This window comes from Heteronotia binoei, chromosome 1, assembly GCF_032191835.1.
Source record: "Heteronotia binoei isolate CCM8104 ecotype False Entrance Well chromosome 1, APGP_CSIRO_Hbin_v1, whole genome shotgun sequence".
NCBI lineage: Eukaryota > Metazoa > Chordata > Lepidosauria > Squamata > Gekkonidae > Heteronotia > Heteronotia binoei.
In genome coordinates, this window is record NC_083223.1 from 1,281,710 (window position 1) to 1,353,445 (window position 71,736).

General features: G+C 46.4%; 1 protein-coding gene across 2 annotated transcripts; it reads left to right on the plus strand.

Annotated features, from left to right (window-relative positions):
• The first annotated feature begins 10,632 nt into the window (after positions 1 to 10,632).
• Positions 10,633 to 43,081, plus strand: SNAP25 (synaptosome associated protein 25). Of its 2 annotated transcripts, none has more exons than XM_060261491.1 (7): positions 10,633 to 10,741; positions 12,144 to 12,185; positions 19,311 to 19,359; positions 33,564 to 33,681; positions 39,117 to 39,242; positions 39,863 to 40,007; positions 42,963 to 43,081. In XM_060261491.1, exons 1-7 carry the CDS (start codon positions 10,670 to 10,672, stop codon positions 43,029 to 43,031), a joined length of 621 nt encoding a protein of 206 aa, XP_060117474.1. In that variant the 5' UTR covers positions 10,633 to 10,669; the 3' UTR covers positions 43,032 to 43,081. The 2 variants fall into 2 exon arrangements, with proteins under 2 accessions (XP_060117474.1, XP_060117392.1); XM_060261409.1 differs by lacking the exon at positions 33,564 to 33,681 and adding an exon at positions 33,833 to 33,950.
• Positions 43,082 to 71,736: the final 28,655 nt, after the last annotated feature.

Genomic DNA, 71,736 nt, shown 5'->3' on the forward strand with positions numbered 1-71,736 from the left:
GCATGGGACTGCACTGGCAATGGTTGCGTGGAAATGCTGCAATTTATATTCCAACATTTTGGAAAAATGCATTGCAAAACATTTCTCCTGCTTTAACCTCCCCCCACCCCCCACCCGCCGTGGTTGTTGAAAATCTGGGATCCCCTGCTGCTCAATTCTTACCCACTGAGAGTGTTGGCTTATCAGCAGTTATGTTTCTAACTGTGAAATCTTAGCAGGTTCACACCTGTGAAGGCAGCAGTCTTCAAAGAGTGTAACTGTGCTCAGATTGCACTGTGAGGAACCCAAATCTTGTGTTGGCTCAAGGCTCTGTAACATGTTGGTATCAAATCACAAAATGTTTCAATGAGGCACAGTGTCCAAATTACGTGAAGTGATGGTGTAGCTTTACTCTGCTGTGGTAAAACCTCACCTGGAGTATTGTGTTCAGTTTTGGGCAATAGACAAGCTGGAACGGGTCCAGAGGAGGGTGACGAAGATAGTGAGGGGTCTGGAGACCAAGTCAAGAAGAAGAAATGTTGAAGGAGCTGGTCACATTCACCTGGAGAGGAGGTGGCTGAGAGGTGATAGGATCACCATCTTCAAATACTTGAAGGGCTGTCATATAGAGGATGGTGTGGAATTGTTTTCTGTGGCCCTGGAAGGTAGGACCAGAACCATTGGGTTGAAATTAAACCAAAAGAGTTTCTGGCTCAACATTAGGAAGAACTTCCTGACCGTTAGAGCAATTCCTTAGTGAAACAGGATTCCTTGGGAGGTGGTGGGCTCTCCTTCCTTGGAGGTTTTTAAACAGAGGCTGGATGGCCATCTGACAGCAATGAAGATCCTGTGAATTTAGGGGGAGGTGTTTGTGAGTTTAGAGCGGTTCCTCAGTGGAACAGGCTTCCTCCTTGGATGGGCTCTTCTTCCTTATAGGTTTCTAAACAGAGGCTAGATAGCCATCTGACAGCAATGAAGATCCTGTGAATTTAGGGGGAGGTGTTTGTGAGTTTAGAGCGGTTCCTCAGTGAAACAGGCTTCCTCCTTGGGAGGTGGTGGGCTCTCCTTCCTTGGAGGTTTTTAAACAGAGGCTGGATGGCCATCTGACAGCAATGAAGATCCTGTGAATTTAGGGGGAGGTGTTTGTGAGTTTAGAGCGGTTCCTCAGTGGAACAGGCTTCCTCCTTGGATGGGCTCTTCTTCCTTATAGGTTTCTAAACAGAGGCTAGATAGCCATCTGACAGCAATGAAGATCCTGTGAATTTAGGGGGAGGTGTTTGTGAGTTTAGAGCGGTTCCTCAGTGAAACAGGCTTCCTCCTTGGGAGGTGGTGGGCTCCCCTTCCTTGGAGATTTCTAAACAGAGGCTAGATGGCCATCTGACAGCAATGAAGATCCTGTGAATTTAGGGGGAGGGGTTTGTGAGTTTCCTGCATTGTGCAGGGGGTTGGGCTAGATGACCCTGGAGGCCCCTTCCAACTCTAGGATTCTATAAGAACGTATAGGAGGATAGGCGCATCCGTGGCTAAAGGGAACCTCCACCGTCAGAGGCAGCCAGTCTCTGTATCCCAGTGCCAGGAGGCAATGTCATGGGAAGGCCTGGGCATCTAGATGCTGTTGTTGGACCTCCAGAACAACTGGCTGGCCACTGGCTACACCAGAAAGCCCAACTGGATGGACATAAGAATGTACGAAGAGCTCTGTTGGATCAGACCAAGCAGATAGGCGTGGTTTGGATATATTGGCAGATCATTGTGAAGCACTATGTCAAGACACCCAGGGAGTCCTCAGTCGTGAATGTTCTCTGCTCATTCAACCTCCCCTTAATCGTGGTGATCTTCAGCCTCACCCTAAGCAGAGTCATGCTGTGCCAGCATGTGAATCAGTGGACAGACTAGAATGTGCAGGACTTGGGTTCAAATCCTCACTCTGCCTTGGAAGCTCACTAGCTGACCTCAGGGTTGGATCTTACGGTTCCCTTCCACCCAGTATTCCTCCCAAGGGCAAGACTTGTGCAAGCCTGTACTGGGAAAAAAAAAAAGGGTTTTGGCCCTGGAGTCTTGCAGTAAAAGGAAGCTGGGAAATTATTTATTAATACATTTATTTAATTTATTTATACATTAATAAATTATTTGCAAGACTGTACGGAGGGAAAAGACCCTCAAAGAAATCCCACGGGTCTCTGAGGAATATAGAAAGTGCAGATCATTTTATACTTAAAATGACATTGCTCATAATTGTGCAAAGCAGATTTGATCAGTTTTTCTACAAAAAAGCCCCATGTGAATCAATGGTGACATCAGGGGGTGTGGCCTAATATTAAAAAAAAGCCCTGCTAACGTGTATATGGTCTGGGATACTATTATCCATAAAATTGAAACCATTGGTGGAATAGTTTGTATAGTTGTGATTAGTGTTGTTCTTTCTGTGGTTTATCAGCCTTATATCATGTTTTTTCCTGTTGTGGTTTTTAGCCTCCAGGTGAGACCTGAAGATTTCCCACTTCTTCAACTGATCTCCAGCTGGCAGAGGTCAGCTCCTCTGGAGAAAATAGAAAAAATAATCAAATCACCGGTCAACAATAAATATTCATACTCTCATTGTGTGTACATGCTATTGATTTAGTGCAAATATAAGACAAAATGAAGAACAAAAGAACAATAAGGTATTTGTACTCTCCCAAATTATACACTTATCTACATAGGAACCAGCCTTAACCAAGTCCATAAGTAAGTGTTTTAGGGTGGAGTCCTTAAATGTTCCACTTTGACGATGCAATATAGAGAAAAAGGAGGGACTGTATAGAAAGGAGTCATCGCGGTTTCGCCCGTCTCATACTTCGTCAGCCTCTTTTCTCAGTGTTTTACGGAGCCACAGTAATTATGTTACAGAGGTTTAGAGTATGCGTTGATCCATTGATCTGTGTCTGCAGGCGAAACCGCGAGGACTCCTTTCTATACAGTCCCTCCTTTTTCTCTCTATTGCAACGTCACAGCGGAACATTTAAGGCCTCCACCCTAAAACACTTACTTATGGACTTGGTTAAGGCTGGTTCCTATGTAGAAACATTTAAGTGTATAATTTGGGGGAGTGCAAATACATTATTGTTCCTTTGTTCTTCATTTTGTCTTATATTTGCACTAAATCAATAGCATGTACACACAATGAGAGTGTGAATATTTATTGTTGACTGGTGATTTGATTATTTTCCTATTTGCACACTGGTACCAGTTATTTATATTGTATTATCCCCCTGGAGAAAAGGGCTGCTTTGAAGGGTGGACTCTGTGGCATTGCACCATACTGAGATGCCACCCTTCCCCAAATCCCACCCTATCCTGGATCCACCCCCAAAGTCTCCAGGTCTTTTCCAGCCCAGACCTGACCACCCTATTCTCAGCTCAGAGCTGGAAACCTTCCCCCCCTCCCCCACCCAGACTGGAAAATTCAGGATATGCGTGATTAGGGCCATATCTGATTTTGCATTAATCCTACCAAAGAGTGAGGTGTGGATCCTGCTGAGAGTTGTGGGCCTGGTTTGCACGAGGAAGAAACAGAATCGTAATGGAGACGTTCCAAGTGAGTTGGGAAAGCTGGGAAATTCAGTACCCAAAAGCGCAAATCACAGGAAATGTGCGGGCCCAATGCAATTACCCTTCTTAATGATTCACATCTACATAACGGGATGAATCCCCACGGTCTTCTGTTAGATCCTGTCTCCAAGTAGTTGATATATTTAGAGGAACAGACCAGCCCACTGTTGCTTTGTTTGTAAAGGGTGAGGAAGATAACAGTTTCAATCAGAAAGGCTCTAGAAGGGTTACTGGTGTAAAATGGCGCTCGATTGCTACCTCAGGTGAATTAGCGTGTTCGGTTTTGTCATGTCTGTGCAACGGTGCATGGTGTCAACCTGTAGGCAATTGCCTCTTTTTCTGTTTTCATTAAAAGAAACACATTAGCAAAACGAGTCCTTCTGACTCCAACCGGAAAAAACGGTTGGTCGTCTAGGGAAAGAGATGTCAGTGACAACTGAAAATATTACACAGGAAATGATGCCACCCCTTTTGAGTGTTTGGATGCAAAAGAGCGTCTCTTGACTGGTTGAAATCATTTATCATGGATGGGGCACAAAGGGTTGCCATTGGAGACCAACTGACTTCAGCATGGGCGTTCTTGTGGAGTTCCACAGGGCACACTCTTATCTCCTCGTGTCCTTCAGGTTTTATGTAAAGCCTTTAGGAGAAATCATTTGTAGCTTTGGGACTGGATGGCATTGATATGCTGACAACACTCAGCTCTAGAACTCTTTGCCCAGATCCCTTGGTGATGTGGGAGGGGACTTGAGCCGGTTTCAGATAGCTGAAACTGAACTCAGAGAAGAAGGAAATGATGCAGGCTGAGAAGGTGGAGGTCTTAAAGGACATTGTGCTTCACACTTTTCTTATGGAATGGCTGGCCAGAGAAGGTATCTTCGCTAGTCAGTTTCAGGGTAGGTAGGACACTTCTCTTTTGGTGGGTGTTTGATGGAGGGTAAAAGAGCTCCGTGGCGCAGAGTGGTAAAGCTGCAGTAGTGCAGTCCGAGCTCTCTGCTCACGATCTGAGTTCGATCCCGGTGGAAGCTGGGTTCAGGTAGCCGGCTCAAGGTTGACTCCACCTTCCATCCTTCCAAGGTTGGTCAAATGAGTACCCGGCTGGCCTCCCCAGCTAGCACTGTCATCTGTGCTAGGAAATGGAAAAACTGCCATCCCTATGAGATATCATGATGTGAGATGGCTCAGCTGGGCAATATGTGATATCATGGTAATCTGAGTATTGTTGAGTTGTCTGTTTATAAATGTATTCATTGTATTTTATTATTATATATTGTACTCTGCCCTGAGCCCTATGGGGAATGGGCGGAATAGAAATTTACTAAAATAAATAAATACTGTAAGTGTAGATGACTGGGGAAGGCAATGGCAAACCACCCTGTAAAAAGTCTGCCATGAAAATATCCTGATGTTACATCGCCCCATGGGTCGGTAATGACCTGGTGCTTACACAGGGGGCTACCTTCACCTTTCTACCTTTAAATTGTTTTGGGTTGTTGTGTTAACTGTGTAAATTGGCTTTGAACTCTGTGCTTTTGTTTTTTTAACTGTGTGTGTGTATTGGGATTTAACTTTTTTTTGGGGGGGGGGGGGTAGGGGATCATTTACGATGTTTTTATCTCTGCAGCTTTTACTGTTTCGTCAGCTTTCTTGAGTTTGCCTTTATTTATTTATACCCAACTTTTCTTCCCAAGGGGGACCCAAAGTGCAGGGTTGTCAGGTCCGAGTCAAGAAATATGTAGGGACTTTAGGGGTGGAGCCAGGAGACTTTGGGGGTGGAGCCAGGAGCAAGGGTGTGACAAGCATAACTGAACTCTAAAGGGAGTTCTGGCCATCACATTCAAAGGGACTGCATGTCTTCCTTCCATTTGGAATTAATGAAGGATAGGAGCACCTTCTTCTGGGACTCACAGAATTGGACCTCCTGGTTCAATCTGTTTGAAACTTGGTGGGGGGGGGCGGTGTTTTGAGAAGAGGCACTGGATGCTATGCTGAGACTTTCCCAGGAAGTGCCATGTGCTGGAAGTGACATCATCACATCACACCATCGGGGTGACCTCTAGTATTTGGGCAAAAACTCTATGGCTTCTGCCCTGGAGGTCCCTTCCAACTCTACGATTCTAAGTCCCGCCCCCACCAGCCAGCTGATCCATGACAGGGTCTAGCAGTTGGGGAACCCACCTTTCCTGCAGGTCTGGCAATCCTACAAAGATGAGGTGGGTGCGAATATTTTAAATAAAGAAAGGAGATTCATCAGAAGAACCTGTTGCAGACTCCCTTTCTTCTGCTTCGTACCAATTTTGCTCTCTAGCACTTCAAAGTGTTAAAAACACATGTTGTTCTCCCTCATCTTTCCAGCTGCCCACTCAATTGTGCCTTTGTTTTCTAACTTCTTATCAGGTAATCGTGACTCAAGTGTTAGAGTTCGGCGCTATACAGGGCTTTGTTTGTTGTGTAATCATGCCGTTGGATATTTCTATGCTGTGGCCAGCTTTGGAGAAGAAGTTCTGGGTATTGAGGATAGAGTGGAAGATCCCCTCACTGCCGGTACATCTTGGGCTTTTAATCGGATTCGGTACTCAACCAAGGTTAAAACGACCCACTTGGAAGGCAGAAATGAATCAGTTTTCTTCTTCGTGATTGCAGGAAACCTGCCTCTGTGTGCCTATTGAGGAGGGTGACTAATAGCCCAAGAATAGAACAACATCACCTTGAACACGCAATGAGTGTTCCAAAGCTCATGAGAATTGCCAGCCACTGTTGAAATGATTTGCTGGGGAGAGCACTAATCAAAAAGCATCTTGGAACGAACCAGCACTGACGTCCGAGTCCTCACAAAAGATCTGTCGATGAGTCTACTGAGCTAGAAGTTGTTTTCAAAGTGTATGCCAACAGTCAGCAACCTCTAGAGCAGGGGTTGCCTAAATGCCAACGCTTTTCCTGGTGCGTGCCAAGTGTTTTTAGAACGTAGGTAGACTAGGTGGAGCTGTTGGCCATTGGAGATTTGATAGGCTGTGCAGATTTTTTTTAAAAAAACAAACAAACATTGCTTTGGTGGCAGCACTTTGTGGTGCGACTTGTGGCAGCCATTTTGTAGCTGGGTCCGCCTCTCGTGGTGGCCATTTTGAGGCTGTGTCAGAATTCTAAAGGTGCCCACAGGCTTAAAAAGGTTAGCTGGCTCCCTGCTCTGGAGTGAAATGCGGTTCAGCGCAGAACTAAATAGGGCCCTTTGAAAAATAAAAATAAAAATTTGAAGATTTGGTTTGCTTTTTTTTGAACAGCCATACTGGAGGTATGTATTGGAGGGACAGGTGGGACACTGCAGTAATCATAATGCGAAGAGAACATCCAGTCAAGATTTTCATGGTGCTAAAGGGTGCCTCATAGAAACTCTGCAAAAAGGGAAGTGAGAGAGATGAACAGCTGTAAACCATCCAGGTGTGAACCATGTGTGAATTTTTGCCTGTGCCCTGAAATAAACAAGCAGTGTGCTTCTCTGTGTGTATTCATTATTTATTGTGAGCAGTTGTGTTTACCCCTTCCTAATAAAAGACTTGCAACAACCAAGGGTTCAGCTGCAGAACTTTGGGGGATTATTAATCAGTATGAAATTATCACAAATGTTTATTTGTATATTTTCAGTCGGGCTGCCAAGTCCGGGTTGGGAAATCCCTCAAGATTTTGGGGAGGGGGGAGATAGAGATTGGGGATGATGGAGTTTAGAGAGGGGAGGGGGCGCACGAGTGATGGGTTGCTTTAGAGCCCACCCAACAGAGCAGCCATTTTCCCTGGGAGAATTAACCTCTATAGTCTTTAAATCATTTGTAATTCTAAGAGAACTCCAGCCTCTATCACCAATTATCACTCTGCTCCTACAGATTGTGCTTGTACAAATGATTATGAAATAATATATATGACAAAACAAACTTTAAGGAATGTGGAATGCCTGGGCCTCTCTCCGGAGAAGGGGTCCGAAGAAGGCTATTTCATAGCTGGGGGGCGGGGCTCCATCAGAGGTGGAAAAGGAGTCCTACTAATTTATGTAAAAAGGCTGCATCATTGCAGAAGCACTTTATTTCCAGACAGAAGGTATTGTTTGAAGCAATTTCTAAGACATACAGAGACTTTGTTGCTTATGGAGGAGTGGCTGTAGTTTCTAGTAGAGAGCCAATTTGGTGTAGTGGTGAAGTGTGCGGACTCTTATCTGGGAGAGCCGGGTTTGATTCCCCACTCCTCCACTTGCACCTGCTAGCATGGCCTTGGGTCAGCCATAGCTCTGGCAGAGGTTGTCCTTGAAAGGGCAGCTGCTGTGAGAGCCCTCTCAGCCCCACCCACCTCACAGGGTGTCTGTTGTGGGGGGAAGAAGATAAAGGTGATTGTGAGCTGCTCTCAGATTCAGAATGAAGGGCAGGGTATAAATCCAGTATCTTCTTCTTAGAGAGCCAGTTTGGTGTAGTGGTTAAGTGCTTTGGTTTGATTCCCCACTCCTCCTCTTGCAGCTGCTGGAATGGCCTTGGGTCAGCCATAGCTCTGGCAGAGGTGGTCCTTGAAAGGGCAGCTGCTGTGAGAGCCCTCTTAGCCCCACCCACCTCACAGGATGTCTGTTGTGGGGGGAAGAAGATAAAGGTAATTGTGAGCTGCTCTCAGATTCAGAATGAAGGGCAGAGTATAAAACCAGTATCTTCTTCTTAGAGAGCCAGTTTGGTGTAGTGGTTAAGTTAACTACACCAAACTGCAGCTGATGGATTGGCCTTGGGTCAGCCATAGCTCTGGCAGAGGTTGTCCTTGAAAGGGCAGCTGCTGGGAGAGCCCTTTCAGCCCCACCCACCTCACAGGGTGTCTGTTGTGGGGGAGGAAGATAAAGGAGATTGGAAGCCATTCTGAGTCTCTGATTCAGAGAGGGTGGGGTATAAATCTGCAATTCTTTTTCTTCTTCTTCTTCTATTATTGGAACATGCGAGTGCAAACAAAGATGCTGTTTACTCCAGAGGAGATCTGTTTGCTGGTGCTCTGTGGGATTGATAGCAGTCACCTTTGTGGGCATTTTGGACTTGGCACTTTTGTATAAAATTCTACATTTTGTAATCAGTTCTGTGTAAGATTGGAATTTTGCATAAAGGTGATAGATATTGATTAGTTAAATTGTTCATGGTTTTGCTTCCATTGCTTCTATCTGGCAGTTACACAAGAACAAAAAGAGAGGGGGGATACTAGCATGTTGACAGCCAATAGAAAAAATATGCTCATATAAACCATCAAAACTTATCACTATAGTACAACAAAATCTACTATCTATCTATCTATCTATCTATCTATCTATCTATCTATCTATCTATCTATCTATCTATCTATCTATCTATCTATCTATCTATCTATCTATCATCTATCTATCATCTATCTATCATCTATCTATCTATCATCTATCTGTCTGTCTGTCTATCACCTGTCTATCTATCTATATTCAGTATCATTTTCTCATTATGCACATTAGACATAGATGCATTAAAGTTTGCAGTAAAAGTCCTTAAAGTGAAGAATCTAGACTCATAACAGTACTCAATGGTACCAACAATATCCACACAAATATGGAAATAGGCTGCATACAGTTCAGCAACAAACAATCCAAATACTCCAGTCACAAAAAGGTGTCCATAGACCTCCCTACATGGACTTGAATAATGCTGGAGCAGACAGTCACAGTAAATAAAGCTATGGTGGGCGCGTTTCCTAGGTATATTCCGCATTTTGGTCTCTTCTTCCAATTTTCTGAGTAACTGTATATCGCAGGGGTGGCCAACGGTAGCTCTCCAGATGTTTCCCCCCTACAACTCCCATCAGCCCCAGCCATTGGCCATGCTGGCTGGGGCTGATGGGAGTTGTAGGCAAAAGCACCTGGAGAGCTACCGTTGACCACCCCTGGTATATTGGAACCAGATTTCCCAACGTTTATCTTCTGTTTCTATGCTGAATCTTAAGGTTCTCAGAGGCTAGCCTGATGTAAAGCAACATGTCTATGTCACTGCCCATGTGACCTGGAAGTGACACAATTGGGCTTGGGACATTGGGGCAATGCTTGGGAATTTGGGCAAAACCTCTATGGTACATCTGGCTTCTACCATAAAGTTTTTGTCTAAATACCAGAGTGTCGCCCCAATGTCATGTGGGCAGTGACATAGACACCACCTCTCTGTGTCATGTGGATCTGCCTCTTTTGGAGGGCAAGTCCTCCTCTGGCCAGCTGACTGGTAGAAAAGAGGTAGGGCCAGTGCTTTTTTTGTAGCAGGAACTCCTTTGCATATTAGGCCTCATCCCCCTGATGTAGCCAATCCTCCTGGAGCTTACAGTAGGCCCTGTACTAAGAGCCCTGTAAGCTCTTGGAGGATTGGCTATATCAGGGGGTTGTGACCTAATATGCAAAGAAGTTCCTGCTACAAAGAAAGACCTGAGTAGGGCCACCTCTGCCTCCACTCGAGAAGGGGGGGGTCTGGTTGCCTGCAGGAGTAGGGAACGCCGGCTCTCCAGATGTTTTTTGCCTACAACTCCCATCAGCCCCAGCCATTGGCCATGCTGGCTGGGGCTGATGGGAGTTGTAGGCAAAAACATCTGGAGAGCCAACGTTCCCTACCTCTGCGTGGCACCTCAAAGACTAACAACACATCTGTTTGTGTACAGGCTTTTGTGATTCATAGCGCTCTTCTTCAGATAGGCAAAATGAAGATCATCCTTGGAAATTTTATGGGGGAAATTACTAGGATGGGGGGGGACTGAGGCAGAGAGGTTTGGTGTGAATTCCATCATGAATCTTTCGAGTATAAATGATCTGTGTAAAGGGGAGAGGGAGGGGGCTGGGTAGAACGGATTGGTGTGAATCCCGTCCTATTGGCTCTTTGTTGATCTCTCGCTCTGAATTTTGACACAGCTTGCCTTCTCAATGCCAGCCCCCGCTGTGGGCCAGAACACAGAGCGGTGTGGAGGGCCAGGTGCTTGACTTCAGACCCGCTAAGTTTGTGCTTTGCTGTCTGTTTCCTCTTGCAGGCTTGCAGGCCCGGGCAGAGACAGATACTTGACTCAGGGCTCCTGCCAACACACCCCCCCAGCCAAAATGGCCGAAGATGCTGACATGCGCAATGAGTTGGAAGAAATGCAGCAGCGTGCCGATCAGATGACTGATGAGGTGAGTCTCCTGGGGACAGAAATGGGGACACCAGAACCTCACAGAGCCTGTGGCCTGCAGTAGAAAATTGGCCGGTCCTTTTGGCCCAACTTTTCCATCCCGGGTGCCATTTTCACTGGGAATCCAACCTTCTTGTTAGATGATCACAGTTCAGCAGGGTCAGTTCTGTTAGACCTGCTGAGCCTGTCCGTACTGGATCTTTGCCTACTGGGTAACCCCAGCGTAGGATTCTGTTAGCAGCTGGAGTTCCTAAGTTCCTTTCAGCAAGAGTTGACTTGGCAGACTTTTCAATGGAGAAGGAAGCATGACTGTATCAGCTTTATTTGGGAAGTGTCATTTGTACCCTTTTCTGAACAGAATGCCTGGGATCTTATGCCTTTGTTCTGCATGTGTTTCTCTTTTGCTCCTGTGGAGTGCCCTTCTTCTGGCACTAGGCATTTTCCAGTTGTTCAAGACCAATGCTCAAAGTGCCTGATATGAGAAGAATGAATGAAGAACCAACTCTGCAACTCGGACTGCCAATCTCCTGCCAGCGGAGGGGGACTCTCCAGTTTGGGGGCCCCAACTCACTAGCATGGAGCAGGCTGCTGGGGATTCCTGCCTGGCACAATGACATCACCCAGAAATGACATCGTCACACCAGGCATGTCACGTTGGGGATGCTCTAAGATTCGCAGTAAAAACTCTATGGTATCATAGAGTTTTTACTGCGATTCCTAGAGTATCATGCTGGGGACACTCTAGGATTCACAATAAAACTCTATGGTAACATAGAGTTTTTACTTTGAATCACAGAACATCCCTTCTGGGTGACATCATTGCACTGCAAATGCAGAGCACGCAAGAGAGGAGTCCCCCGCTGCTGTAGTAGAGGGACTTGGCAGCCCTATCTGCAACAGATGATCCAAAGTATAGCGTGCCAGCCAATGAGTTTATCTCCTGTCTTATTGTTATTACTGAGATGTATCAGTAACAATCCAAGGTGCACCAGAGCACAGCTGCTCTTCTCGCTCATTTGATCCTATGGGGACTCTGATCAGGTGTTTTAAATAAATGAACAAATTTTGCCTGTCCCTCAAAAGCCACCTCTCACCTCTCCCACCACTGTTGACGAATATTGCTACCTTCCAACCCCTTTCAACCCCAAGCACTGAGCACTTCAGCTGAAGAATTCAAGGTTTGGTATGAATTCCCGTTGCCTCTTCGGCTTGAATCCTGCATAGAAAATCTTTCACTAACTCCCTGTATCCTGCTAGATTGGGAAAGGAGTCAGAAGATGGCCTTTAGCCCTTTTGTTTTGTTTCCCAATGTGTGTTCAACATGGTTAAACGTTGCATATCTCATTGCTGAAATCTGTACGCTGACACCTGTTTTTTTCTCTCTCCTTCCTTCTCCTTCTCAGTCACTCGAAAGCACCCGTCGTATGCTGCAGCTGGTGGAAGAGGTAAGGACTTTGCGCTTTATCGGGGATGTAAACAGATAACTAGGCTTCCTGGAACAACCTCCGCGGCTTGCAAGGTTAATCCTTCCTCAAGTTCAGTGTGAAGCAAACCTGGACTAATCTTGTTGAGCATCCCTCAAGGTTCTCTGATCTATCCTGCGACCTTCCAAACCCTGTGGCTTGGCACAGAACTTGCAGGCCATATCTATCTGCCTCTCTTAAAGCCAGGGTTTGGCATATAGAGGATGCCCTCTGTTAGGTTTTGCACAGAATCTATCACAGGACTTCTTGAGTAAATGTGAAAGAAGCTTTTAATGAGGAATCAGGTAGCAAACACTTGTAGCAGGTGCACACAAGATTACTTGTCTATCAAAAAAGCCCAGCAGGAACTCATTTGCATATTAGGTCACACCCCCTGACTTTACCATTGTTTAAAAAACAATTATGGGATTACAGTTGAAATACACTATAAGAAACACAAAACATGATATATATAGGCTACCATACTTTTACTTATGAATTTCACAAAAATATACAGTAAGAGACAATTTCCAATTTTTAACAGAGCCCGCTGTCTAGTCATACAGCATCCAATTAACTAGTTACAATAATAGATGCATTTCGTGTTGAAAATTGAAAATTGTTTCTTACTGTCTATTTTTGTGAAATTCATAAGTAAAAGTATGGTAGCCTATATATATCACAGTTATGTCTTGTATTACCATTATTTCACACAGGGCTTTTTTCGGTAGAAAAGGCCCAGCAGGAGCTCATTTGCATATTAGGCCACATACCCCGATGCTAAGCCAGTCAGAACTGTGTTTCTGCTAAAAAAAAAAAAGCCCTAGTCTTGGCAGACTGACATAAAACAAAAATTACAGTCCAAATATAGACTATAGGTTAACAGCCCATCATTTCTCTTAATGTCTCCTGCTCAGAAGTCTTTGAGTTAGTTCCCAGACTCCTGTTGTTACTCTTCTCCAAGGTCGCATTCCAGCTGGCAGACATCTTTCGTTGGTACGTATCTTCCGTTTCCAGGGAGACTAGATTTGGCCCTGGCTTCCCACAGTGGCTTACCCTGTACTGTGGCCGCCTCTGTCACCAACATTATTCTACATGCATCTTAAAAGAAATACAATGACTATATATGAGGGTTAGTAAATACTAGTGTTGCAGTGCATGGGTCAGTACAGTTGTGAGTATGTGTGCATGAGTACATATAGGACCACCTAAAACAGTACAGTTATGGATATATGAACATACTTTGGATAACTAGCTCTTCATTAGCAATGACAATACTATTGGGAAAAGCGATAGATGGTTTCTGAACCACAAGTTAGAGACAAATCCTTGTAAGGGACTTGTACCTGACGCCCTCACAATGCATGTCGATGGAATAGGAGGTGATTGTTTGGGGTGCCTTGCATATCGATTCCAAACAGTGAAATGTTTCCAGCCACTTGATCTTCATATGCAATAAGCAGGCCTTTTGCTGTAGCAGGAACTCCTTTGCAAATTAGGCCACACACCTCTGATGTAGCCAATCCTCCTGGAGCTTACAGGAGGTCCTGTACGGACAGCCCTGTAAGCTCTTGGAGGATTGGCTACAGGGGTGGAATTCTAGTAGGAGCTCCTTTGCCTATTAGGCCACACACCCCTGATGTAGCCAATCCCCCTGGAGCTTACAGGAGGTCCTGTAAGAACAGCCCTGTAAGCTCTTGGAGGATTGGCTACATCAGGGGCCTGTGGTCTAATAGGCAAAGGAGCTCCTGCTACAGAAAAAGCCCTGACCCTAAGAATCTACTGATAACACCCCTCACCCCAGAAGTGGTTATTTCTCCTCTGTGTGCCTGCAACATTTCCTTCTTCTCCCAACCTGCCAGTGAGTTCTGCCTCCTTTCTTTTTCCTTTGCACTTCCATTGTGGATCCTGCCTCCCTTGTATTACCATCCCTTTCTGCTTTCTGGGAAGTGTCTAATATTTTGATCATTCCGTCAGAACTAGCCTGCATATCGGGTTCAATGAGGAGGTGTTTAGTGAATGTCTCAAAAGAAGAAAAGGCTGTGAAAGTTGAGAGACAAAGGCAAGTTCTGCATGGGCCAAGGAGACGGGAATGGTAGTTGTGGATTTTCCAGGCTGTGTGGCCGTGATCTTGGCATTATGAGACCTAACGTTTCGCCAGCAACTGTGACTGGCATCCTCAGAGGTACAACCCAGAAAACTGGAGTTCTCTCTGGGTCAAATTGAGAAGAAGTTGGTAGGCACGTAATTTCTATCTACTTAGGCAGGTGGCGTAGGGCTGAGATTACCTTGTGGGAGCTTCCTGGGCTGTGAGATACTGATGGAGGAGCTTTCCTGAGGAGGTTCTTTTGTATATGGATTGGCTATTGAAATTGTAATCTTATCTGTAGTGCTGTTGTAAGTTGTAGGGCATTTTGTGATTTTCAGGACTGGAAGCCATGCCCTATTCATTTTTAAACTTTCTTCCTTCCTGTTGAAGTTGGGTTTATGTTTCTGGATTTCAATGGCTTCTCTGTGTAATCTGACATGGTAATTGGATGTGTTGTCCAGAATTAAAGTGTCTTGAAATAAGATACTGTGTCCTGTTTGAGTTAGTCTGTGTTCAGCCACTGCTGATTTTTCAGGTTGGCCAAGTCTGCAGTGTCTTTCAGGTTCTTTTATTCTTGTCTGGATGCTACATTGTGTGGTCCCGATGGAAACTTGTCCACAACTGCAGGGTATGCGGTATACTCCTGCAGAAGGGAGGGGGTCCCGTTGTGACCACATATTATATTTTTGAAGGCTCTAGTGTTCCATGATTAAGAAGTCCAGCCCTTGAAAAAGGGACTTATTTCATGTTGAAACAATCATTGGGCGAGGGACCGCGGCATGGTTTGAGTACAATTTCAGTCTTCCAGAGTCTGCCATTTTGGAGAGACCTTTCCTGTCTTTAATCTTCCAGTTTTCTTTGGGACTCTGTTTGAGGGACTCTTTGTCACTGAGCAGAATTGAGAGCCAGTTTGGTGTAGTGGTTAAGTGCGTGGACTGTTATCTGGGAGAACCGGGTTTGATTCCCCACTCCTCCACTTGCAGCTGCTGGAATGGCCTTGGGTCAGCCATAGCTCTTGCAGGAGTTGTCCTTGAAAGAGCCAGTTTGGTGTAGTGGTTAAGTGCGTGGACTGTTTTTTGGGAGAACTGGGTTTGATTCCCCACTCCTCCACTTACCGCTGCTGGAATGGCCTTGGGTCAGCCATAGCTCTGGCAGAGGTTGTCCTTGAAAGGGCAGCTGCTGCGAGAGCCCTCTCTGCCCCACCCACCTCACAGGGTGTCTGTTGTTGGGGGAAAAGATAAAGGAGATTGTGAGCTGCTCTCAGATTCAGAATGAAGGGCAGAGTATAAATCCAGTATCTTCTTCTTAGAGAGCCAGTTTGGTGTAGTGGTTAAGTGCGCTGACTCTTATCTGGGAGAACTGGGTTTGATACCCCACTCCTCCACTTGCAGCTGCTGGAATGGCCTTAGGTCAGCCATAGCTCTCATAGAGCTGTCCTTGAAAGGGGGGCAGCTTCTGGGAGAGCTCTCTCAGCCCCACCTACCTCATAGGGTGTCTGTTGTGGGGGGAGAAGATATAGGAGATTGTAAGCTGCTCTGAGTCTCTGATTCAGAGAGAAGCGCGTGGTATAAATCTGCAGTCTTCTTCTTCTTCCTCTTTACTAGTATGTATTGAATTGTTTATTAGTGTCTTTTTGTACTTCTGATGTATGCATTTAGTAGTTTATTAGCCTTCTTGTAATTTTCATACGCTATGCAGGTTTCTTTAATTTCAGTTTTATTATTTTTTCCCGTGGTTCCTGCTAATTCTTTATCAGTGGGCACCTGGCATTCTCAGTGAGCACTCATCTCACCTGTACAGGTGAAGGAACACAGAGAAGGGCCCCAGAAACAGGCAGGGTTTTACAGGCTATAACCAGCAATTGGAACTGTACCAAGAGCCAATAGGCAGATAGCACATAGGTCTTTTGATATTGGCAAGATTCTTTACTATGTGAAATGTCAAAGGCTTTATACAAAAATGATCTCTTCTCTGTCATTTTTTTTATCATTCAGAAAATAGATTATGTTTCTGAAATAGAATAAAATAAAATCTTTTGCATGAGGGTATTACAGATGCTTCCCATTAATGCTTCATAATGTTGCCAGGCCCCTCCGAAAAGGACGCCATTCAAAGCCCCCGCTGTTATCAGATGATTTCGAAGGATGCAGCTCTGTCGATGAGGCACAAACAATATTTCCACTTCAACCATTTGGCCTTTTGAAAGACAGAAAAAACATTACGCCTTGTTTTCATGAGAAACCAGCTTGGCCTTTAAATAGGTTGCCTGAGAAAAAAACAACAACTCAAAATGATCAAGAAAAAGGCTCGTTTCCAAACATGATCTATTAGTTCAGGGCAGCATCAAATTTCAGCTGGGAACCTTTCCCCCAAAGCATGAGTTGACATTTGGGTGAAATTTTCTTTCAAAATAATAACACTCTCCTAGGAAGAACTTCTCCTTTGGTTGCACTTCCCTACCTATCTATTGATAAAATGCTTGTGGGGAGGATAAGAAAGAAAGAAAGAAAGAAAGAAAGAAAGAAAGAAAGAAAGAAAGAAAGAAAGAAAGAAAGAAAGAAAGAAAGAAGACATCATTAATGAAAGGTTGGGGGAATGGAAGGGAAGAAGATGGAAGGGAGAAAGAAAGAGAGAAAGAGAAAGAGAAAGAGAGAGAGAGAGAGGAAGGAAGGAAGGAACGAAGGAACGAAGGACTAATGTTCTTTTGACCACTTCCTTTATAGCATGCTGTAACTGTGCCCAGTTTAGAAGCCTTCCAGAAGGCTTGTGGGTTGGACTCTGTGGATACATCCTGCTAAAGACCAAACTCCCCCAACCCAGGACTAGTATTAGTGTACCCTGAAATGTCCCCTGTTTTTGAGTTCTGCCCCCCTCACACACACCGCATCTCCCTTCTACTGCCTGCTTGTGAGCGCTTTGTCACTCCTGCACCCAGTTGTATGTGCCAACCGGCACAGCTGGAAAAGGAGTGTGCATGGTACACAAAGCGTTGGTGTTGCTGCTAGCCAGAGCAGTGTCCAGGAAAAGGGATGCACAAGGAAGTGGGGACATGTGGGTGAGTGAGCAGGCAGAGGGGCTTGGTTTGCTGTAGTGGTGAAGTGCACATACTCTTATCCGGAAGAGCCGGGTTTGATTCCCCACTCCTCCACTTGCAGCTGCTGGAAAGGCCTTGGGCCAGCCGTAGCTATCGCAGGAGTTGTCCTTGAAAGGGCAGCTGCTGTGAGAGCCCTCTCAGCCCCACCCACCTCACAGGGTGTCTGTTGTGGGGGAGGAAGGTAAAGGAGATTGTGAGCTGCTCTGAGACTCTGAGATTCATGTTGGGTTGGATCCAGCCAGTTTCCCCATTCAGAATTACTCAGTCCCTCCTTACTACAGCTTTTTGCCCACACGGTTCCCATGATGCCTCGCATAGCCTTTTGGGTGGTCAAAGGGAATCCCTTTCCCTTCTTTTCTAGCAGTTGAAAAGGTGGCACACACACACACTGTGGTGGGGAATGGTTTTCTTTTAAAAATGCAGGCCGTTACCTGAGGGTTTTTCCCCCAGATGAGCAAAAATGGAACAGAGGGCAGAATTTCATGGGGGCAAAGAGGAGTGCCAGCCTCCAGGCTCCCCTGGGATTACAGCTCTTCTCCAGACTACAGAGATCAGTTCCTCTGCAGAAAGAGGATGCTTTGGAGGGTGGACTCTGGGGCACTGCACCCCATTGAGGTCCCCGTTCTCCACATGCTCCACCCCCAAACATACAGGAGTTTCCCAACCTGAATCTGGAAACCCTAACCCCTCATCCCCTGATGGTGGCCAGGGGGCACCAGACAACCAAAGATCCCTTGGAGGAAGAGGAGGAGGAGAAGAAGAAGACCGTAGATTTGTACTCTGTCCTTCTCTCTGAATCAGAGTCTCAGATCAGTTCACAATCTCCTTCATCTCCCTCCCCTACAACAGACACCCTGTGAGGTGGGTGGGGCTGAAAGAGCTCTCCCAGAAGCTGCCCTTTCAAGGACAACACTGTGAGAGATATGGCTGACCCAAGGCCATTCCAGCAGGTGCAAGTGGAGGACTGGGGAATCAAACCCGGTTCTCCCAGGTAAGAATCCATACATTTCACCACGGCACCAGACTGGCTCGCTAAAAAAATCGATGCTTTGGAGGGTGGTCTTTATGGCACTAGACCCCATTGAGGTCTCTTTCCTTCCCAGGCTCCTCAAGAGTTTCCCAACCTTCCATTCCCAGCCAGTGGCCGGTGGGGGGCATGGCAACACTATGGGGCAGCCATTATGCAGAGACAGCTAACTTTTTTTTTTTAATGTGACTCTAGGAACTTTTAAAGCTTCAATTAGCATTGTGGGAGTGCGGAATGACGACTGGGCTGCCTTCGAATTAATTGCAATCTCTGATGAATAATTTGGTGATACCATGGAATTAACCCAGGTTATAGTTCACTGGAAAGAAGGGAGCAGACGGGGAGAATTGGGGAAATAATCTCTGGTGTGTGCAGAGGAAATGCCTGTGTGGTCCTTTGCTGTTGTGTCATTACGCAACCGACTTTGAACCTATTGGAATGCCCTGCAAGGATTTTTGCGGGGAAAGAATCACCTCCCTGCCTAACCTTGTGCACCCGTGTTGCTTCATTTTCCTTCTCTCACCCTATCTCTGCCTGCTAGCCCTTCCCACTGCCTACTCTTCCCCCCCCCCTCGCCACCTTCATCGATTTCAAAGTATGACTTCTCATGAGATACTGAATTAACCTTTCCTAATGAAAACTCTCTCCCCCCACTCATCCCCCTCTTTCACACTGCAGCCCTAATGATATTGGTGCAATGGAGAAGGCTCAATTTCTTTTGCACCCGTCTTCGATGTGACCGCTTCCTGTGGTTTCCCTCATCCCTTTCCCTGTCGGTCTTTGATCCTCTTGATTTTTGTTTCTGTATCGAGAACGTCTCGTTCTCTCACTAATTTCTCTCTTTCTTTCTCTGTCTCTGTCTCTTTGCCTCATCTTGCATCTCTTACTGGGACGTAGAGCAAAGATGCTGGTATCAGGACTTTGGTTATGTTGGATGAACAAGGAGGTAAGTCCAGATTGTTTACCTAAAACATTCAAAAGGATCATTATTCGACACACGCATGGTGCAGGGTGTTCGTACGGGTTCGATCTGCAATAGCGTAAACTAGAAACCTGATTATTAGCAATGGAAACCTTTAAAAAGTCTTTTCCAGTGTCAAGCGAAATGAACGGGGATTATTGAATGGACTGTGAACCAAATTGTTTCAACACAAATAAAAGGCAGAATTAACATTTTGATGATTGCAGCTGGTACCTTGGAGAACCCGAACGCTGTATTCTTGGATGTTCCGTTCAAATCCAGGAAACTAAAGACCCCTCCCGATGTCACAAACGCCCTACACAGAGAACTCTCTTGTCTGAATCAGAGGCTAAAGTTGCATGCGGAGTAGTCGACTGATGCATCTGGGTGATGCCAAAGCCAATCACAGGTTCCCAGTGCATGTCCTTGCACCAAAATGGATGCAGGAGTGGTGGTAGAACTTGACTATATGCCTGCAGTTTGCATGCTTTTTCATGCGTGCTAATGCTCTCCACGCACAATGCATGTAACATGTGAAGCAGACAAGTACATGTGTTTAGGATTAAAAAAACAAAGAAACACTACAAGACTATCCTTCCGGCAAGGGGCGCCTTTAGATAGCCCAGGAGCATGGCGCTCAACCCCCGTTCCCGGGCATTGAAATAGACCTGGTGGGGAAGGGGAGGAGGAGGCAGCTGGGGAGCGGACAAACTAGGTATTTGCCTATGGAGGAGGGGGAAAGGGTGAATTCAGTGACCCCACTCTGCCAGCGCCCTAGGCAACCACCTAGTTTGCCTAGTGGGCGAGCCAGCCCTGACTGCTTCTCAAAAATGTGACTGACTGACTGAAAAATGGGAAATGGGTAATGTGGCATGTGGGTCAGAGCTGTCCTCTCACTGTATTGCACTTTAATAGAAACATGGTGAGGCCGTGCCACGACCTTTGCCTTGAAGAATGATGTCATTTCCTGTGATAATTAAAAAAAGCGGGGGGGGGGGACGTAACCTGAAGTGAAATGAATGAAGATTCAGGCGGGTCACTCCGTTGGTCCGAAGCAGCGGGACAAAGTTTTGAGTCCGGTGGCAGCTTTAAGATCAACCCAGTTTTATTCTGGGTATTAAATTTCATTGGCCCTGAACTTCAAGTCTGTGGAATTGGACTAAGAACCTTCACATTAAGAATGAAGAACCCACATTAAGAATGAAGAACTGACACATTCAGATCTTAACTTTTAGGTTCCTAACTTCCTCTGATCAATCAAACAGTTTCCATTTTGCTGCTCCGTTACATGACTCAAAATATATATTTGTCCCAGTTTTATTTTTCTGCAGTGCTGTTTTGGTGATTTCCACTAACCGCTTCAGTCCGAAGTAAAACCAGTCCACACTGCAGACATTTTTAAACAACGACAATAACAATACTTAGCATTTTGGGAGCTCATTCAGAATGTTTTGTGTCTGTAGGCACAGTCAAGAAAGCACAGCCTTGCCAATAACTCAAGGGATTTAATGAATTCCTTGGTGAAATTTCATTTCATAGATGGTTCTGCCTTCTTCCTTGAGATTAATGGGATCCGATCCCAAGACAACCCACTCTCTTTACTGTTTTAATGCTCCCTGTTTTAGCAGCTAATATGCTGAACCCAGTAAATCAGATGCTACATTTTCATTAATGCCAATAAATGCCCTGTGTGGGGGATGGGGGGGGCAACCATAGAGCCATGGCATTTATTTATTTAATAGATTTTATTAGTCGCCATTCACCTGAAGGATCTCGTGGTGACTTACAGCATTAAAACCAATAAGGTAAAAATAACATAAAAACAACAAATATAGAATGTTAACATTAAAATATTAAAATGCACGGCTAGCACCGTACCACTGTTAAAACAGCCCAAACATGTGGTTACTCTCCAAAGGCCAACCTAAAGAATTCAGCTTTGCAGGCCCTGCAGAAACTAAACAAGTCTGGTAGGGCACAGGTGCCATCCAAGAGTGCATTCCACAGGGGAGGGGCCACAGCTGAGAAGGCCCTGCTCCTGGTGACAGTTAAATGAGCCATCCTGGGGGCAGTCACCATCAAGAAGCCCCTGGACAATGACCAAAAGGAGTGCAAGGGGTTGTAACAGGAGAGGAGGTCCCATAGGCTAGGGTTGCCAGCCTCCAGGTGGGGCCTGGGGATCTCCTGCTTTTACAACTGATCTCCAACTGGCAGAGATCAGCTCCCCTGGAGAAAATGCAATATAAGTAACTGGTACTGATGTACATGAAATAATTACAAAAAATCACCTGTCAAGAATAAAGATATTCACACTCTCAATGCGTATACATGCATTTGATTTAGTGCAAATATAAGACAAAATAGAACAAAGGAACAATAAGGTATTTGCACTCCCCCAATTCATGCACTTAAAATTTCTACATAGGAAACAACCTTAACAAAGTTCATAAGTAAGTACTGTAGGGTTGAGTCCTTAAAGGTTCCACTTGTGACGCTGGAGGAACCATATAGAAAAGAATCCTCATGGTTTCGCTTGTCCCATACTTTGTCAGCCTCTTTTCTCACCATTTTCTGGAGCCACAGTAACTTTGTTCCAGACACGGATCAACGCATGCTCTAAACCTCTGCTGTCGGCTCTCTGGAGAAAATGGCTGCTTTGGAGATGGACTCTATGACGTTGGTCCCTGCTGAGCCCCATCCCCTCCGCAAACTGTTTTTCCTCGCTAAACACCAGATTCGTCATCGCCTTTCCTCTTTCCCTTGTCTGCTCCACAAAGACCCAGCTGATGTTCCGGCCTGCACTGCAGGAAGGGCGGAGCCAGGGAAGAAGCCAGAACTGAGCCTGGAGGTTGGCATTCTGATGTCACACCAAACTGGAGTATCCAGTTTCACACCCACACTGCACAATGCGCTTGCAGTTAACTTGGAGCGCACTTTGCCACTGGATGTGACCGTGTGAGGAGGCAAAATCCACCAGCAAATGATCACAAGTAACACTGAAAGTGGATCGGAAGTGCATGTGTGAAAACATTAGCGTAGTTAACCTACCAGTTTCAAAACCGTGGTTTCATATCTTGGCTAAACGTACCCCTAACTTCAGTTGGTGGAGTGGCCCCCTCTTGGATTTATTTATGTATTTAGGATAGATACTTAGGATCAATGCTCCCTCTAAGCTGTGGAGCTTTGTGAGCAAAAAGTCTACTTTGTGAGCTCCTGGCATTAAAGTTGTGAGCTCCTGCATAAATTAGCTGGCTTTGGGGCCATTTTTCCTGAGCTAAGACAAACATGTGTGAGCCGGAGGCTAAAAACCTGTGAGCTAGCTCACACTAACTCAGCTTAGAGGGAACACGGCTTAGGATACTTCTATGCCACCTCTTCAGAGTCCTGCTCGAGGCGGTTTGCAATGACAACAACAGAACAATAAAAAAAGCCATTATAAACAAGCCATTGGACACAAATGGCATAAAAACTCTAAAGCAGACTTCACACCAGAAGCAGACCATTAGAAAAGCTGGCAAGATAACCCCTCTAATTTATCATTCTGACCATAGATAAAGCAGAGGCTTGGAGCCACAGACAGAAGGGATTTCTGCCCACACTTTCGCACCTCTCCTTCTGACGGTAGTCCAAAATACTCCCAGAAATGCTGCTCTAAGTTGCAGGAAAGGGGGCAGTCAAGAACAGCATGGGGAGGAATTGGAGGTCATTGTGGAGGGGGGGACAGTGGAAATTGCCCCCTCTTCTGTTCCTGGAATCTTCTGTTGAATCCAAACTGCTATGACACATGAACTTCATTGTCCTGGACTGAGAGCAGCTCAACATGAGAAGGTCCCTTCTGTGGCCCAGCTTAGAAGCAGATAATAGTGGTCCTCCATTCCTGCTGACCAGTGAGATCCAAAGCCAGAGGCAAGCCGCAGCATTGCATGAAGGGGAAAAGACAGGACTTATTGAAGTCACCTTAAATTGATCCAGGGTGTACCTTGGCTAGTTGCCCTCTGAGGGATATGGTTACTGTTTTCTCAAGTGCAAAGCTGGTCCATAATTCAGGCCCTGGGAATGCAATGATCACTGCACCATATTCAGTGTTCTTCAGCCATATCCAGGCCTCAGATTCAGCAGGAGCTCACAGAAGCACATTTCTCACAGCCCCTCCTCCACCTCCCCACCTACCTTGTCCATTGAATAGTAGGTGCAGCTGCATAACAATCCCTGGATGAGGAGAGCGGGCAGCCAGCCAGCCACCAGAGGCTTTGCCACACCCCCAGCAGCCCTCATTCACCCCTGGAGAAGCCCACACCACCCTTTCTCCACTTCTTATGGGATTTTGGGTGGCTTGCTGGGCTTTTGACTGGGATAGGGAAGGGCTGGCCCAGAAAAGCCCCAGGTGAGCGAGGCCTGCTTGGGCTGGCTGGATCTCTAGCCAGCCCAAGCAGGCCTCGCTCACCCGGGGCTCTCCCTTCTTGTGTCATGTTGCTTTTGGCTGGTGAGGGGATGGCATATGCTAATGAGTTATGCTAATGAGCTCTATTACCTATTTTTTTACAAAATGACCCCTGACGATGTCTGAGTAACTTTTTTTTAAAAGCGAGGTTGGATGAATGTCTCAACGTTTCTTAACAAAGCATTGTGATTTCATGCTTGCATGCAGAGAGCCCGCTCGGCCTCCCAGACCCCCCCCCCCAGCTGTTTGTGCCCCCCTGCCAAACTCACAGAAGTCACCGCCACGTATCTGATTGCATTAATCTTGCCGTGTGATCTTTTTCAGACGACTCCCCGTCAGCAGAAGTTACTTAGCTTTCTTAGGCGCTATAGAGATCGAGATGTTGACATGGATGATTTAAATAATCTTTTTTTAAAAAAAAAAATCACAAAGGGCATAGAAGCCATCAAAGATTTCAGGTTTTCATGGCTGGTAACATCATTAGGGTTTGTAGAATCTTTCGGGCTCAAGTGCCGTGTTCTACTGGAGAAAGTTTTTCTTCCAGACGTTTCGTTCTCAGCTGCGGAGAACATCCTCAGTGGCGTTGCAGCTGAGCCATTGCAATGCCACTGAGGATGTTCTCTGCAGCTGAGAACGAAACGTCTGGAAGGAAAACTTTCTCCAGTAGAACACGGCACTTGAGCCCGAAAGATTCTACAAACCCTAATGGCATAGAAGCCCTTTAGGATTTCCCTTCTGTTTTTAGGTTTTCCTAGGTGGCTTGTACGCCTTCACATTGCAGATAATTTACAAGGCAAAAAAGATTTAAAAAAAAAAAAAAACCTCAGGCAGCAATGCAAATAACACACAACAGAATTTATTTCTTGATCAGGAACACACGGGAATGCAGTTCTGGCTGGCTTGGTGTCAGGGTGTGTGGCCAAATATGCAAATGAGTTCCTGCTGGGCTTTCTCTACCAAAAAAGCCCTGTGCAAAACAATGGTGATGTCCAGGGGTGTGGCTTAATATGCAAATGAGTTCCTGCTGGGCTTTTTCTACCGAAAAAGCCCTGATTTATGGTACAAAAGCTCAGATGTTTTGGAGATCATTTGCTATGGGGCAGCAGTGAGGCGTGTTTAGCCCCACACTAAGATTTTCTTCGAGGCCACCTAGATCTGAAGGAACAAGGTGGGTTATAAGAGGGACACAACCAATTTCAGCTGCAGGCTGAACAGTGAAAAACGAACATTCGGAAGGGCTTTGGTGCATACCAATCACGAAGACTGTAGATGCTTTTACTATAGCAGTGATTCCACATAGACTTTTTTTTGTTTAAGGTATTTGTGAGTTCAGACCATCTGGAATGAGCAGTCCTTGGTCTCCTGACCTGGAAAGGAAAATGTAGGGCTGAGTGGGGCTGGATACACTTTCCCAGATGCCAGAAAATGGCTCCTGTTGAAAAATAGTCCTTACTGGAACAACGTTTAAAAGTCTCCCTTGAGATGAATGCCATTTCCACTTTGTGTCACTTCGGGACTATCCCAAAGGAGGCGTATTGCTTCAAAGATGGTCTCACCAGTGGTTATTTTGGAAGTTGATTTCAGCGCCAGGCACGATGCCTGGAAAACCAGAGCTAAATGACAAGCAAGCTTCTGAGTGTGTGAAGAATATGTCTCTAACACTCAGGAGCAGTGTTAACTCTCAGCTGAGTTAGCGTGAGCTCGCTCACAGTTTTTTAGCCTCTGGCTCACACATTTCCGTCTTCGCTCAGGAAGGATGGCCCCAGAGCAGACTAATTGATGCAGTAGCCAAATCGCTCGCTCACGGCTTTAATGCCAGTAGTTCGTGAAGTACAATTTTTGTTCACAAGACTCTACAGCTTAGAGCAGGGGCGTCAAACATGCAGCCCGGGGGCTGAATCAGGCCCCCAGAGGGCTCCTATCAGGCCCCCGAGCCACTGGCTGTCATCTGCTTCCTTCTCCCTCTCTCTCTCGCCTCCTTCTGCATCACAGCTTGCTTTGCAAGGCTCTCTCAATCACACTGCAGAGCTACTGAGCCAAGCCTCTTTTCCTTCCGTTGGCTGAGGCTCCCCCCTCCTGATCCCCTGGAGAATCATAGAACCATAGAGTTGGAAGGGACTTCTAGGGTCATCTAGTCCAACCCCCGCACAATGTAGGAAACTCACAAACACCTCCCCCCTAAATTCACAGGATCTTCATTGCTGTCAGATGGCCCTCTAGCCTCTGTTTAAAAACCTCCAAAGAAGGAGAGTCCATCACCTCCCAAGGAGGAAGCCTGTTCCTCCCGAGAAAGCCTGTTCCACTGAGGAACCGCTCTAAAGATCAGGAAGTTCTTCCTAATGTTGAGCTGGAAACTCTTTTGATTCAATTTCAGCCTATTGGTTCTGGTCCTACCTTCCGGGGCCACAGAAAACAATTCCAACCCATCCTCTATATGGAAGGAAAGAGCCAGAGCTTCCTTTGCCCAGTTCCCTAGATCCCATGGGAGAGGTACAAAGAAAGCACCTTTAAGACCAAGTGCTTCTTTAAGTGTGTTTTAAGATTTTTTTTTAAAAAAAACCTCTTTAATTGTGTTTGTGTCTTTGATAAAGTTTATATATCTGCTACCTAATCTTAAATAGGCACACACATCGTCCGGCCCAACAAGGCCCAGCCCAACAAAGTCTCATTTATGTTAGATCCGGCCCTCATAACACATGAGTTCAACACCCCTGGCTTAGAGGGAGTATTGCTCAGGAGCTATAAGAAACATGCACTCATCTGGGATTAGGGACAAGAGAATCCACACTGGAGAAGGAAGTAACTTTGAGACCTCAGAAGCCACCACAGGTCTTTTTCTGTTTAAGAAGGACTCATCAGCTGCATCGTTCATCCTGCCTGAAACTTTCCCCTGTCCCTTGACAGCTCAAACATGGAAATAGAAACGGTCCCTATTGCTCCACAGGGACTCCCTGAGTTTAAGGGAGAGCCAGTTTCGTGTGGTGGTTAAGTGCACGGACTCTTATCTGGGAGAACCGGGTTTGATTCCCCACTCCTCCACTTACAGCTGCTGGAATGGCCTTGGGTCAGCCATAGCTCTCGCAGAGTTGTCCTTGAAAGGGCAGCTGCTGTGAGAGCCCTCTCAGCCCCACCCACCTCACAGGGTGTCTGTTGTGGGGGAGGAAGGGAAAGGAGATTGTGAACCGCTCTGAGACCCTTGAGTGGAGGGCAGAATATAAATCCAGTATCTTCTTCTTCTTCTTCTTCTTAAGACATCCTTCTGAGGGCTTCCTAGCAGATATACACTGGCCCTCCCAGCAGCAGAAGTCAGACCTGAAGTATCAGATCCTACACAGAGTTATTCCGGTCTCAGGCTGCAGGAATCAGTCTGTTCAGGGCTGCAACGGGAATCCGCTTTTTTTTTTTAAAAAAATTTATTTTATTAAATTTAACCTAATACAAAGGAAGCATAAGAAAAATGAATAATAAAAATATAAATCTAACATACAAGGATCCACTTTAGACCATTGGATGCATAAAACAAACATTTTACTAAACATTTTACTCAATACATAATGTATTAAGTATTAAGAAATGAAAAATAGCCTATAATTCATTCTATTAGGCAAAAAAGAAATTTCCCCAAAGAATTCGAAAACTGGGGCCCAAAGCAAATCATAATCTATAGTCAAATCAGTATCATTATCGAAGAAATCCATTGTCTTTCCCATTACATACTGGTCCCATAACTTATCATACCATATTGCAATCGTGGGGTTATGTGGGGGTTTCCAATTTTTAGCAATCGTCATATGAGCTATCGCCAACATTGTTGAGATTAAAATTTTCTGACCTTTATACACCAACATCAGGCCAGATATCAAATAAAAGAAGTTTAAAATCTACTGGAATGGCTAGATTGAATATAAGTTTTATTTGCTCTTCCAGTTTGGTGTAGTGGTTAAGTGTGCGGACTGTTATCTGGGAGAACCGGGTTTGATTCCCCACTCCTCCCCTTCACCTGCTGGAATGGCCTTGGGTCAGCCATAGCTCTGGCAGAGGTTGTCCTTGAAAGGGCAGTTGCTGTGAGAGCCCTCTCCAGCCCCACTCATCTCACAGGGTGTCTGTTGTGGGGGAGGAAGGTAAAGGAGATTGCGAGCCGCTCTGAGACTCTTCGGAGTGGAGGGTGGGATATAAATCCAATATCTTATTATTATTATTCCGTTTTTGACCCTGTTGGACATTCCCACCACTTATGATACGGGGAGCCTTTTAGTTTTGCTACCTCAAAGGCTAGAGGAAAGTAATTGGGAAATTATCTGGAACTCCCTTCCACTAAGGCTAAAAGCATTGGTATCCAACTCCAATTTTTTAAAAATGTATTCACTTTGGTATTTAAACCAGGCCACGATGAATAAAATCTCTACGGTCTCAAGTCCAGATTGTTGGAGGAATTGTAAAACTAAAGACTTCCTGGACTGGGATAATTATAGAATATATGAGTTTACCATGGTGGATATTTCACTCTAATTTGTCTTCCTGTGTAACAAAGTTTGAATCCAGTAGTGAACTTTTCAGACCAACAAAGTTGTATTGAAGGTACGAGCTTTCCTTTGCATACACACTTCCTCAGATACACGGAAATCGAAGGGAACAGTTCGAACATAAAAGCAGAGGCTGACTGGCAGATTAGCATGCAACATAATAATAATAATAATAATACTTTTTATTTATATCCCGCCCTCCCTGCCGAAGCAGGCTCAGGGTGGCTCACAACATTTTAGTGCAATACAATACGATACAATATAATACAATACAATAAAATCACATAATTCAGTAAATACTACATTACAAAACCATCATTTAAATCAACATTCTAATTAAAATTAACAGTTATGGTGCTAAATTACAGGTTTTTAATAAATTGATGGCGGAATACAACAGCAGGGAATCTATCATTAGCTCAGCATTCAGCAAAGGCCATCTTAAAGAGAGTGGTCTTGCAGGCCCTGCGGAATTGGTCAAGACTCCACAGGGCCTGCACTTCATCCGGAAGTTGATTCCATAGGTGTAGAGCTGCGATAGAGAAGGGCGCGATCCCTTGTGTTCTTCAGTTTGGCCTCCCTCGGCCCAGGGATATTCAGCTGGTTCTTTCCCGCTGACCTCAGTGCTCTCTGGGGTTCGTATGGGGAGAGACGGTCCCTCAGATAGGCAGGTCCTTGACCATATAGGGCTTTAAAGGTAATAACCAGCACTTTGTACCGCTGACCTCAGTGCTCTCTGGGGTTCGTATGGGGAGAGACGGTCCCTCAGATAGGACCATATAGGGCTTTAAAGATAATAACCAGCACTTTGTACCGAACCCGGTATGCAACCGGCAGCCAGTGCAGTCCGCGCAGCCCCGGCTGTATGTGCTCCCACTTCGGGAGCCCTAACAACAGCCTAGCCACTGCGTTCTGCACCAGCTGCAGCTTCCGGGTTCAGCACAAAGGCAGCCCCATGTAGAGGGCATTACAGTAATCCAGTCCTGAGGTGACCTTTGCATGGATCACTTTTGCTAGGTCCTGGCACTCAAGGAAGGGGGTCAACTGCCTCACCCATCTAAGATGAAAAAACGCGGACTTGGCAGTGGCCTCTATCTGGGCCTCCATTGACAATGAAGGCTCCAGTAGCAGCCCCAAGCTCTTGACTTGGTGCATCGCTTTCAGCGCAACACCGTCAAAAACTGGGAGAGGAATTTCCCTTCCCAGAGCACCACAACTCAAGCAAAGGACCTCTGTCTTCATTGGATTCAGCTTCAATCCACTCAGCCTGAGCCAACCTGCCATGGCTTGCAGCGCCAGGTCCAGGTTTTTTGGGAAGCAGTCAGGCCGGCCGTCCATTAGTAGATAGAGCTGGGTGACATCCGCATATTGATGACACCCCAGCCCACACCTCTGGGCAATCTGGGCAAGGGGGCATATGTAGATGTTAAATAACATCAGAGAGAGAACTGCTCCCTGTGGCACCCCACAATCTAGTGAGTGCCTCTGGGACAGCTCTCCCCCAATTGCCACCCTTTGTCCCCGTCCATCAAGGAAGGAGGAAAGCCACTGTAAGGCCAACCCCCTAATCCCTGCGTCGGCGAGCCGACGGGTCAGTAACCAATGGTCGACCATGTTGAACACGGCTGAACGGTCTAACAACATCAGCACCGCCACGCCGCCTCGATCCAGATGCCGCTGGGTGATGAAGGTGTTTAACAGATTCAGGAATGACAAGCTTAGTTTATATTTGTTTGGGTTTAATTCCAAGAGGAAAACAGAGCGAAGGAAATAAATATGTCTAAATTAGAGATAGATTTTATCGTGAGACCTCATTGCCCCTTCCTCTCCATCTCACCATATTTCCTTAGCAGTCCTTACCGCCACTCCCCTCCCTCCTCTCCTCCAACTTATCCCCCTTCCCATCTCTTCCGCTGGCAGTCTCTGTTTCTTCCTTACCTTCCCTCTCCCACCTTAGTTTTCTTTTTCTTTTCTTTTTTGCCTCACCTGTTCCTCCCTCTTTGTTTTCACTCTTCCAATCCCATCCCATCGTATCCCTTTCAGTTTATTTTCCCTTCTTCCAGTATTGGTACTAATCGAGGCTGAGAATTTTCAATGAAAGTAAGATTTGTGCTGTTTAAACAAATATGCCTTTACTCTGTTTGTATGCATGGCTCAATGAATATGACCATTTCCTTGTCTATTTTTGCTATTAGGCAATAATCAAACTGCGTAGGATGGGTTTATCAGCTTCGGGAAGAAATGAAATATTGACAGGATCTTTTTTAGTCTATCCTTGATGTTATACTAAATTTAGATGTTTATAGTTTTAAATGGCATTTTCTTTTATAATATATTTATATTGCCTCGTACTTCCTATTATATCTTATTCTTATCAACAAATACCTAATAAAGGTTTCAGTATCAGATATAATTGTGGAATGTTGAGATACGAGACAGGGATATTGGCTTCTTATCTCACTACATATACATTGGATCTTAAATTTGTACCACTTTGCATTCTGAGCTACTGACTACCAGCTATGTGTGGCTTTGCTCACTGTACCAGATTCCTCGTCTGATGAAGTGTGCTTAGAGAGCACACGAAAGCTTACATTCTGAATAAAACTAAGTTGATCTTAGTTGGTGCAACTTGACTTCTATTTTGTTCTATGACTTCAGACCAACACGGCTGACTAATTGGATCTATGCTATCTTCATTCAGCCTTTACATCTGTATTCTCACCAATCCCCAAGAAGGGCCATATGTCCCCTTTATTTCATTTCTAATTTGGAACAACAGATGTGAATAGCAAATTGTAACATAATGTAATGAACCATCAAATGTAATGTAATTCGGAGTGGTAAGTTGGAAGGTATTTCTCTGGTCTGGGGAGAGGGGGGGAGAACTCCACACAAGAAATTGCCCCAATTCAAAGAAAATGATGCTGTAAGGTCACCTCTGTGCTTAAGAGGAGATGGATGGGACGTAACAGCAGAGTCTCTCAGGTAATTACTCTCAGCACTCCACAATTAAGGATACATCAATCTCCAAATCAGACGTATTTATTTCCTTCACTATGTTTGTCTCCCCGCAATTGAAACCAAACAATTGAAACCATATAAACGAAGCTTGTTATTCCTGAATCTGATTATTATCTTCATTTTGTTGTATGCTATGTACTGCTCACTTTCTACCTGTATGTATGGACTGGAATTCTCCATGTCATTGTACCTGAAGAAGCATGCCTGCACATGAAAGCTCATACGTTGAATAAAACTTGGTTGGTCCTCAGTGTGTCTGACTGGACCCAAACTTTGATCTACTGCTTCAGACTAACATAACTGCTCTCCTGAATCTGTCTTCCTGTCTAGTTGTAGCTTAGGACACACGAAGAAGCCTGTTAGCGAGTTATGTTGGCTCACTGTGAGTAAAGCATTTCCAGTCAAAGCTTAAGATAACCCATTAGCAATAACTCCAAGGACACCCCCCCCAAACCCTCCCCCCCTCATCCAGTGCATCTTAACCATGCTACTAAGACCAATCCCACCCAGATATGGCACCCAGAAAAATCTGTCTCCCAACCACACACCCTTCATGACTATGAGATCAATTGCTATCGACACCATCAATCTCGCTGACACTCTGGCTTATCCTTCACTTTTGATACAGAGATTTGGAAAAAGAAAACCTTCCTGAAGACACGGGACAGTAACAGTTATAATTCTTACCCCCTCTTCTCTCCAAACCAACCCTTTCATTTCAAGGATCAGACTCATTTCACCTTTGTGGGTTGTACCATTTTCTTCTCCTCATTTACAGGCAAATGCATCTGTCTTCTTTTTGGTTCCTGTGCAGGAAATCAGTACAGGACGTGCTTTGAGACTAATATTTCTTCTTCTTTTTCCTCTCCCCCGTGTAGCTGCGATTAGTCTTTCCCCCTTGATTCAAATGTTTCTTTTCTACTTGGCCACCAATACTACTATGTCTGAAATGTTAGGCTGAGAGGGATGCTGCTGCTGATGAGGTAGATGCCAATGAAGTGAATTATCGGACTACAGTAATGTGAAGCCGCTGAGAAGCTGCCGGTCATATTGCTTGTGCAAGCTAGCTGCAGATATCTGCTTTGGGCTATTGGACACCACTTTTGAAAAAACAAACAAAAAAAAAAACTCTAGAACGTGAAATTTCTCACAACCACTAATGAAAATATGCCCCATGATTAGTCCTAGTTGGAGCAAGCACATGACCATTTGTGTTCTCAAAGGTCACTTGTTATCTATGTACAAACCCACTGTGGTGCGCCTAATCTTTCTGTAACCCTGTAATGATGCAGGTCAGGTATAACTCCATTAAAGTAAAAGGAATTACATTGACCTAGTGATGTCCTAGAAGCCACAGGAAGGTAATATGAGCCAATATGTGGCTAGTGATGCATCGACAAAACACCATGTAACATCCAGTTTGTCTTGGCCTCTCTGTCTCCTTCTTTGGCCATTGAATTGGGTCCTCTTTGTGACCTATGTAATTCCTTGTACTCCACTGGGGTTATTCCTGGCTTATAACAATGTCTCTGACCGAGATATAAGACCCATGGTCTTCTCTTCTTTAGAGATGGACCACGACCAAAAATTCAGATCTGAAGAGCCTCAGTCTTTGAAAAAAGTTTGTATCTGGGCATGGATCTTAACTCAACGACTCATATCCATTCTTAATACCATTGTTAACTGTAAACTTTTTCACCAACTCTCAAATCAAGCCAATTACATTTTTTCACCATCATCAAATGCATTTGTTAAGTGGTAGTACTGTAAATATTTTCCCGTGGAAGGAATCCATTGAAATCTTTTTATCAATGTACATAAATATAAGGTAATAACTCCATATTTTTCTTTGATGTTTTAGTAGCTGGATGTATTGTATGACATTTTCTCATCTCGGAGGGATTTATGTCAGCTCTTCTTCTACCTTTACATTTTTGTTCCAATTAACAGAGTTCAGTTCATTCCATGGCTCTTCTGTGAATGTGTCTGTGCTTTATCATATTGATCAAGAACCTCATTGTCCGACCTCTAGGTTGCTTCCATTATTGCTTCAATGCATCAGCTGCAATTAATGCATTGAAATTGCATCACGATTCTGTTTCTCCATCCATCTTCTTCTTTCGCATTCTGTCAAAGACAAGCCAACAGCTACAAACAAAAATGCAATTCATTCCATCCTGTCACCCCTTTGTCCTGACCAGAACAACTCGATCGTGTTGAAGAAGGCATGAACCATATCAACCAAGACATGAAGGAGGCCGAGAAAAATTTAAAAGATTTAGGGAAATGCTGCGGCTTTTTCATATGTCCTTGTAACAAGTAGGTACTGGGTACCGGCTCTGCTCTGTAATGTCCAGTTCTTTGTCATGAGTGAATGTCTCAAGTTTTATTTTTTTTTGTCTTTTTTTTTTCCTTTGTCCCTTTCCATCCGCTTCATACTGTGGGGATAAAATACTTGGTGTTTAATCAGAACAACTGGAACGCATCGAAGAGGGAATGGACCAAATCAATAAGGACATGAAGGAAGCTGAAAAGAATTTGACGGACCTAGGAAAATTCTGTGGTCTTTGTGCCTGCCCTTGTAACAAGTAGGTGCTGCCTGCCTGCCTGCCTGATCTCTGGAGCACCCAAGGCTGATCTCTGAAGCTCAAAGCCTTGTGACGCTCATCCCTGCTTTAGGCACCTGGGCAGGATGAGCATGTGGCATGCAGAGAGAACAGTTCCGGTTCCGATGCATTCATCTCATAGTGTAGACCAGACGTTCCCAAGGACCAACAAACCACTCTTGCCTGGCCTCTCAAATTCCTCCCAGCCCATCCTCCGCTCCGAAATGTCAGCGTTCAAATTCCCAACCACCGAGGGCCTGTCACGGTGGCCACAATCTGTCTCGTAATTTGCACCTCGGTAAGAACTGGTGTCATTTGGAAATGTGAATGCTGACACAGGAACAATTGGTGCATCAGTCCCAGGAGAGGAGGGGAAGTGGAGGTGCCGGTTGACTCTTCGCTTTCCCACCACTGCTGGGTACCCTTGTGAACCATGCAAGGTTGGGATCATGTGGTTCCGCTAACCAGTTGTGAACCGCTTTGCTGTACCCTCCAAGATCAACAGTGGCTTGTGGGTTAATTGTTTGGGAACTGCTGGTGTAGACAACTCAGCGGGATTACTGTAGATGCATTAAAATCAGGCATACCACAGTGAAGCGCCCACTGTGAACACTGGAATGGATGAAAATTTCAACATTTTACAGAGCGTGTACTACACGATAGCATAAATCGCTTTATCTCCAAAAATGACAGTGCTATTAGAACACATTTTCTTGAAGAGACTTTAAAGGGAGTTACTTCGTTAACCATGACTTCATGGCTTAAAATTTCATCATGAGATAATCTGGAACATAAATTTATTGGTGAGAACTACCACTGACTCTCTCAGTAGATGTTGTTCTTACCAGAGTCACGGAGAGAAGCTATGGCTTCTTGTTTGACAACAAGATACGAGGAAACAGAACGTTTGCTTTAGGGGATTTTTTACAAAATGGTCAGGAAAACGGGACACGTTTTGTTAACTGCCATTTCCCCAGCAGACCGAGCGTACACCACGCAGAAATGTTGAAATGTGCCGGCTTTGGTTGCATGCAATTGCCCTAAAATGAAAATGCAGCATAACAATGTGATGTGTGGACTTCGAAATGAGAATGTAGACTTGAAAGAAGAGGCTTTTTGGTGGACAGCAGCTTTTAGCATGCGTTCAGTGACTGCATGGAGGAATGACTTAAAATGCATTTAGAAGGACGCACCCTAAAATTGCATCTCTAGGTGTATGTGTATAAATCCACTGCACATTTCCCATTTTGTTCATTAGCCCAGCCTTACAATTAAGAATCCATCGGAATCGCCTGTCCGGCTCTCAAGACTAGCCTTTCCCACATAGACAGAGTGCTGGTGAAAAATAGATGTATCTTAGAGGGTGGATTTATTGTAAGCCGTAAACCAGTTCTTTAAAGGAGTCCCATCTTGAGAAATACGAGACAGGACAATTACAAAACTGGAAGGCTGTTCTGAATCTGGGTAGCATTCCTGTTCACAACACAAAAGCATTGGGAGCTAAGAGCGGAAGTGCGCTGAACTGGTTGCACTCTTATTTCCAATCCCATTTCAACTTGTCCTGAGTTCAGCCTTAGCTTCATGGTGCCGTAATGTAGAAGCCATTCCTTGAAAGGACATTTACGAGTGACGCTCATTTGCTAGGATCTACCCCAAGATCCCATCCTCTATTTCACGAAGTGGAAGAATCACCACTGAAGTTGGAGGAAGCTGTGACAGTTATGGGGCGTAGTGGGGCAAATCCCTTTGGGACTGGAGAATGCACAGTCCCTCCCATTTTGGCCTCTCCTGTAGAATTTTTAAATCCCCAACCACCCGCAATTAAGTAAAAGGGGGGGCACAAGCTATAAAATAAAGATTGGTGTGGCGTGCAAGCTATGTGCTCTCTAAAGGTTTCTTGTTTGGAAAGCTGCTAGACTAGAGTTGCCAACTTCTAGGTGGTAGCTGGAGATCTCCTGGGGTTATGGCTGATCTCAGGACAATAACGATCAAATGCCCTGGAGAAAATGGCTGCTTTGGAAGGTGGACTCTATAGCATTGGACCATGCTGAAGCCCCTCCCCTCCCCAAACCCTGCCCTTCTCAGACTCCACCCCCACAAGGGCATTGTCTCTACAGAGATGTGTGTCTCCATGGAAGGCCATGTGCAGCGAGGGAAAGGACAAAGTTTGAGAGAGAAGAGGTTAGAGGGCTGCTCCCAGGTTAAGACAAAGGGAGGCATCTTGTTTAAGAAGATAACACCTATACACCCTTCAGAGTGATGTAGAACCCCCCTCCCCCACAGTGTCTGGGCATGCTGAGTTGCTCATTCCAACAAAATGAGCATAACTTTTAGAAAGCTACATTTTTCAAGCAGCTAAATTCTCCATTATCTTGAATGGTGTGAAAAAAAAATACAGTCGTTAACAGCATGAAGAAAGAAAAATCACGTTCTCCAATATTTTCACCTCAGACTTTCCCCTAGAAGCTCAGAATTCTCCCATTTCCCCCTCAGAGCATCCTAGTAAAGTAGGACTGATTCCCCGCTATCCTTGTCCTGGTCTCACACTCCTCTTCTCCGTGGTGCTTCCATCCAATTTTGCTGCAGCTCGCCCCACCTCTTTCCGTAGCAATCATAAACCGGTTTTCAGAGGATCTTGCTTGCTGCAGGAAAGAGCCCAAAGGCAAACAACCACAAAAAAGCTGTGTAGTATTTTTAACACTTGATAGCAAAGCTTAGCATTTATTACATATGCTGACTCATTAAGCGCCTTCAATTTGAGCACTATACATAGAGCTACCGCTTCCAATATTCCAAAGGCTCAATAAAGACTTAATAAAGTCCGTCCTTATCCAAGTAGGATACAGACGTTGTTCCAAAGGAGTCCATGTGAAGTCCCAAAGTCCAGCCTAGGACGTACCAGTGCGACAGTACACCGGTAAGTATCTGTTTCAAATCGCTTCGTCAGGCGCATGTGTACTTCAGGAACTGATAAGTCAAATATGGCGATCACCCAATTCACAAAGAGTCAAGCATCAATGGCTGGCATTCCACAACGTTGTGGAAATTGAAGGTGTTTTAATGAGTCAGCATATGTAATATATTCATATGTAATATGAGTCAGCATATGTAATACATTCTAAGTTTTGCTATCAAGTGTTATAAATACTACGCAGCTTTTTTGTGGTTGTTTGCCTTTGGGCTCTTTCCGGTGCTTTCGTGTACAACCTTCCTGTTATTTCTGCAATTGCTGCAGGAAAGAGGCAAGTCACAGACCTGCGACAGATTGTGCAAAATCAGAAGGAAGCCCCGTGGAGAAGAGGAGCATGAGACCGTGGCAAGGCTAGTGGGGAATCAGCCTAGGTTGGAAGACAATAAGCAGCTTAAAGTAAGCCAAAGGGTTTTATGGCTGAAAGGGGGACCTACCAGAATACTTCAGGAGAAGCCCAGCACCTTACTTACTGTTCTTATAACAGGACCCAATCCAATATCAAAGGAAGCTTCAAATATCTAAGACTGATTTCCCACTCACCTTACACCGCTCTCACGCTCCTCTTCTCAATGGGGATTCCATCCAATTTCACACTATCTGCCCCGGGGCTGTAACTAGCTTTGGCTTTTTTGTGCAGCAAACTGAAACCGGTTTTTAGAGGTTTCTGTTTGCAGTGCGAAAAAGCCAAAGCGAGTTGCAGCCCTGGGGCAGATAGTGTGAAATCGGATGGAATCCCCACTGAGAAGAGGAGCGTGAGAGCGGGGTAAGGTTCCGGACACCTCCTGACCAACCCTCACTGCCCATCTGTTAGCAGCCAATGTCACCTGGCTACCAGTGAGGAATGGGGGGCAGGGGCCGGAACAAAGGTGGGGAATTAGGGGGTGGAGCCTGTGGAGGATAGGGACCTCCATGGGGCACAGTGCCACAGAGTCCACCCCCAAGCAGCCATTTTGTCCAGGGGGAAATGATCTCTATTGTCTGGGGCTGGCATTCCAGGGGATCCCCAGGTCACACCTGGAGGTTGGCTTCCCTAAAATGAGCTTCTGTCAAGTTCCATTTGTACCTGAACTCAGATAGTTCAACTCTAAAACGACCCTCTAGAATGCTGTTTCTACGGTCTGTCACTTCTGGTATGCCTGGATTTTAATTTCTCTGTGCTGGCTCAGTCAAAGATGGCTCCCGTGAAACGTTTCCCCATTGGATTTAAGATGACCTCTTCCTGAGACACTTCCCCAGGCCTAACGTTTGAGATTCTCAACATAGCTGACGATCCATTTTTGCCTGCGTCTTGCTCACTTGCCTAGGCTGTTTCCGCTAGCGCATTGAAAGACTGCCACAGCACTTGGGGGCAGCTATGCTTTCTAGAGAATGCTTCACTTCTGTTTCATGCCTGTAGCTGGGTGCATGAGGAAAAATTAGAGGAATTCCCCTTTCTGATGCTCAGCTGCTACACAAGCTTGTATTTCTTTTGTTTCTTTTTTCCTGCACTCATCCCACTATGGCCTAATTTCACTTTTTGTCTCTGTGGACAAAGGTTTGTACATCAACTCTGGATGTATGGTGAACTATTGCCTAAGTACCGATATATTATTCAAGTATCTCGCCAAATTGCTCTGACTGTTAACAAGCCGGGAATCGGATGTTACCTTTGTGCCACACAGCCCTGGGGCGTGGCCCCATAATGGAAATTGATCCAGATCTTTTTGTGCTTTTCGTTTTTTTAAAAAATCTGAAGACGGTGTGTTGCTGTGATGTGATGTACACACTACCCTTAGCGGTTTCGTTTTCATGTCTGTCTTGGCCGTCCGTTCTCTGTGTTTTGTGTCCAAACCTACACGTGTCATGAAATGCAGGTGAATGTTCCGGTTAGTTTTGTTTATCCTTCTCTTTTGGGTTTTTTTTTTTCTTTAAAAGCAGCCATCGAGAAATTATTTTTGCTCACTTGACAATGGCCATTGACTCTATTGGAAGCAAAAATTTGTAAGTTGTGGCAGTAAAAAAAGAAAAGAAAAAGATTTTGTCCAGGTTTATGATATATCGGTATACTAGAATGCCCCCTTTCTCAAACGCACATTTGCTTGACTCAGCTCTGAGTGTGAAGGAATCCTGGTCCGTCTTTGTTTGCAGTTGCCTCTCCCCTCTCTGTGCCGGGTTACTCACCTTCTCTTCTTGCGTAGGCTTAAATCAAGTGATGCTTATAAGAAAGCCTGGGGCAATAACCAAGATGGCGTGGTGGCCAGCCAACCTGCCCGCGTAGTGGATGAGCGAGAACAGATGGCCATCAGCGGTGGATTTATCCGCAGGTGAGGGCTTTTGGGTCCCGTCTTTCTCCCCTCCTTCTTTTCTGTCGCTGACAAATTTAGAACGTTTCCATATGGTCTCTGTTGGGCGTGTGTGTCGTTCTGTGGCTTTTTATTCCTAGGTGGCAGGAACCGGGCTAATTAGTCCAACTGTTGCAAAAATTTCCATGGATCTTCTGCACCAATGGGGGCATGGTTCTTCGGATCTGCAGACGAAGGGCACCCAATATAGAAACAAAGAGCTGGAGGGGACCCCTAGGGCCATTTAGACCAACCCCACTGCATAATGCAGGAAATTAAAAGCTTCCTTCCCCCCCTCCCCCTACACACATACTCCCCCGGTGACCCCGCTCCATGCCCCGTAAAGCACTTGTGAAAAGATCCACTTTGAACCAGTCTCTCCAGACTTCTTAACATTTTGTTGAATCTCCCAGGGTTTTGTGACTGGACCCAATCCCCGTGGCAGCCATTTTGTGACAGGTTCTTTTGCCCGAGGCAGCCATTTTGTTATGGCCCACTGCCTGACCTCGAAATTCCAAGACAGCCCACAGGATCGACAAGAAGTGGGAACCCCGGTCCCTTTGGCGTGGATTAGCTCACCTCAGCTCTTTATTTACCTACAGGGTAACAAACGATGCCCGGGAAGGTGAGATGGATGAAAACCTGGAACAAGTCAGTGGTATGATTGGAAATCTCCGTCACATGGCCCTGGACATGGGCAATGAGATTGACACACAGAACCGCCAAATCGACAGGATCATGGAGAAGGTAAGGGCGGGCCTGCCAGTCTCCTCTGCTTCCCAACATCCTTTGCACTCCACTCCTGTTTCCAAGGTGATACATCAGCTGCTAGGATGTGAAAGGTCCGGGGAAAAAACATGGAGGTACTTGCAGCTAGCTGACAACACATGTACATGATAATTTTTTTAAAAAAAAATTAGTCCATGGGACTGTTTTACAGCATGTTTTAAAATGATCCCTGATAATCCTGCAGATGCGTTTCATACTGTGAAATCTATAAGACTCAGGGTCTGAGTATAGCTGGAGGGCCGAGTGGGTTGTCTGGGGTGATCACCACACCTTTCCTGGCATTTGCCTGGAGGTTGGCAACTAGAGTTGCCAATCCCAGTTGGGGGCAGGGGATCCTCTGATTTAGAGTCCCTCCCCCCTCTTCAGGGCTATCAGAAAATGTGGTTGGGGGACAGCAGCTGGGTGCTCCATGATAACCTATTGAGACCAGTACCCACAGGGTATAATGGAGAATTGATCTGTTTGTATCTGGGGCTGTGACTCAAGGGTTGCTTTTTGTAAGCTGAAGGCACCGAATTTTTGGCATCGCTGCTGGTGCCTCTCCTTAACCACCCCCACCCCAAGTTTCAAAAGGATTGGCCCAGGGGGTCCAGTTCTATGAGCCCCCAAAGAAAGTGTCCCCATCCTCCATTATTTCCAATAGATTGAAAGCATTTTTTTTCCAAATATATTTTATTGCATTTAAATCATCAAATACAAAGGTCATACATATTATGCAGTAGGATCATGCACCAAATATGTAACATAATAAGCCAAATAGTTTACACATTAAAATCGATTATAAAGTTTTAGCCTTCATATGAAAATGTACATATATCGTATAGTTGAACTTGTGAACTAAAGGAAGTCATGTTGCAAGTGCTAACCGCAGAGATGAGATGAAATTCTATAATAAAGAGAGCTCATGAATTATATTAGGAATAGATTCTTGTGAAGTGAGGTGTCCTAAAATAGGAAGCCAGATAGCAGAGAAAGTAGGAGAGGATGTTCAGGTTGATTGATGTTATCGGAGATCTTAGCCATTATGTAAGTATTCCTCTCCTCAAAATACCCTCCAAGTTTCAAAAGGATTGGACCAGGGGGTCCAATTCTATGAGCCCCCAAAGTAGGTGTCCCCATCCTCCATTATTTCCAATAGATGGAAAGCATTTAAAAGGAATGCAGTCCCCTTAAACGGGATGGTAGCTCACCTGGAACTCACCTCAGAGTTCTCTCTCCTGAAGCCTTCTGGTAAGTCCCCTACCTACTTGCCCACCTCACCTGGCGACCCTGAATTTCTCAGTCTTAAAGGTTCCTGACCGGACTCGAACTTAGTCCTGTGATTTGTTCCACATCGCCTGCCTTCTGGTTTATTTAATCCATTTGTACCCTGCCTCTCTCCCCAGTGAGGGCTCAAAGTGGCCGACTCTCCATTTTATCCTCACAACCAGGGGTGGAATTCTAGCAGGTGCTCCTTTGCATACAAGGCCACACACCCCCTGCTGTAGCCAATCCTCCTAGAGCTTACAAAAAAGAGCCTCGTAAGCTCTTTGAGGATTGGCTACATCAGGGGTGCGCGGTGTAATATGCAAAGGAGCTCCTGCTAGAATTCCACTCCTGCACACAACCACCCTGTGAGGTAGGCTAGGCCGAGGGAATGTGACCAGCCCAAGGTAACCCAGCAGGCTTCTGTGGCAGAAGTGGGAATTCAAACCTTGGGCTCCCAGATACTAGTTCAACATGCTTAACCACTGGGACCACACTGGCTCACTGATATAACTTGCAGGATCCATACAATTAACTCCAAAGCAAGTGCCCACATCGTTCGCTACACTCTGCATTTCCTCCACCTCGTTTTCATCTTTTCCTGTTTATACAGTAGTGCAGAGCACTAACAATCACGTTCCACAATCCCCACTCCGCCATGGGAGCTTGCTTGGTGACCGGGGACACTCACACGTGGTCAGCCTAGCCTACCTTACAGGGATGTTGTGAAGATAAAATGGAGGAGCCAAAGACGGTGGCAAGCTGGTTTGGGTTCCCACTGAGGAAGAAAGGCAGGGCATAAATGAAGTCAGTCAATCAACAAATGACCTCATGAGCGTGTGCAGGGGTGGGATTCTAGCAGGAGCTCCTTTGCATGTTAGGCCACACACCCCTGATGCAGCCAATCCTCCAAGGGCTTACAAAAAAGAACCTTGCAAGCACTTGGAGGATGGGCTACATCAGGGGGTGTGGCTTGATATGCAAAGGAGCTCCTGCTAGAATTCCACCCCTGAGTGCATGATCCTAACAGTGGCGATTTCTTTGCCAGAGATGCCCATTAGAATCCCTTCTTGGGCACTGTTTTAATGGCCACTTGTGCTGCTGAGCATCTATACAGGAGGGGGCAAGAAATAGACTGTAGCGAGCAGAAGGAAATTCAGCCAGATAAAAGCAAAACAAAAATGCTTCTGATTCCTCATTCATTGGTGGTGTTCTGCCAACGAGACCCGGCTTCTGGCACTGGGTGTTGGCAGTAGCTGGAATCAGGGCCGGCACGTGGGAGTCAGAGAGGTAGGTGGTCGCCTGGGGTGCCACCTTGCCACAGGGGCAGAGGCCCCCTCCCTGTCCCTGCTCATGCCGACCCTTATGCTCTTCCTGGCGCCCTCTGAAGTAGGAGATGGCTGAGTACAGGGCAGACCGAGCCACCCACTCTTGAAGAAAGAACACAAAACTCAGCTGCGCCCTGCCCAATGATGTCACTTTCGGTGATGTCATCAGGCAGTGCACACTTTGCCCTTGGGGGACGGGGTTCAGCCTGGGGCACCAAAACCTCTAGCGCCGGTCCTGGCTGGAATACCCGAGAACTGCCGTTTGGATAGCTCTGGTTCTGCTACATCGTCTCCCGAGACTGAAAACGATTCCCTGCCCTCCCTTTTTCTCCCTTTCCAGGCTGTTTCCAACAAAAACAGGATCGATGAGGCCAACCAACGTGCCACAAAGATGCTGGGCAGCGGCTAAGCCCCACCAGGGACGGCTTCTCTGGACCCCTGTCCCCCAAGGGCAGCCCCTCTCCTGCTTAATTCATCATGGTATTTACCAACTAGGTTTGCACACCGGCACATATCAGCCCTTTCCTCCTGCCCACCTGTTGTAAATGTTGTCCTGTGTAGGTTGTGTAGGTTGTCAGCTTTCCAAAAATGATACTTGTAAATTATTTTGGTTTTTTTTCCGGATCTCTTTTCTTTCCAAAGGTTGTATATAGTAAGTGATTGGATGGCTTATCGCTCACGACGACATTTGTCTGTTGAGATATATTTGTTCTGTTTCCTTTCTTTCTGTCTGTCTGGGGTTTCCTTCCTCTTTTTTTTTTTTCTTTTCAGTTGATGGGTTATTTTTTTTTTAAAATAATAATAAAAAAGCAACATGATGTTTTGCTGAATGACAACAAACGTAAGAATGCTTAACGTGCTGTTAAACTTTGAACTCTACAGTATTGTTCTTGTAAAACTGTTAACATTCCGCACAGCTGCTCCCGGAAGTCCTTTATTTGGGTGTCACGTTGTTTAAAAAAGCACTTAAGGATTTGGTGTTCTCTCGGTTCCTCTCCATCGCTGTCATCCGTTGTTATGAGTTCATGATTAGACGATGTGGAATTATATAACTTATAACAAGCATTGCACTAAAACAAAACAAAAAAAAATTTACAAGTGATGTGATTTATGCATTTATTGCATGAGAAAATAGACTTTTTAGACTCCTTAACTTAAGTGAGACCTTTCCATCAACGACGACGAAAGAAAAGTACTCCGAATGCGCATGCTCTGTATTGGACATGTTATACCAGCAAGTTTGCAGTAATGCCACTTTATTTCTTCTTGTCAATATATATATATATTATATATATATTATATATATATAAATATATATAGTTATGAGCCATGTTCACTTCTTATCGTTTTCCTGCTCCTTGTTTTTCTTCTTTTCCTAATTTTGGTTTCAAACAGAGATGGGTTTGGCAACCGCTATTGAACCATTGCCAGCAAATTAAGCATTTGGCTGAAACTTTGTCAAGGACAACCATGACAACACATGCATACACACAGACACACACACACACACACACACAATTAAAGAGCAACAACAAATAAGAAATAGGTGTAATATATATATAGAGTTTGTCTGCCGCTTTCAAAGACCGTCTTTTCTCGGGGGGAATGGCTATCGTATGAAATGTTGCAGAGAAATGTAATTTTTATAAGGTTCTCTCTATCTTTCTAGCTTCTCTCTCTCTCTCTTTCTCTCTCTTTCCCAATGTGGTTTGTTATCGGTAGAGTTACCTGTTGCTTACCTAGAGCTATGCACACCAAAATCACTGCGATGTTTAGTAGCTGAGTTATTAATTTAAACAAAAAACAGAAAAAAATAACCTTACATGAATGAAATTCTAGATTAAATTGTGAGATTAAGTATAGTTGCCGCATGTAATATGAAATTCCTTCTGTCTCTGTCAGTTTGTGACGTGATTGACATTTTGTAGCTAGTTTAAAAATATTAAAAAGTATAGACCTCAGACTTTCGATGACTTTCTTTTAATCCATTCATTGACTGTTTGGTCCCTTACGCCTGGTTATTTCCCCACCCACCAAAAGAAAAGACGGTCCGTGCAGATTCTCACACAGAAATGTGGCCATCCTAAATGAAAACATCCATCATTTCAGGATCTGGGATTCCGTCACTGAAAGCATATTTCTATTGTTGTCTTAAATACACTGATCTGGCAAAGTCAATAAAGGGTACAAGACAATAACAGCCCACCAGTGAACTGAGCAAGAGGGTGGGTGGCAGTAAAATGTTCCCCCTAAAAATAAATTCCCAATTTAAACCTTGTGGGGCAGGACAGAGAATCCAGAAGGAATTGTCATCCCCGTAGGCTTCAAGCAGGGGTGGAATTCTAGCAGGAGCTCCTTTGCATATTAGGCCACACACCCCTGATGTAGCCAATCCTCCAAGAGCTTACAAAAAAGAGTCTTGTAAGTTCTTGGAGGATTGGCTACATTAGGGGTGTGTGGCCTAATATGCAAAGGAGCTCCTGCTGGAATTCCACCCCCAAGTAAATCTTGTCTGGAGAAGATCCTCCAGTGCTCTGTATCAGGGGTGAGAAACCCCAAAGCCTCATTCTAATGCCTGGTTTAACGTTTGTATGCTCACCCTACAAGGACAAACAGGGATAAGGGGAGAGTTCTAAACATGCTTGTTAATTTAATAGGAGGTTCCAGATTTGATTGGAGCGACAGTTTTGAGACAGCTGTCTTGCCTTCCCCCCAAAATCGTCTCTCTAAAACTCCTTTTCTCTTCCATCATAACAAAAATGCTCTTTAAAAGCCACTGGGAGTCCCTCCACATACCTCTCTAGTCACAGCTGTGCTGGTAAGTCAAGTCAGAGGTGACACTCATGGTGAGCCGTCAGGGTTTTCAAGGGAGGGACGGTGGCTCAGGGGTAGAGCATCTGCTTGGTAAGCAGGAGGTCCCAGGTTCAATCCCAGGCATCTCCAGTTGAATGACCCAAGTAGCAGGTGATGGGAAAGACCTCAGCCTGAGACCCTGGAGAGCGGCTGCCCGTCTGAGTAGACAATACTGACTTTGACGGACCGAGGGGGGTTTGATTCAGTAGAAAGCAGCTTCATATGTTCATATATATGTTCAAGGATGATGCAGAGGTGGTTGTCGTTGCCTTCCCCTGGAGAGTCTCCCTTGGTGGTCTCCCATTCAAGGATTACCCTGCCTAGTTTCCAAGATTTGATGAGGTCAGGCTATCCCACACCATTCCCCATCCTCTGGTCATATCTGCTTTAGCCCTAATATGAGCCACAACTGAGGAAGGATTTCTTTTTTTGCCATTCAGTATACAAAACTGCTCTGTAATATCACTAAACGAAGAGGAAAGGAGTGGATCCCACCCCACAGGGCTTCTAGAATGTATTAAACTGACCTGTAGAGAAAAGAGGGGGAAATGATTGTTGACTTCTCACAGTGTGGCCCTCTGACCCAGCCCAAAGTCCGTGGAAGGGAAGTGACGCACAGACTGCGGTGAACTGAAGAAGAGACCACAAAGCCTCTCACCCCCTGTCATCGCCTCTGGATAAATTAAATGGTCATCTACAGCAACAGCCAAGTTGTGAGGCCTGGAGATGGAAGAGGAACAAAGAAAGACTTACTAGAGAGGCTAAAGCACTTGCTAGTTGAACTCTGGCTTAGTGGTGAAGAAGAAGAAGAGGAGAAAGAGGAGGGGGAGGGGAGGAAGAGGAGGAGGTTGGATACCTTGCCCTTCACTTGGAGTCACAGAGCAGTTAAAACCTCATTAGATTCATAGAATCATTTATCTATGTATGTATTAGATTTATATCCTGCCCTCCCCGTTATCACAGGCTCATAGACTTCACAGAGTTGGAAAGGAACCTCAGGGTCACCAGGTCCAACCCCCTGCACAATGCAGGAAATTCACAATATCTCCCCCTAAATTCACAGGATCTTCATTGCTGTCAGATGGCCATCTAGCCTCTGTTGAAAAACCTCCAAGGAAGGAGAGCCCACCACCTCCCAAGGAAGCCTGCTCTACTGAGGAACCCTTCTAACGAAGTTCATAGAATCACAGAGTTGGAAGGGACCTCTAGGGTCATCTAGTCCAACCCCCTGCACAATGCAGGAAACTCACAAACTCCTCCCCCTAAATTCACAGGATCTGCATTGCTGTCAGATGGCCGTATAGCCTCTGTTGAAAAACCTCAAAGAAGGAAAGCCCACCACCTCCTGAGAAATCATAGAATCATAGAGTTGGAAGGGACCTCCAGGGTCATCTAGTCCAACCCCCTGCACAATGTAGGAAACTCACAAACACCTCCCCCTAAATTCACAGGATCTTCATTGCTGTCAGATGGCCATCTAGCCTCTGTTGAAAAACCTCCAAGGAAGGAGAGCCCACCACCTCCCAAGGAAGCCTGCTCTACTGAGGAACCCTTCTAACGGTCAGGAAGTTCATAGAATCACAGAGTTGGAAGGGACCTCTAGGGTCATCTAGTCCAACCCCCTGCACAATGCAGGAAACTCACAAACTCCTCCCCCTAAATTCACAGGATCTGCATTGCTGTCAGATGGCCGTATAGCCTCTGTTGAAAAACCTCAAGGAAGGAAAGCCCACCACCTCCCGAGAAATCATAGAGTTGGAAGGGACCTCCAGGGTCATCTAGTACAAGCCCCTGCACAATGCAGGAAACTCACAAACACCTCCCCCTAAATTCACAGGATCTTCATTGCTGTCAGATGGCCATCTAGCCTCTGTTTAAAAACCTCCAAGGAACGAGAGCCCACCACCTCCCGAGGAAGCCTGTTCCACTGAGGAACCGCTCTAACGGTCAGGAAGTTCTTCCTAAAGTTGAGCCAGAAACTCTTTTGATTTAATTTCAACCCATTGGTTCTGGTCCTACCTTCTGGGGCCACAGAAAACAATTCTACACCCTCCTCTCTATGACAGCCCTTCAAGTACTTGAAGATGGTGATCCTATCACCTCTCAGCCACCTCCTCTCCAGGCTAAAGATCCCCAGCTTCTTCAACCTTTCCTTATAGGACTTTCCAGACCCCTCACCATCTTCGTTGCCCTCCTCTGGACCTGTTCCAGTTTGTCTAGATCCTCCTTAAAATGTGGTGCCCAAAACTCTGTTTGGAAGCTCTGGAAACCTTTGCTTTCTGCTCCTTCTGGTTTTTCGAAATTTAGTTTATCAACACTTTCATGCCTATCCTGAGTCCCATCCACAGCAACACTCCGGTGGATCCAATCCATTGTTCCATGTAAAAGCAGTCCTTACTTAAAGGAGCCTCTCTCTCTTTCTTTAGACCCACCTGCATGCTAAGGCTCTAAAGAAGTTGATTTCCTACTAATGATGAGACAAATGAAGAGTGATAGAGACAGCTTACTTGAAGTGCATGTGAAGGCGTGTGGGACGATTACTGCCTTTCGGAAGCATTCTGTTGTTTTCCAGAAAGAGAAACTTGAACAGCTTGCGTGGCATTTATTAGGAGAGGAATTTTAAAGAAATACATTTCAAGACTGAAAAAAACAGGACTCAGGAACAAGCCTTCCCACTCAACTCCAAAGCGTTCAGACCAGTTGAGCAGTATCAACATAGAAGAAGATATTGAAGAAGATATTGGATTTTTATCCCATCCTATACTCTGAATCTCAGAGTTTCAGAGTGGCCTACAATCTCCTTTCCCTTCCTCCCCCTCAACAGACACCCTGTGAGGTGGGTGGGGCTGAGAGAGCTCTCCCAGAAGCTGCCCTTTCAAGGACAGAGTCTCAGAGCAGCTTATAATCTCCTTTCACTTCCTCCCCGTCAACAGACACCCTGTGAGGTGGGTTGGGCTGAGAGAGCTCTCCCAGAAGCTGCCCTTTCAAGGTCAACTCTTGCAAGAGCTATGGCTGACCCAAGGGCATCTCAGCAGCTGCAAGTGGAGGAGTGGGGAATCAAACCCGGTTCTCCAAGATAAGCGTCTGCGCACTTAAGCATTACACCAAACTGGCTCTCTATGTATTCTCAAGGAGCATCATAACAAAAGCCCAAAGGGCCAGTAGATTTAGTCCAAGGAGTTGGAGGTGTTTGAGAGAGCACTGAAAACAATTCCGCACCCTCCTCTTTAGGACAGCCCTTCGAGTACTTGAAGATGGTGATCCTATCACCTCTCAGCCGCCTCCTCTCTGGGGCTGGAAGGTGAGGGGGTATTCCTAGTAAGAAGCAGTCATCACAGTTGTGGTATTTAAAATTAGATTCGTCACAGTGATCACCTGTGTGAAGTAGTCAGTTGGGAGATATGTCCTCTTTTTTGCTTTTCGAAATATGCATCTTTGCATCTGTTGAAGAAAGCTTTGTTTTTCGAAGGCTTCTGCTACAACAAAATCTGTTAGTCTTTAAGGTGCTACTGGACAGCGCCTTGCAGCAACAGACTAACACAGCTAACTCCTCTGTTTCAAAATATGCATGTGTGTGTGCGTGTGTTAAAAGAACAACTGATCCCAACTCCTTCTGTCTGCCCCAGAGCTGACCAAGAAGTGTAGCGCAAATTTCAGAGCCATTTAACAGGCAAACAAATGATAGGGCCAGTGGGGGAGCTATAAAAGATGTGAGACTCAGAGTCTCCTGCCCTTCCTTTCCCCAGAACAGACACCTGTGACAGGTGTGTCGAACTTATTTGTTATTGTCATAAATGAGACCTTGTCTTGCCGGGCTGCGTGTGCCATAAAATGTAATGCCAGGTGACGGACACAGACAAACACAATTAAAGATTTTCTAGAAACTTAAAAAAAACAAAACATGCTTAAAATAAAACACGAGCACTCTTGCAATGTTTTATTTAACAGTTTCTGATAAGTGACACTTCTCGCTCCGAATTATTGCATCCAAATCTAGAGACAATGTCTGCGCTGCTGAAATCTTGAGTCTGCCGTTCAGGTGTCATTCAGGTGTGTGTCTGTAAGTTGCAAACCGACTTTGGATTTGCTCGCGGGCCTGATAGGACCCCTCTGGGGGCATGTTTGACAACCCTGCGAAGTAGGTGGGGCTGAGAAAGTTCTGAGAGAACCATGACTGGCCAAAGGTCACTCCGCTGGCTGCATGCAGAGGGGGAGTGGGGAATCAAACCCAGATCTCTTGATGAGAGGCCGCTGCTCTGAACCCCTGCCCCAAGCTGGCTCTCAGGATGCATTGAAAGGGCTGGACAGGAAAAGGGAGTGGGGAGATAATAAGCAAGTGGAAAGGGGTGGGGTGAGAGCTGCTGTAAAAATGACTATTTCACAGTTAACAAGTACAGGAACCGAGTGAAGCAGCTCAACAGAAGCAGAAAGGGAGAGGGAGACTAACAATCCACAGCCAAGAGCAAAGAAGAGATGGTTTGGTTTCCCCTGAAATTTCTCCTTGGAAATTTACCGCCTGTTTACAGCAGCTATGGGCCCCATGGCGCAGAGTGGTAAAGCAGCAGTACTGTGATCTGAACTCTCTGCTCACGACCTGAGTTCTATCCCAGCGGAAGCTGGTTCAGGTAGCCGGCCCAAGGTTGACTCAGCCTTCCATCCTTCCGAGGTCAGTAAAATGAGTCTCCAGCTTGCTGGGGGGAAAGCGTAGATGACTGGGGAAGGCAATGGCAAACCATCCCGTAAAAAGTCTGCCATGAAAACGTTGTGAAAGCAACGTCACCCCAGAGTCAGAAACGACTGGTGCTTGCACAGGGGACCTTTCCTTTCCTTATAGCAGCTGACTAAGAGCAAGTGGGCTGGATATGTAGCAAGGATTTTGTCAAGTACTGCACAGTTTTCATAAGGCACACCTCTAGGATGTAACTCAAATAAAGTCCTTTATTGAGACTGTTAACAGCCAAGATGCTCCTTGGAAGAACTGACCCCAAAGTATTTTTACTCAGGAGGAGAAAGAAACCCCTCCTGGAGCAGCGCGCTAAAAACAGAACCTGGGAAGCGCTGGTGCAACAGATAACACATGGCCTTCATGAAAGAGGGAGGAAGGAATGCACACTTTCTGAGAAGCCCGTTTGTTGTCAGAAGCCAAACCATGTCTTTGCTCTCAGCTGTGGGTTGTTGGTCTCCCTCTTCCTTTCTGCTTCTTTGAGCAGTTGGGTTAGAACGGATAAAAGGAAGTCCTTCTTCACTCAAAGGGTGATTAACACGTGCAATTCACTGTCACAGGAGGTGGTGGCGGCTACAAGCATAGACAGCTTTAAGAGGGGATTGGATAAAAAATATGGAGCAGAGGTCCATCAGTGGCTATTAGCCACAGTGTGTGTGTGTATACATATGTGTGTGTGTGTGTGTGTGCGCACACATATTGGCCACTGTGTGACACAGAGTGTTGGACTGGATGGGCCATTGGCCTGATCCAACATGACTTCTCTTATGTTCTTATTTCCATCAGTGGCTCTTAGCCACAGCTTATTGTTGGAACTCTTTGTCTGGGGCAGTGATGCTCTGTATTCTTGGTGCTGGGGGGGGGGGCACAGTGGAAGGGCTTCTAATGTCCTGGCCCCACTGACGGACCTCCTGATGGCACCTGGTTTTTTTGGCCGCTGTGTGACACAGAGTGCTGGACTGGATAGGCCATTGGCCTGATCCATCATGGCTTCTCTTATGTTCCTATGTCCAGGGCAGAATGGTACATATATGTTACAGTGAAAATAGAGTTTGAGTTACATGTGCAAGGCAAAGCGTTAGTCACACATTCATGGCAAGATATGAGTCTTGACAGATTTGTCCTCCGCCTGGAAATACAAGAGAGTCCAGAACAGTCCCTGTGGGTTCTTCCACAAGAAGGCAGGAAAGGCAGGTTAACAAAGATCTGTGAAGAAACTCTGGTCGAGTTTCCCACCAATCCGCTGCTGTTTCAATGACACCGTTTCCTGTTTGAACGCAGCCACAGCAGCCAACGTTTTGCTCCGCTGAAGGAAAAGTTCTGTCTGCAAGTTGAGGCCAATTTGTCATCCCCTGGCCCTGAGAGGGGAGACTGGTGATTGTTTAAAAGAAAATGGCAAGGGAATGGAAGTGGCCGCCGTCTCCTTGAGGGATAAACAGTTCGTCATTCCGCTGATACCTCCGATTGAACCGCTCTTTGTTTTTTTTTTTAATAACAATCTCTTGTCCTTCCTTCCCCCAAGCCGGTCTGAGCTGCACAGCAGGGTCTTCCCACCCCCATTTAATCCTCAGGACCATGTGTGAGGCAGAGGAGATGGAGACAAACAGACTGGCATGGTGAGACACCCAAGAAGCAGAGTGGGGATTCGAACCCAAGTCTCCCTGGTGTTAGCCCAACATCACTACAACACACTGGCTCTCTCAATGTTACAAAACCTACAACAAAATGCTACTTAGAGGTGATACTCCATGGGCACTCACCCAAGATTCCCTCATTCCACGGCCCGTAGGATTCTGAAAAACCAAGCTGTAGACAGAATTGGGGCAGGGGGAAACGGATGGGAGGTGGCCAGGTTAGAAACAGTCCCTGTCTCAGTCGCATTGATTAATGCTGCCTTACAAGAGTCCTCATTTGCAGAAGAACCTCTGAAGCCACCAGGATTAGAAGCCCACTTTGGTTACAAATCTCTTTGTTGATGAGGAAAAGCCTCCCCCCACCGCCCCGCCCTTCCAGATCTCTCTCTCTCAAAAAAAGACTTCCTTGCACACTTGTATATTATACAGACATGCACCCTGGCTGCTAGCAGAAAATGTGTAAGGGGTGTGAGTTGGCAATTCCAGATGGGGAAGACTCCTGGAGATTCAGGGATGGTGCCTGGGACCTCAGTGGGACCTCAATGCCAGTGATTCCACCTTCCAAAGCATCCGTTTTCTCCCAGGAAGCTGATCTCTGTAGAATGGAGATGAGCTGTAATTCTAGGAGAAGACTGCAGATTTATACCCCGCCCTTCTCTCTGAATCGGAGACTCAGAGCGGCTCACAATCTCCTATATCTTCTTCCCCCACAACAGACACCCTGTGAGGTGGGTGGGGCTGAGAGAAGAAGAAGAAGACTGCAGATTTATACCCCGCCCTTCTCTCTGAATCAGAGACTCAGAGCGGCTCACAATCTCCTATATCTCCTTCCCCCACAACAGACACTCTGTGAGGAAGGTGAGGCTGAGAGAAGACTGCAGTTTTATACCCCGCCCTTCTCTCTGAATCAGAGACTCAGAGCGGCTTACAATCTCCTATATCTTCTCCCCCCACAACAGACACCCTGTGAGGTAGGTGGAGCTGAGAGGGCTCTCACAGCAGCTGCCCTTTCAAGGACAACTCCTGCAAGGCCATTCCAGCAGCTGCAAGTGGAGGAGTGGGGAATCAAACCCGGTTCTCCCAGATAAGAGTCTGCACACTTAACCACTATGGCTGACCCAAGGCCATTCCAGCAGCTGCAAGTGGAGGAGTGGGGAATCAAACCCAGTTCTCCCAGATAAGAGAGCTCTGGCTGACCCAAGGCCATTCCAGCAGCTGCAGGTGGAGGAGTGGGGAATCAAACCCGGTTCTCCCAGATAAGAGAGCTCTGGCTGACCCAAGGCCATTCCAGCAGGTGAAAGTGGAGGAGTGGGGAATCAAACCCGGTTCTCCCAGATAAGAGAGCTCTGGCTGACCCAAGCCCATTCCAGCAGCTGCAAGTGGAGGAGTGGGGAATCAAACCCGGTTCTTCCAGATAAGAGTCTGCACATTTAACCACTACACCAAACTGTAATTCCAGGGGATCCCCAGCTCCCACCTGGAGGTTGGCATCCCCATATTTACCTTCCTCTGGGAGAAAGCTGGGCCCTGGGAGAAAGCTGGAACTCAAGAAGCAAGGTCAGCACTGCATTGGTTTAGCCCTTCAGGACTGTGTGTTTGGCCCTGACCTTTCACCCTTTGTTTCCTAATCTGGTCCGTCTCCTTCCAGGCAGAGACAAAGAGTCCTGGGCTTTTTCTGTGTTTGTGGGGGGAGGAGGGACGCTGGGCGAGGGAGGCTCCAGCAAAGGCTGAGCCAAAAATACACCCCAGCGAGGAGGCTGCTTCCTGAAGCTCTCCAAAGAATGTGGAGGATTAGACGGGATTAGCCCCCAGCGTCAGAGAGCCGCACACACAGAATGAATTACGTAAGGTGATTCTCTTTGCGGTGCATCGACTGGCCGAGATCACAATGGCAAATAATGACATAAATGAAAGGGACGTTTGGGTGGGAGGGCATCAGCTCCTTATCAAATAAATGAAATGCCCAGTGCAGCTGTGGATCAGGGCTCTGCAACGTAGGGCCTATGGACGCCGTGGTCTCTTGCCAACACCTTTGCTGGCACCCAGGCCTCAGATGCAGCAGGAGCTCACAAGAGTGCAGCTCCTGAACCTTTCTGACGGTTCCCCCTCTTCCTCTCCACCTACCTACCTTGTCCATTGAATAGGAGGTGCAGCTGCATAACAATCCCTGGATGAGGAGAGCGGGCAGCCAGCCAGCCACCAGGGGCTTTGCCACACCCTCAGCAGCCCTCATTTACTCCTGGAGAAGCCCACACCACCCTTTCTCCACTTCTGAGGTGATTTTGGGTGGCGGGTGGCTTGCTGGCCTTTTGCCAGGAGAGCCCCAGGTGAGAGAGGCCTGCTTGGGCTGGCTGGATCTCTCCTTTCTTACATTGGGTTGCTTTTGGCTGGGGGGATATGCTAATGAGTTATGCTAATGAGCTCCACCACCTATTTTTCTACAAAACGACCCCTGCTGGCACACTCCAGATAGCGCCCAGTCAGGGCTTCAAATTGGCCTTTGGACATCTCATTGGCTCTGCAAAACGTCGCTTTGACTGCGGACACCACCACGACACAAGGATCTCTACTGTGCGGCTGAAGGTAAACTGTGTCTACGCAACAGGACCTTTTGGAACAACACATTCATTTCAAAAGGCTTCCTGTCGCAAAGAGCTTCTGCCTGAACTGCAGAAGAGTTCCTTTGAGAACTGCGCATAACTTGACTCCCTGATGTTTTGTGGTTGGCTCCGCCTCCTGCGGCAGCCATTTTTGTTATTGCACGCATCACCTGAGGGCTGAAAATGGTTGAGGGACCCTAGAAAAGCTTCAATGTTACTACCAAATGAAAAACAATCTTTTGGAAAGGGAGTTTCTTGAGGACCAGTCTCTCCAATATCTGCATGCCCAAATACCTGTATGTTCAGACAGAGGTGGAATTTTAGCAGGAGTTCTTTTGCATATTAGGCCACACACCCCTGATGTAGCCAATCCTCCTGGAGCTTCCAGTAGGCCCTGTACGAAGAGCCCTGTAAGCTCTTGAAGGATTGGCTACAGGGGTGGAATTTTAGCAGGAGTTCCTTTGCATATTAGGCCACACCCCCTGATGTAGCCAATCCTCCTGGAGCTTCCAGTAGGCCCTGTACGAAGAGCCCTGTAAGCTCTTGGAGGATTGGCTACAGGGGTGGAATTCTAGCAGGAGCTCCTTGGCATATTAGGCCACACCCCCTGATGTAGCCAATCCTCCTGGAGCTTCCAGTAGGCCCTGTAAGAAGAGCCCTGTAAGCTCTTGGAGGATTGGCTACAGGGGTGGGATTTTAGCAGGAGCTCCTTTGCATATTAGGCCACACACCCCTGATGTAGCCAATCCTCCTGGAGCTTCCAGTAGGCCCTGCACGAAGAGCCCTGTAAGCTCTTGGAGGATTGGCTACAGGGGTGGAATTTTAGCAGGAGTTCTTTTGCATATTAGGCCCCACACCCCTGATGTAGCCAATCCTCCAAGAGCTTACAAAAAAGAGCCTTGTAAACTCTTGGGGGATTAGCTACATCAGAGGGGTGTGGCCTAATATGCAAAGGAGTTCCTGCTAGGATTACACCCCTGCTTTCAGGTTCTTCCTACCTTTTTCATGTTCTCCTCTGAGAGGGGGGGCAGTAGCAGGAAATGGGTTTCACAGCTCAACCAAATGGCTCCTCTTTGCTTCACACTCTCAGAGCACCACCATGTGGAATTCACTGCTGCAGGAAGTGGTGGCAGCTACAAGCATAAACAGTTTCAAGAGGGGATTGGATAAATATCTGGACCAGAGGTCCACCAGTGGCTCTTAGCCACAAGATATAGAGGGAACATTCTGTCTGGGGCAGTGATGCTCTGTGTTCCCAATGCTTAGGGGGCAAGAGTGGGAGGGCTTTTGGAATTCTAGCCCTGCTGGTGGACCTCCCGACAGCACCAAGGTTTTGGCCACTGTATGACACAGAGTGTTGGACTGGATGGGCCACTGGCCTGATCCAACATGGCTTCTCTTACGTTCTTATGTGACACGGAGTGTTGGACTGGATGGGCCATTGGCCTGATCCAACATGGCTTCTCTTATGTTCTTATGTGACACAGAGTGTTGGACTAGATGGACCATTGGCCTGATCCAACAGGGCTTCTCTTATGTTCTTATGTGACAGAGTGTTGGACTGGAGGGGCCATTGGCCTGATCCAACAGGGCTTCTCTTATGTTCTTATGTGACACAGAGTGTTGGACTGGAGGGGCCACTGGCCTGCTCCAACAGGGCTTCTCTTATGTTCTTATGTGACACAGAGTGTTGGACTAGATGGACCATTGGCCTGATCCAACAGGGCTTCTCTTATGTTCTTATGTGACAGAGTGTTGGACTGGAGGGGCCATTGGCCTGATCCAACAGGGCTTCTCTTATGTTCTTATGTGACACAAAGTGTTGGACTGGATGGGCCACTGGCCTGATACAACATGGCTTCTCTTATGTTCTTATGTGACACAGAGTGTTGGACTGGATGGACCACTGGCCTGATCCAACATGGCTTCTCTTATGTTCTTGTGTGACACAGAGTGTTGGACTGGATGGACCACTGGCCTGTCCAACATGGCTTCTCTTATGTTCTTGTGTGACACAGAGTGTTGGACTGGATGGACCACTGGCCTGATCCAACATGGCTTCTCTTATGTTCTTATATCTCGGGCAGTGATGCTTTGTATTCTTGGTGCTTGGGGGGGAGGGCTTATGGAGTTTTAGCTCTCCTCTCCCCACAATAGATGCCCTGTGAGGTAGGTGGAGCTGAGAGAGCTCTGATAGAAACTGCTTTTGAGAGAGCAGTTATTTCAAGAATTGTGACTGACCCAGGGTCACTCCAGCAGATACATGTGAAGGAGTGGGGAATCAAACTCAGTTCTCCCAGAGTCTGCGCACTTAACCACCACATCAAACTGGCGCTCAACTACATTGCATAGGAGTATCACAAGGACTTCTCATGATGTGGAACTTCCAGTTCTTTAAATTTCTCCACTGTGAGAAGGTCCAGCTGTCCTCCTGTGCTAGGACAGAATAGCCACGATGCTCTCCTTGACAGGGCATTTTACAGAAGCACAAAGATAAATATCTATATCCTTCACGAGGAGTTATTGTCATCTGTATAAATCGTAGCAGCATATTCGTCTTTGTGAGAAACAGCCCCGTCCATTTTCAATGCCAATAGCAGCACATCTTGCAGATAAGTAAAACCATTATATGTTGTAGCCATAGCTCATAAGGAAAATAAAACTAAAGTCAGAACAGAGGGGAATCACTTATCATGGTTAACCCTCTCCCCCTGTGAACAGCTATGGATTTCATTTCAGCCACAGACTTGCTGCAGCAAAGCAAGCCCTTTGTGTCAAGAACATTCCTGTTGCTGTTAGTTAAGAGAAATTCCTTTAAGGGGGGAGGCTCATATTTCAATCTTAATTCCTTGTAAAGAGGACAGCAAAGGAGACTCTGCGGCAAGGCAACCCTGTCCTTTAACCGCAACCACAGTACCCTGTATCCCCCATCTTATTCACGTTTACACAGGGATCAAACCCACTGAAATCAGTCTTGCTTAGTCTGAGATCTGTATTCCCTTGAGAGCCAACATCCAAAGCCCCAGACGGCACCCACTGAAAATTAAGACGAGGCAATGATTGCTGGGAGTGGAATTTGGAAAAAAATCACCATGTTTTTTAACCGTATGCGTCTCTGGTCATAGGGGATGAGGGGTTACTCCAATTTCCGTCATTGTCACCAAATCTGGTGGGTTTTTTTTTTTTTTTGAAAAATGCAAGTGACATTTGAGGAAAAAGTTGTGACACCGGGGCTTTTTGTGTGGCAGAGATACAAAGCAACGCTTCCATGTATAAATTAGACTCAATTGTGCTTCTGAAAGCTAATACAAATAAAAGTTACTCAAAAATATAACTGGCCTTATCCAAATATATTTATAGCAAACGAAACATCAGCAGAAGAACCAAACGTCTAACGATGTGTGTGTGTGTGTGTGTGTGTGTATAAAGCCCACAGAGGCAATTTCCTTTTCCTTAAGTCAATTTCATGGAGTGTGCAGGTTCAGACTCCTGTGAAGCAAAAAGAAAGAAGGAGCACCTTAAAATCATCAAGGAGAATCGGCGAACATCGGCTGGTCAATGTAGATTCTTAGATGTGCAGGGAATTTCTATTTTTACTGCATAAGAGCTTTAAATTAGGTATTCGGAAATTCAGATCCCGTCTTTGCCTTCCAGACTTTCTCTAAGCTCTAACCATGACAAGGCACATCTCACCAAGATCCAGAGCATCAGTTTTTTTACAGTTCAGGAAAGGAAAGTTCCCCTGTGAAAGCACCGGTCATTTCCGACTCTTGGGTGACTTTGCTTTCATGACATTTTAACGGCAGACTTTTTATGAGGTGGTTTGCCATTGCCTTCCCCAGTCATCTACACTTCCCCCCCCCCCCCAGCAAGCTGGGTACTCATTTGACTGACCTCGGAAGGATGGAAGGCTGAGTCAACCTTGGGCCGGCTACCTGAACCAGCTTTCGCTAGGATCGAACTCAGGTCGTGAGCAGAGAGTTCAGATCACAGAACTGCAGTACCGCTGCTTTACCACTCTGCGCCATGGAGCCACAGTTCCAGATAGGTTACTAAAAAGGTCTTTCTTTATAGCAGGAACTCCTTTGCATATTAGACCACACATCCCTGGGGTAGCCAATCCTTCTGGAGCTAACAGTAGGCCCTGTACAAAGAGCCCTGTAAGCTCTTAGAGGATTGGCTACATCAGGGAGGCATGGCCCAATATGCAAAGGAGCTCCTGCTACAAAAAAGCCCTGCATTATGCTATTCAACTCAAGTCAAGTTTAATATGGTCAGAGACCCATGCAGAAAAGGAAAGGAAAAAATAAGTACTATTCTTAGGCGAAGAGGGCTGTGGGGAAGAAGTGGCAGGCAGGGGGGTGGACTATTCATCCTTTCCTGGCCTCTTATGACTGCTGCCCTCCAAGCAGAGTAACCAACCTCCAGGTAGGACCTAGAGACCACCCAGAACTATGGCTGATCTTTACATGGCAGAGATCAGTTCCCCTGGAGAGAGGGGCTGCTATGGAAGGTGTTCTCTGTGGAAATATATCCCTTTGGAGTCCCTCCCCTCCGCAAACCCTGCACCCCCCTGGGTCTGCTCCCAGAGCTCCAAGAGTTCCCCAAACCAGAATTGGTAACCCTTGGAGTAGCATCCTTGTGGATATTAGATGCTTCCTGGAGACCACAGTTCCAAGATCTGGTCAGACCATGGATAGCTCCTTATTTGGCTCCTAAACCATTCTGCATAAATCCATAAAACAAATAGGAAAATGGTAGAACAACCTTAGAAGCAGATGAAGATATTGGATTTATATCCCGCCCTCCACTCTGAAGAGTCTCAGAGCGGCTCACAATATCCTTTCCCTTCCTCCCCCACAACAGACACCCTGTGAAGTAGATGAAGATATTGGATTTATATCCTGCCCTCCACTCCAAAGAGTCTCAGAGCAGCTCACAATCTCCTTTACCTTCCTCCCCCACAACAGACACCCTGTGAGGTAGATGAAGATATTGGATTTATATCCTGCCCTCCACTCTGAAAAGTCTCAGAGCAGCTCACAATCTCCTTTACCTTCCTCCTCCACAACAGACACCCTGTGAGGTAGATGAAGATATTGGATTTATATCCTGCCCTCCACTCAGAAGAGTCTCAGAGCAGCTCACAATCTCCTTTACCTTCCTCCTTCACAACAGACATCCTGTGAGGTAGATGAAGATATTGGATTTATATCCTGCCCTCCACTCTGAAGAGTCTCAGAGCAGCTCACAATCTCCTTTACCTTCGTCCTCCACAACAGACACCCTGTGAGGTAGATGAAGATATTGGATTTATATCCCGCCCTCCACTCCGACGAGTCTCAGAGCGGCTCACAATCTCCTTTCCCTTCCTCCCCCACAACAGACACCCTGTGAGGTGGGTGGGGCTGGAGAAGGGTCTTACAGCAGCTGCCCTTTCAAGGGCAATCTTTGCCAGAGCTCTGGTTGACCCAAGGCCATTCCAGCAGGTGCAAGTGGAGGAGTGGGGAATCAAACCCGGTTCTCCCAGATAAGAGTCTGCACACTTAACCACTACACCGAATTGGAACAGCACTCTTAGCCACTATACCAAACTGGCTCTCCAAACTGGCTCTCCTTAGGAGAAAGGATCTGAGTGATGCACAACAATAACAATTTGGGTACCACCTTATGATGTGCAGAAAAGCTACAAGAACACAGCTAGGCTGAGGAAACAGTGTTATTGTCTATAACAGCTGGTTCAGAGGCAGAAATGTCTTAAGTGCCTGGAAGAGGCATGGGGCTGAATTTAGTAATCTATATTAAATTATTTGAATAATTCAGAAATCACTGAAATAATTTATACTGCAAAAAATAAATATCTGCCATCAACAATATATCGTGAGGTTTAAATTCTTTCCTTGCTTGTAATAATCTAAATCACAGTCAAAGAAACAGGATATTGTGATAGGCAGGGCTTTTTTGTAGCAGGAACTCCTTTGCATCTTAGGCCACACCTCCTGATGTAGCCAATCCTCCAAGAGCTTCCAGTAGGCCCTGTAAGAAGAGCCCTGTAAGCTCTTGGAGGATTGGCTGCATCAGGGGTGTGTGGCCTAATAGGCAAAGGAGGTCCTGCTACAAAAAAGGCCCTGGTGATAGAGAAGACTCCTTCTCTGAGACAATTTTAGTCAGTATTTCATTTGGCTATCAAAGGAAATAACTACTCCCCTTCTCTCCCTTTTCACAACTTAAGCTTGTTTCTAAGAACATGCATTTTTGGAATATAAGTTCTCTGCCCCTCGAGAACAGGAGGGGGAAGGGCAGGAAAAAAGTGCACCAAGTGAAAGAAAAACACAAATGAGCGCCCCTGCATAGCCTTTTCTGTGGGGCACGTTGGGGCATCCCTTTCTGGTCAGGCTGAGAAAATGGGTGAGAAGAAGAAGATAATGATACTGGATTTATATCCTGCCCTATACTCTGAATCTCAGAGTCTCAGAGCGGCTTACAATCTCCTTTATCTCCTTCCCCCACAACAGACGCCCTGTGAGGTGGGTGGGGCTGAGAGAGCTCTGACAGAAGCTGCCCTTTCAAGGACAACTCCTACAAGAGCTGTGGCTGACCCAAGGCCATCCCAGCAGCTGCAAGTGGAGGAGTGGGGAATCAAACCCGGTTCTCTGAGAGAAGAGTCCGCACAGTTAACCTACACTAAACTGGCTCTGGTTCTGAGAAAGGAGCACCTCCTCAGAAGGAAGGGAAAGAATCCACACTGTCCACAAATGCAGCAGCACGAAACACAGGCTTTGAGATTTTCACTGGCTCTGAATATCTTTCCTTTTCCAGATGGACCTTCTATTTACCAAGGCTTTTCTCAGCTCATGCAGTCCACAGAGCAGCTCCTGAAATCCACCTTGCTTTTAAACCAGGAAATCACAGCCACAGCCAGCGTAAATAGGTCAGGTTGCTTTCTTACCTATCAAATTCTTAGCAGGCTTCCCTCATGGCGATGTAGTGAGTGGAATTCCAATGAAACTTTGCTTGCTTTGCACACACCCACCCACCTCACACCCGGCATCTCCAAAAAAGGGTCCAGGCAAATAGGTGTGAAAAACCTCAGCTTGAGACCCTGGAGAGTTGCTGCCAGTCTGAGAAGACAATACTGACTTTGATGGACCAAGGGTCTGATTCAGTATAAGGCAGCTTCATATGTCCATATGTCCATATGCATCAGCCCCTGGTTCTCTTGGTATTCACTTTCTGGAACAGGAAAAACCCTCCATTTTCCTCTCCTCCCCACCCTCGTGCTTTCATTTCTCAGACAAATCGTCCAGTTTTAATCAGACAACAGCAATGAGATGGTCTGCTTCCCCCCCCCATTGTGGCAGAACCGTTGCCATGGAAATTGGAGCACGTACTTCTGAAGAGTTTCTTTTTAAAAAAGGAAAAGAAAAAGTGGTTTGTTGTCATCTCAAAGTGAGCCGAAAATAACGCCAGATAGAAATGGAAGGGCCTGGTTGTTTCGGGTTGCAGCACAATGAAGAACCTCGCTGTGGAAGAAGAAGAGTGCAGATTTATACCCTGCCCTTCTCTTTGAATCAGAGACACAGAGTGGCTCACAATCTCCTTTATCAACAGACACCCTGTGAGGTGGGTGGGGCTGAGAGGACTCTCACAGCAGCTGCCCTTTCAAGGACAACCTCTGCCAGAGCTGTGGCTGACCCAAGGCCATTCCAGCAGGTGCAAGTGGAGGAGTGGGGAATCAAACCCGGTTCTCCCAGAAAAGAGAGCTCTGGCTGACCCAAGGCCATTCCAGCAGCTGCAAGTGGAGGAGTGGGGAATCAAACCCAGTTCTCCCAGATAAGAGAGCTCTGGCTGACCCAAGGCCATTCCAGCAGGTGCAAGTGGAGGAGTGGGGAATCAAACCCGGTTCTCCCAGATAAGTCCGCACACTTAACCACTACACCGAATTGGAATAGCATTATTTTCCGTGGCGTTCAAGTACAGGCAGTTGAGCTTCTCATAGATGGCCCATCATCTAGCCAAGCTGCACAGGAGCACATGAATGTATACCAATAGGCTGACTCAACAGGATCCCAACTTTGTCGCCAGTGTTAAATACTGGGTTCGATGCATTTGGAGTTCAAACACGACCAGCTTTATTGGCAACTACATACTAAGACGACATGGTGGGGCCACGCCCCCGTGGATATGCATGCAAAAAGGTCCGCCCCCCAACTTCCCATACCAAATCACGGCAGTCAGGTTTCATGGCCTGACTGCTCATTGGTTACTTTAAAAGAGTCCAGATCTCAGATGGAAATATCGTGTTGCTTGCGTTCCCACGGTTACCCGGGTTGCTAGCAAAATTTTCCTGCCATGCATAAAAGCAGATACATAACATATACTGAATCAGACCCTCCCTTGTTCCACCAAGACCATTCTCCAAGCGTCTTTCCCTTCACCTCCTGCCTGGTCCTTTTAGCTGGAGATGCCAGGCACTGAGCCAGGGACCTTCTGCATGCCAAGCAGAGGCTCTGCCACTGAGTCACAGCCCCTCCCGATACATCACAGAGTCAACACAAGGAGTCTAAAACCAAACTACACGTTCAGGTTGTTAAAGGGTGTGGTGCACATTTCCAAAACTCAACTCAGGTCCATTGCGGCCACACAACGGCTGCGGGGAATGGCTTTCTTAAAAAATTAAAAGAGCTCAAATGGGTATGGAGCAGTCTGGGGCCAACCTTCCTGACCTAAGACAAAAATGTGTGAATTGGCGTGAGCTAGCTCACAGTGCTTTTAGCCTCCAGCTCACACATTTTTGTCTTCGCTCAGGAAGGTTGACCCCAGAGCAAACTAATTTATGCAGGAGCTCCCAACTTTAATGCCAGGAGCTCACAAAGCAGAATTTCTGCTCACAAGACACCACAGCTTAGAGGAACACGGGGTTTGCAGTCCTGTTGCAGAGGGACAAAAGCCTCCTGCCTCCCACCCCCCTTTTCTCATTCAGGATCAGCGGGGCGGGGGGGGGGGCAGATTACTTCCTATTCTTGCTGCTTCCCATGCATAGAATACTCTGGACAACACAAGCTCTCTCTGACATCAGAGGCCCTGGTGGCATCACAAAGGAGATGAGGCAGGCAAGGAGGTCAGAAGGGAAAAGGACCCCCCTGCCCCTCCCACTAGCAACAGCCAATGACACTCCCTGGCAACACAAGCTCTCTATGACATCATAGGCCCAGCTGACATCACAAAGGAGATGAGGCAGGCAAGGAGGTCAGAAGGGAAAATGACCCCCCCTGCCCCTCCCACTAGAGACAGCCAATGACGCTCCCTGGCAACACAAGCTCTCTATGACATCACAGGACCCATCAACATCATAAAGGAGGTGAGGCAGGCAAGGAGGTCAGAAGAGAAAAGGACCCCCCTGCCCCCTCCCACTAGAGACAGCCAATGAGACTCCCTGGCAACACACGCTCTCTATGACATCACAGGCCCAGCTGACATCACAAAGGAGATGAGGCAGGCAAGGAGGCCAGAAGGGGAAAGGACCCCCCTGCCCCTCCCACTAGCAACAGCCAATGACACTCCCTGGCAACACAAGCTCTCTATGACATCACAGGCCCTGCTGACATCACAAAGGAGATGAGGCAGTCAAGGAGGTCAGAAGGGAAAAGGACCCCCCTTCCCCTCCCACTAGAGACAGCCAATGACACTCCCTGGCAACACAAGCTCTCTATGACATCACAGGCCCTGCTGACATCACAAAAGAGATGACGCAGGCAAGGAGGTCAGAAGGGAAAAGGACCCCCTGCCCCCTCCCACTAGAGACAGCCAATGAGACTCCCTGGCAACACAAGCTCTCTATGACATCACAGGCCCAGTTGACATCACAAAGGAGATGAGGCAGTCAAGGAGGTCAGAAGGGAAAAGGACCCCCCTTCCCCTCCCACTAGAGACAGCCAATGACACTCCCTGGCAACACAAGCTCTCTATGACATCACAGGCCCTGCTGACATCACAAAAGAGATGACGCAGGCAAGGAGGTCAGAAGGGAAAAGGACCCCCTGCCCCCTCCCACTAGAGACAGCCAATGAGACTCCCTGGCAACACAAGCTCTCTATGACATCACAGGCCCAGTTGACATCACAAAGGAGAGGAGGCAGGCAAGGAGGTCAGAAGGGAAAAGGACCCCCCTGCCCCCTCCCACTAGAGACAGCCAATGAGACTCCCTGGCAACACAAGCTCTCTATGACATCACAGGCCCAGTTGACATCACACAGGAGAGGAGGCAGGCAAGGAGGTCAGAAGGGAAAAGGACCCCCTGCCCCCTCCCACTAGTGACAGCCAATGAGACTCCCTGGCAACACAAGCTCTCTATGACATCACAGGCCCACAACATAGTAATAAGTTTATAGCTTTGGATGTTCCTTTTTGGATCTCTAGATAAGAATGCCAGCCTCCAGGTGGGACCTGGGGATCCCCTGGATTGGAATTACATCTCCTCTCCCATCTGCAAAGATAAGTTCTTGGTGTATTTATTGTAGATCTGTAGATCTGTAATGGTACATTCTGTTCTTCCCCTAATATCCATGTGATTTAGGTGGGCTCTCCTGGTTGGCACCTCTTCTTTTCAGTCTCTGCTTTTGTATGTTAGCTGAAGTTGATGGTTGTTTGAGTCGTCTCCTTGCCAATAAATGTCTGATGCTTTGGGACGGCTTGTCTCTGCTGAATGGATCGAAGAACGGGTGTCTGAGTGAAGACTCCAGTCTGGGAATCCACAGCCAAAAGGGGGGCATTACAAGTTCCCTTGGAGAAAATGGTTGCTTTAGAGGGCGGACCTGCAACCCGACCTCCAGACCCCCATAACAGATACACATTTCCCCTCAGCCCCGTCTCTCAGTGTCCCAAGTACATTTCTTCTCTGCTTCACTCTGTCAACTCTTGCTATTTAAGGGAGCTGTTCCAGTCATTCTCTTAAGCAACCTAGACAGGGTTTCTTCTCCTTCTTCTTTTGTACTGAGTGGACATTGAAACTGAAAAGGAATGACATGGTGAAGTCTAACCTCAAATGCATCCAGTCAGCCCTGTCAAAATTGCCTTGTTGTGGAGCAGCCTCGGTAACCCGTCGCTTCGAACATCAACTTATGTGACTTTTAGTTTCACACGACACTTGCTTTTTCTGAGTCTCGGAAGTAGGAATTCTTTGGCTCCTCTTCTTTGGCCTGATGAAAAACTGGAAATGATCCAGAGGACTGTTGCATCGAGCAAGGAAAAAAAAATTCTTTCCAGTGAAGGGACAAAAGGAGAAAAAAACTACAAGGAAAGGTTGAGGGAGCTGGGCATGTTTAGCCTGGAGAGGAGGCAGCTGAGAGAAGAAGAAGATATTGGATATATATCCCGCCCTCACTCCGAAGAGTCTCAGAGCGGCTCACAATCTCCTTTCCCTTCCTCCCCCCCAACAGACACCCTGTGAGGTAGATGAAGATATTGGATTTATATCCCGCCCTCCACTCCGGAGAGTCTCAGAGCGGCTCACAATCTCCTTTCCCTTCCTCCCCCACAACAGACACCCTGTGAGGTGGGTGGGGCTGGAGAGGGCTCTCACACAGCTGCCCTTTCAAGGACAACCTCTGCCAGAGCTATGGCTGACCCAAGGCCATGCTAGCAGGTGCAAATGGAGGAGTGGGGAATCAAACCCGGTTCTCCCAGATAAGAGTCTGCACACTTAACCACTACTCCAAACTAGCTCTCCGTGACACCACTGCCTTAAACCCAGAATAAAACTTCATTGGTCTTAACTTTGCTGGACTCAAACTTTGTTCTCTTTCTTCAGACCCCGAAGCAGAGAGGTTGTCAGCGCTTGGTCCATCTCTTCCATTCTGGCTCATATGTTATCTGCCATGCCAAGAGCAACTTGGTCAACGGGCATGCTATCGGCTCCCTGCTCTCTTCACTTACAAGCATCTGCCTAGTTCTGTTAATCCCCTTCCCAATGAGTCCCTCTCCATTCTAGTTCTGTTCCAAATGAGTTGAACTTCTGTTCTGGGAAGGTTTGTCTTTGCAAGGGCCTCAACCGCCAGTTTGACAGAGGGACTTCCGGTAGCAATTTCTCCATTAAGGTATGGACCTTTGCGTCAGTTTCTGCTCGTGGATTGCATCTTATAACAGCTTTGCACATGTACTTATTGCTCCGGATAAAAATGATTAGGAACCAGCTAGTCTAATGTCCCAAGAGGTTTGTATTTTTTTTTTTAAAAAAATCTTGAATTGCCTGAACTGTTCTTTTGGGCCAGAAGCAAACCCCATTAAATTTACAAAAAATAACTTGCTGTTTTTCAACTCTACTCGGCTCTGGTAAGACCTCACCTGGAGTCTTGTGTTCAGTTTTGGGCACCACATTTTAAGAAGGATATAGACAAGCTGGAGGGGTCCAGAGGAGGGCAACGGAGATGGTGAGGGGTCTGGAGACCAAGTCCTATGAGGAAAAGTTGAAGGAGCTGGGCATGTTTAGCCTGGAGAGGAGGCGACTGAGAGGTGATATGATCACCATCTTCAAGTCCTTGAAGGGCTGTCATATAGAGGATGGCGTGGAATTGGTTTTCTCTGGCCCTGGAAGGTAGGAGCAGAACCAGTGGGTTGAAACTAAATCAAAAGAGTTTTTGGCTCAACATGAGGAAGAACTTCCTGAAGGTTAGAGCAATTCCTCAGTAGAACAGGCTCCCTCCTTTGGAGGTGGTGGGCTCTCCTTCCTTGGAGGTTTTTAAACAGAGGCTTGATGGCCATCTGACAGCAATGTGGATCCTGTGAATTTAGGGGGAGGTATTTGTGAGTTTAGAGTGGTTCCTCAGTGGAACAGGCTTCTTCCTCAGGAGGTGGTGGGCTCTCCTTCCTTGGAGGTTTTTAAACAGAGGCTAGATGGCCATCTGACAGCGATGAAGATCCTGTGAATTTAGGGGGAGGTGTTTGTGAGTTTCCTGCATTGTGCAGGGGGTTGGACTAGATGACTCTGGAGGGGATGGGACGGTGGCTCAGTGGTAGAGCATCTGCTTGGGAAGCAGAAGGTCCCAGGTTCAGTCCCTGGCATCTCCAAAAAAGGGTCCAGGCAAATAGTTGTGAAAAACCTCAGCTTGAGACCCTGGAGAGCCGCTGCCAGTCTGAGAAGACAATACTGACTTTGATGGACCGAGGGTCTGATTCAGTATAAGGCAGCTTCATATGTTCATATGTCCTTTCCAACTCTATGATTCTATGATTCTAGTTCAGTTGAAGAAAGCCTCCCCGTTCCACCTGACATTGTACCATGGTACTTTGCTGTTTTGTAACATTGCTGTATTACCTCCATTTTGGCTGTATTTGTGACTTTTACTTTAATCAAATCACAATAAAACTTATATACAAAAAGAAGAAGGAAATAAGTTGTTTGGAGTTGGGTACACAGACTGAAAAAAAGATTAATTCACTCGAGGCCTGGTGACAACCTCTTTGCACCCAAACTTACATAATCAGACTGGAAGAGCTGGGAAAGAATGGGAAAACCTGAACAGTATGCTTCATTTTAAATGTACAGCTTAGAACTATTACAGGCTCTTTCTGCCTTGTCGTAGGGAGAAAAGTCTTCTTGGATTCTTTGGACTGCCCTTTAGGCAGAGAAACAGCACGGGGGCGGGGGGGCGGCATCAGTTCTGCCCTCTGGACTTTCTCTGGGAACCCTGTGCCCCCCCACCCGCCCCAGCAATCAACTCCCCAACCAGTGTCAACAGGGTAACTCACAATGGTCCCATTTGTGTCATGTTCTTTCTTGTCTGTGATTTTTGTGATCGTGCTCACAACCTGATGTGAAATGGCATTTGTCTTCTGTATTTATTTATTCATTGAAAAGATGGACACATGGGTCTTCAAATGGGACTCCCCTGCCACACATGTTGTTAGTCTTTAAGACATTGTTGGCCTCCTGCTCATTTACAGCAACTGAAAAACTAACATGGCTACCCATCTTAGGGTTGCCAAATCCAGTTCAAGAAATATCTGGGGACTTTGGGGGTGGGGCCAGGATACTTCAGGGGCGGAGCCAGGAGACATTGGGGGTGGAGCCAGGAGCAAGGTTGTGACAAGCACAATTGAACTCCACAGGGAGTTCTGGCCATCACATTTCAAGGGACCGCACACCTTTCAAATGCCTTCCTTCCATTGGAAATAATGAAGGATAGGGGAACCTTCTTTTGGGGCTCATAGAATTGGACCCCCTGGTCCAATCATTTTGAAACTTGGAGGGTATTTTGGGCAGAGGCACTGGATGCTATGCTGAAAATTTGATGCATCTAGCTCAAACAACAGCCCCCCCCCCCCCCGAGCCCAACAGGATACTTCAAACTGGGATTGTCGAATCTTCCACATGCCAAGAGAGTGATCTAGCAAAAGGGGAAGGAGTTTGAGGCAAGTAAAGTAAACTAACCTAAGGATATAATTTAACAAATTTCCACCAAGATTTCTTCCATTGTATTGTGGATCCAAACAATACCCTTCTCTGGCCTTTTACTATTTGTAACATTCTCTCCCTCCCTTTCAAAGCCTCTCTTCTGTCCTAGAAATAACCAGCCTGTTTTTTCCAACAGAGAGAGAGAGAGGGAGGGAGGGACTTTTCATGCGATTATGATAAAAACCAAATGCATTTACTTTCTCAGCACAAAAATAATCTTCTTGCCTGAAGCTTGGAGTCAAGTCATGCCTCCACTTCTCTAGGTTCTTTGCAGAAATTTATTTCTTGCACTTCCTGAAATCTTTTCCAGATGGCTAATAATTACAGCTGGTTCTGCCCGCTTTCCTTACCTAGTCATTCCTTTCCGCCATGAAAATGGGCTCGTGCTGAAGAGAACGGGGAAATAGCAGGGTGTAAAAACAATCCGGATCTGAAAATGCTGTTGAACTCCTGACTAATCCCCAAGACGTCTACGGGGCATGACAGTGGAACAAAAGAAATGCTAAGCAGATTTGCGCAGTTGCTTTTCAGTCTTGGCAGGTGTTTGTGACTAAGCCCCCCCCCCCCCCCGCACTGTCACCTGTTCAAACACTTTGACGGCTGCTGTACATGGACAAAACTGCCTGAAGCCTAATGTGGATCATAATAGCAGACCTAATCTCACACTTTCGATGTGTGGAACACTCACCACACTGGGATCAAGGGGTGATGTGGTATTCAAATGGAAAAGATGAAAAATGTGTTAATGGTTAAGAATATAAGAGAAACCATGTTGGATCAGGCCAGTGGCCCATCCAGTCCAACACTCATAAGAACATAAGAGAAGCCATGTTGAATCAGGGCAGTGGCCCATTCATTCCAACACAATGTGTCACGTAAGAACATAAGAGAAGCCACCTTGGATCAGGCCAATGGTCAATCCAGTCCAACACTCTGTGTCACATAAGAACATAAGAGAAGCCATCTTGGATCAGGCCAGTGGCCCATTCAGTCCAACACAATGTGTCACATAAGAACATAAGAGAAGCCATCTTGGATCAGGCCAGTGGCCCATTCAGTCCAACACAATGTGTCACATAAGAACATAAGAGAAGCCATCTTGGATCAGGCCAGTGGCCCCTCCAGTCCAACACTCTGTGTCACATAAGAACATAAGAGAAGCCCTGTTGGATCAGGCCAGTGGCCCATCCAGTTCAACACTCTGTGTCACATAAGAACATATGAGAAGCCATTTTGGATCAGGCCAATGGGCCTTCCAGTCCAACACTCTGCGTCACATAAGAACATAAGAGAAGCCCTGTTGGATCAGGCCAATGGCCCATCCAGTCCAACACTCTGTGACACATAAGAACATAAGAGAAGCCATGTGGGATCAGGCCAATGGCCCATCCGGTCCAACACTCTGTGTCACATAAGAGAAGCCCTGTTGGATCAGGCCAATGGCCCCTCCAGTCCAACACTCTGTGACACATAAGAACATAAGAAAAGCCCTGTTGGATCAGGCCAATGGCCCCTCCAGTCCAACACTCTGTGTCACATAAGAACAGAAGAGAAGCCATGTTGGATCAGGCCAATGGCCCATCCGGTCCAACACTCTGTGTCACATAAGAACGTAAGAGAAGCCCTGTTGGATCAGGCCAATGGCCCATCCAGTCCAACACTGTGTCACATAAGAACAGAAGAGAAGCCCTGTTGGATCAGGCCAATGGCCCATCCGGTCCAACACTCTGTGTCACATAAGAGAAGCCCTGTTGGATCAGGCCAATGGCCCATCCAGTTCAACACTCTGTGTCACATAAGAACATAAGAGAAGCCCTGTTGGATCAGGCCAATGGCCCATCCAGTCCAACACTCTGTGTCACATAAGAACATAAGAGAAGCCATGTTGGATCAGGCCAATGGCCCATCCGGTCCAACACTCTGTGTCACATAAGAGAAGCCCTGTTGGATCAGGCCAATGGCCCATCCAGTTCAACACTCTGTGTCACATAAGAACATATGAGAAGCCATTTTGGATCAGGCCAATGGGCCTTCCAGTCCAACACTCTGTGTCACATAAGAACATAAGAGAAGCCATGTTGGATCAGGCCAATGGCCCATCCAGTCCAACACTCTGTGTCACATAAGAACAGAAGAGAAGCCATGTTGGATCAGGCCAATGGCCCATCCGGTCCAACACTCTGTGTCACATAAGAGAAGCCCTGTTGGATCAGGCCAATGGCCCATCCAGTCCAACACTCTGTGTCACATAAGAACATAAGAGAAGCCCTGTTGGATTAGGCCTATGGCCCATCCGGTCCAACACTCTGTGTCACATAAGAGAAGCCATGTTGGATCAGGCCAATGGCTCATCCAGTCCAGTACTCTGTGTCACATAAGAACGTAAGAGAAGCCCTGTTGGATCAGGCCAATGGCCCATCCAGTCCAACACTGTGTCACATAAGAACAGAAGAGAAGCCCTGTTGGATCAGGCCAATGGCCCATCCAGTACAACACTGTGTCACATAAGAACATAAGAGAAGCCCTGTTGGATCAGGCCAATGGCCCATCTAGTCCAACACTCTGTGTCACATAAGAGAAGCCCTGTTGGATCAGGCCTATGGCCCATCCGGTCCAACATTCTGTGTCACATAAGAACATAAGAGAAGCCATGCTGGATCAGGCCAATGGCCCATCGAGTTCAGTACTCTGTGTCACATAAGAACATAAGAGAAGCCCTGTTGGATCAGGCCAATGGCCCATCCAGTCCAACACTCTGTGTCACATTAGAACAGAAGAGAAGCCATGTTGGATCAGGCCAGTGGCCCATCCAGTTCAACACTCTGTGTCACATAAGAACATAAGAGAAGCCA

Bases quoted from the DNA above. Each gene is read 5' to 3' on its own strand.
- SNAP25 (XM_060261491.1), top strand. From the start codon at position 10,670: ATGGCCGAAGATGCTGACATGCGCAATGAGTTGGAAGAAATGCAGCAG. The intron at 10,742-12,143 runs GTGAGTCTCCTG...TCTCCTTCTCAG, and splicing joins CCGATCAGATGACTGATGAG to TCACTCGAAAGCACCCGTCG. The intron at 33,682-39,116 runs GTAGGTACTGGG...CTTCTTGCGTAG, and splicing joins TTCATATGTCCTTGTAACAA to GCTTAAATCAAGTGATGCTT.